At 36.0% G+C, this 60,948-nt stretch overlaps 1 protein-coding gene across 1 annotated transcript; it reads left to right on the forward strand.

Annotated features, from left to right (window-relative positions):
* Positions 1-11,214: 11,214 nt before the first annotated feature.
* On the forward strand, positions 11,215-52,448 carry LOC131069598 (uncharacterized). Its single transcript, XM_058005123.2, has 8 exons — positions 11,215-11,419; positions 11,593-11,937; positions 50,501-50,605; positions 50,864-51,085; positions 51,273-51,331; positions 51,682-51,994; positions 52,129-52,188; positions 52,276-52,448. Exons 2-8 carry the CDS (start codon positions 11,602-11,604, stop codon positions 52,330-52,332), a joined length of 1,152 nt encoding a protein of 383 aa, XP_057861106.1. The 5' UTR covers positions 11,215-11,419; positions 11,593-11,601; the 3' UTR covers positions 52,333-52,448.
* Positions 52,449-60,948: the final 8,500 nt, after the last annotated feature.

Here is a 60,948-nt window from a genome sequence, read left to right on the forward strand (position 1 = left end):
ATTTGACTTCTCTATAGTACTCTTACATGGAATTGAGCCACAATCCAAGGCTCCATATAGAATGACTACCACATAATTGTATGAGCTTAAAGCCCAATTGCAGGAGTTGCTTAGGCAAGGTTTCATAAGACCCAGTGTATCTCTGTGGGGTGCATCAGTAATCTTCCTAAAAAAGAAGGATGGTACCTTAAGGTTATGTATTGAATACATGATGCTAAACAAGGTAACCATTAAGAATAGATATCCTTTGCCAAGGATAGATGAACTTTTTGATCAAATTAAGGGTTCTACAATATTATCTAAGATCGATCTTCGATTAGGTTACCACCAGCTGAGGATTAAGGATGAGGATATTCCCAAGACAACATTTCGAACACGATATGGAAACTATGATTTCACGGTCGTACCTTTTGGTCTAACCAATGCCCCAACAACGTTCATGAACCTTATGAACAACATTTTTAGAGATTACCTGGATTATTTTGTGCTTATATTCATTGATGACATATTAATCTATTCCAAGAATGAAGAGGAACACGAGAAGCACTTAAGAATAGTGTTGCAACGGCTAAGGGATTGAAATATTTTTGGTAAGTTTTCAAAGTGTGCTTTCTTTTAGGAAAAGGTACACTACTTAGGTCATGTTATATCCACTGAAGGAATTTTAGTTGATCCTGCAAAGATAGAGGCAATTGTAGATTGGCCAACACCTCAGAGTGTTACAAAGGTCAGAAGTTTTTATGGGTCTTGCTAGATACTACAAGAAGTATGTGGAAGGTTTTTCTAGGATAATAATACCTATTACTTCTCTTCAGAAGAAGGGAAAGAAAATTGAATGGACTAAGAAGTGCGATGAGGCATTTAACTTTTGAAACAAAAGTTGACAACAATACCAGTCTTGACTATACTAGATCCTAATGGACACTTCACAATGATTACAGATGCTTCAGGTGAAGGTGTAGGAGTAGTGTTGATGCAAGAAGGGGAAGCAATTGCTTACGAGTCTAGAAAATTGAAGCAATATGAATTGAACTATGCACCACATGATTTATAACTTTTAGCTATAGTTCATGCATTACAAATGTAGAGGCATTACCTTCTAGGGAAGCCATTTGAGTTGAAGACAAACCATTTAGGACTGAAATATATTTTTACACAATCTAACCTTAATGCAAGACATATAAGGTGGCTTGAATTCTTTAGTGAGTATGATTTTGGTATTGAATATATCAAAGGAAAGGAAAACAAGGTAGCAGATGCTCTCAATAGAAGAAGACATCTATTTGCTATGGTTACTACTAGGTCAAACTTAAAGCAACAAGTGTTGCAAAATATATTTGAAGATGAGCATTACCTAAGGTTTAAACAAGCCTTGGGAGTAGATCCTTCAGAGCATCAATTTGATGGTTGTGAGTTGGAACTTGATGGTATTTTGAGATATCAAAGAAGGATGTGGTGCAGGAGCACCTGAGCACCTGAATACTCAAATCCTAGCAGGTATAGCATTTGTTGCAAATTAAGCATGTGTGTTTATTTTATGCTTCTAGTAGGTTTAATAGGTTTGTTTTGTGGTGTAATAAGGTTTGGAACTCATTTGTGTTTAAGAGTTTCCAAGATTTTTGTTTTTTTTCTCAGTGGGCCAAAAACTGTCAATTTTGGGTCCAAATGAGCATTTTTGAATTTTTTATGTTGTAAAGCCTTGAAAGGCATTGGAGCATGTTTATTTAGTGTTTCTAATGATTTTGAGCCATTTTTTTGAGTGCCAAGTCACTGGGAGTCAAAATGCAACTTTTTGAGCAACAAAAGTTGTCAAAAGTTGTCAAAAAGCTGTCAAAAAGTGCAAAAAAGTGACTTTTGGTGGTTTTGGTTAGTTCCAACCTGTACCTATCCATATAAAGGCTTCAATAAATTGGCACATGTATAAAAACCATGTTCCCATCATTGTATGTGTGGTTCATGTTGGAAAAATAAAAGAAATACTTGTTTGTTCTTGTATTTTGTGAGTTTTAACTAGTTTTATGCACTTTTGAGAGTACAGCCCGTGCCATGGCTTCATGAGTCCATACTACTCCTGTTTTTAATTGGTGTGATCTCATTTGATGTTTGAGTAGTGGTTTGGAACAATTTTTGTTTGAAGTGCTCTTGAGAAAGGCATTGTTTTGTGGTTCCAATGGAAGAACATTCATGGTCCAACTAATTTCTTCAAAGTCTCTTCATCCATGGCTTTGAGGAAATTTGTTGGATCCTTTGTACATACTGTATCATACATCTATTTTCATTTTATAGCAATGCACAAGTGTTTGTAAGCCCATGGCAAGTATGTGAAGTGTACAACTTGGCTTGGGTATCCTTAAAGTTGATTGAATGGTACTTTGCTGTTCATAGCACTGTACTTTGAAATGTTGAAGAGGAATTAAGTTGGCAAGAGTTATCATTGCCTTTTACCATCCTTGTCTCTCTCAGGACTTGGTTGGATGCAAGAAGCAAAGGTGTAATCAGATTGTAAAACAGTGTGTCACTATTTCATTGTTGAAATCTGAGTGCCAACCTCCCAAATGGACAGTATGGGATGATGGCTTCCTCTTTTATGCATCATGGGAATGTAATTACAAGTGTTTTCAATGTTAGGAAGACAAGATACACAATCTGATTGTAAAGGACCTAAATAAGGATCCTAGAAAGGTGTATTCTCTGTCACAGTCTTATAGTGTTGTCATGTTTTGTGGCATCTTTGAGTGTTCAAACTTATAAGGTCCTTGAAGAGGATATATGTATTATTTTACCTTGCCATTAACACCTTTTTGCAGGCCAGGGACAGAGTGAAGAAGTAAATTAAACAAAGAAAGAAAGTTGTAATCAGTTTTAAGATTGTTAAAGTGCAGTGATGGCGGTGTATGAACAACAGTCATAAGAAATCCTTTCCTATTTGTTTTGCAGGGTGTTACAACTTCTATCAAGGCATTGTTGCATCTGTAATTGATAACCTTTCATTGTATTTGGTTTATCAATGTTGAAAATGTGTATAAAACATTAAAAACATCGCTGTCCCAATCCTCTAGACTGTTATTTCTGTGTAAGGGCAATAGCATGGCATTTGTTTGACATAATGACAATATTCTAAGTTGGCCTTTGGATCCTTTCAAGTGTTTGATCGATGTCATAGCAAGGTTTGAACATTTAAATTGGGTCTAGTATCATGGAGAAGACTCTTAATTTGCAAACCCTCACTAAAACCTTCAAAAACCCTTGAAAAGTGCCTGTTTTGTGGGACAGTCCTCAAACAGTCCGTACAGTACTTGCCATAGCAAAAATCCTTGAGTCTTCATCATCAATAGACCACATCTCCAAGGGTTTGTCATGAAGTTTAGCAGGTTGAGCAGGGTGAACAAATTTCACTAAAAACTAGGGCTAATTCTAGTAGCCTTTTTGGGGTCAATTTGACAATTTCATGAAATCGGTAAGGAAGGAGAAGTAAATGATTGTTTCAAATCATCAAAATAGATCAGTTAAGACCTGAGACACCCTACTACAATCTCCACAACATTGCATTAAGTCATTTGATCAAAATGACCATTTGAACCTAGAAGTTGCTTTGAGTAAACCAACGTTCTTTGCATCCAATTTGGATATTTTCATTCTTGGAAGGTGAAGGACAGTCATCATACTTTGTAGACTTGTCCAGATGCTCAATCAACACATTAATATGATTGAAATCCTTAAAGGTGCAAACAAGGTTAGGTAAACCATGGTTCTCCAACAGTTGCCCATTCCTGGAAGAGAGGAGATTCAGCCAGTTGGACAACCAAACTTGTTCATTTTTGGTGACACCCAAGAGGACCTCATTTCAGATTTGAATGCCTTAGCATGGAAGGTAAGAAGGAGTGATGTACAATACAATAGGGTGCAAGCAGTGTTGAATAAAGAGGAGGAGATAGGAGAAAGGTTTAGAAGAATCCCATTTGTGCCTAGGGATTGATTTGGGAAGCACATTGAGAACAAAAGCCCACCAACCTCAAAGAAGACCAACTTCTACTCTACCTCCTCATCAGGATGTATATTCTTGAAGGTGGAGACTTAAGGAAGTTGATATTGCACGAGGTGCACAATACACCTTATTCAGGACATCCTGGGGTGACAAAGATGGTAGTTGAATTGATGTATTTTTGGCCTAAACCTAGGAAAGAGGTGATTGAGTATGTGGCACAGTGTTTGGAATGCCCGCGAATGAAAGCTAAGCATCTTCATCCAGCAGGACTTTTATATCAACATCACATACCTGAGTATAAGTGGCAAGTAATTAGTATAGATTTTATCCAGGGATTACCTTTAAGTAAGAACAAGCATGATACTATCTTGGTAGTTGTCGATAAGTTGACCAAAGTTGCACATTTTGTACTTGGGAATCTTAGGGATGGATCGCAGACTCTTGCGAAGAAATTTGTGCAAGAGATATTTCGATTACATTGTGTACCGCAAACCATTGTATCAGATAGGGATACCAGGATGACATCCAGGTTTTGGACAACATTAAATGCAACTTTGGGAACGAGACTAAACTTTAGTTCGACGTATCATCCTCAGACTGATGGCCAAATGAAAAGGGTTAATCAGGTAGTGGAAGACCTTCTACGAATGTATTGCATGGATAAATAGTACAAGTGGGAGGAGTATTTACCTTTGGTTGAGTTTGCATATAACAACTCTTTTCATGCATCTTTAGGGATGGCACCTTTCGAGGCACTCAATGGATGAAAGTGTCATACACCTATTAGTTGGGATAGGATGGAAGATAGGATCATCATTGGTCCTAATACGATTAAGGAAATGGATGAGCAGATGAAGTTGATCAAGAGTAGATTGAAAGAGGCAGCCGATAGACAGAAAAACTATACTGATAGAAACATGACTTTTAGACAGTTTGTTGCAGGAGATAAAGTCTTTTTGAGGGTTAAGCTTTATAAGAGCTCTATCTCATTTGGGAAATCATCAAAGTTGGCACCACGATATGTGGGACCCTTTGATGTGCTGGAAGTCATAAATCCAGTTGCATATAGATTAGCTTTACCACCTGCTCTGACTCGAATCCATAATGTTTTCCATGTTTCTTTGTTAAAACCCTATCATCCTGATGCATTTCATATTCTTGATTAGCGATCTTTACAGGTACATGATCTAGGGGTGGTGCTAATGGAGCCCATCTGAATCCTAGACCAACGTAGCGTTAAGCTACACAATAGAGATTTTACTCAGTATAAAGTCCAGTGGGACCAATATTTCGAGGATAGTGCTACATGGGAGGATGTTGAGAGGATAGACTGTCATTTTCCTCATTTGCTTTCATAGAGTAGTATCTGCTTATTGCATGAGATACCTTGATACTCTGATTTTGATTCACATGATGTGAACTTGGATAGCATGGATGCTACTGTTATTGTTTATGTTTGATTTAAGATTATGATATGCGGTTAATACTTTATGATGTTTGAGATACTATATGCTTATTGTTAGAATAATAAGACATCGGGACGATGTCTCTTCCAAGTGGGGAAGGATGTCACGACCCGTTTTATCTATAATTACTTGTAATTATTAATTTATGAATAGATGGATGAAATAGAAATGAAAATGGAATTTAAATTGAGATTTGATATGGATTATGATGAAAATTCAAATATAAATGAATGGTTTAAATTATCTTTAATTTGAATTTGGGATTGTCATTGCTAATAAACAATCTAGTGCAAGTGAATACAAGAACAAGTGAATGTGGATGAAGGCGAGAACTTAGTTCAGGTAGAGTTGTCTTAGCTCATGGGCCTCGGTAAAATAGATGGAATCTCACACACCACTTTAGAATAAATATGTGTATTTGTTGCATAACTTGATCTTGTGATTGAATTGAATTGGAAATTTCATGTCTGATTTGCAAAATGATATGTTTTATTTCAAAGCAAGAATTATTTTCTTTTAAAGTATTAGAGTTAATATAATTATTGATCGTAGATTTATATGTTTTTCTTGTGCAGATAATGAGTGAATGGATGAAATAATGTACTTATTTATTCACTTGTGTATATAAAAAAATAATTATATAGATATATGTATGTATATGAGTTCGAATAATGCATATATATATATATGTATATGTATATATATATGTATATATATGTATATGTTTATATATATATATATATATATATATATGTATATATATATATATGTATATGTATATGTATATGTATATGTATATGTATATGTATATGTATATGTATATGTATATATGTATGTATATATATGTGTGTGTATACATATATATACACATATATATACATATACACACATAATATATATGTGTGTGTATATATATATTTATATGTATACAATATATATGTGTGTGTGTGTGTGCGCGTGCGGTCAATGAAACTTAAAATGCAAAAATGTGGTCTCAAAGAGGCTTGTTCACACACCCACAGGACTTCTTGGTGCAACTTATGGAGTCACGAAGGATGACTCAACTTCCCAAGGTTGGTTCCATGGTTATCTATCTCACAAGGTCCCTCAAGCCAATGCCTTTGCTCTCGGATCACTGAGCAAAGTGGTTTAGGGATGACGAATGCAAGAACAAGGGATGCTTTGGATTGATGTGCATATGAAATGCATACTATCTATGCATGATTCTACAAATGCAATAAACTAGATTATAAGATGATAAGATTAGTAGCAATACTATCCTAACATGATATACTAGTTTATGATTTAAGCCAATGATAAAGGAAATAGTCTAAAATGCTTATTAGATTAATTCCTATTACAAAGAGAAGCTAGATGTATTGATAAATTTGAGCATAAATGAGATACTAAAAGCTTGCATGGATCCTCAAAATGGAGGAAGGAGAGCTCTATTTATAGTGAAAATAGGGCAATGGATGGTCAAGATTGAAGGAGTTGATAAAGGATCAGGATTGAAAGTTATCAATCCATGTTCACAATTTTCACCAATGAAATGGTGACAATTGTCAACATAAGACTGGTTGAGAGGAGATGAAAGAAGCATTAAATGCTTGAGAAGACCTTATGGTTACCTTAGGAGGTAAGGGTTAAGGTTAGGTTAGGGTTATCCAATGGATAAAGCTTTTACCCAAGGGGTAAACTCTTGTGCAAAGATTAAAGAGATAACCATGGTCAAAGCAATGAATGCTTGATGAGACCCTTGGAGACCCCTGGGTTAGATGAAGGTTAAGTTAGTCAAAAAGTCTCTAACCATGCCACTAAGGGTTAGTTAACCATTAATGGTTTGAAGACTTTGGGGACAAATTTGTAAGAGTCCTTCCAAATTTGGGGGTATTCAACAAGTTAGGTTTTAATGCTTTTAGAAGACTTTACTCCAATTTTAAGAAGTAACCTCCTCAAATCTAGGGAAAGGGGATAATGAATGGGTTTGGGTTAATTGATTAGGATTAGATGGATTCTAGAAGAAATTAGGAATAGGGTTAGGATGCAAGTGGGAGATGTAAGAAAATGCAAGTGGGTAAGGGAAAATAGAATTAATTAAAATAAATTCCTTTATTTCAATTTGGTTGCAAGTTAGGAAATTAAATAAATTAGATTTTTTCAATTTGGGGTAAACTATTAATTAAATGTAAATTTAATTAAAAAGTAAGAAGAAGGGATTTTAATTAAATAAAATGATTTATTCAATTAAATGATGTAAAGGGCTTAAGTGAATTTAACTAAGTAGACTGAGTAATTTATTTAATTAAATAGAAGAATGTGGGTGATTTAATTAAATTAGATTTAACTAAATAGAGGAATGGGAATAAAATGAACATTGAATAATCATTTAGGAATATGGTCATTTTTATACGTCTACAATATATATAATAAATGTTAATAGTGATAAACTTATTAATAAGCATGTTATGATAACATAACAACTACATTTATACCAGTGGGAGTCATTGACTACCCACGTAGCATGTAAACCATGCTAGTAGGGTCGATAACCCATGTAACTATGCATGCTTTATTTCAAGTTATAGTCGATGTTTATGATCGATTGAGTATTGCCAGCCGAACTCATAGAGTTTGAAGTTGTTACAATTCCCATGCATACATGGTAAATATTGGTTGCCACTTGTTGAAATAACTACGACTTGTTAAGTATTTAGCACATGACATAGTCAATATGGTTAATATGAGCCCGAAACTAGGAGAAATTGTAGTTGGAAAAACAGTGTAAACAAGACTAATGTTTTGGTGAAACACACAACAACAAAATTGGAAATGTAGAGAAAAGAAGAATATTAGGAAATTGAGAAAGAACACAAAGAAAGTAACACAACCAGTAGATTTTGGAAAGAGAATTAGCATCAAACACCTCATATTTGGCTTTGAAATCCACAGGTAGGCTCTTATTCGAGCAATATGTTAATTTATTAATCTAAAAGAGTAGAAGTCTGATTTTCTCTAAGAATAATTTGATTTAGAATGATAATGTAGAGAAGAATTAGAGATATGGATTATATTTCCGTTTATAAAATCATGTTTGTTTATATCAAATTCCATTTTGGAAAGTCATATAGATGTAGGTGCATTACACAGATATTTTTATTATATTATTCATTATAGAAAACATAGAAACTAGACAATCAAGCACATAAACCCTGGAAAACGAAGTGTTAGTTATTGATATTTATTCTATTTGAAATTTTATGAGAAATAAAAGAATGTGTACTTAGATTTTATCCTTGCATTTATATTCGGTTATATGCTAAATATGCATACATGTGTTACACCTTTTTGTTTAAAAATTATTTTCAAAATTATGCGTGAAACGAAAGATTGTCTTTTATTATATTTCTGGTATCACAAGGGTAAAAAATAGGAAGCTAGAAATGTTAGAATATGTTTGCATGTGTTTTTGGGGAAAGTTACCTTTCGCGATGGGTGCCGAATGTGGAATTATAGAGATAATAGTTTGCTTTTCCAAACTATAATTTATTGCTATGCATGGCATTATACTCAATCGAGTAAATTTTTGACCATAGAAAAAGATGAATTTATTTATTTATGTTCTCTACCATATCCTTGTTATGATCTTGCTTATTTCTTAAAATAGTTAGAATAAAATAAAATGCATGTATCATTCTAGGCATGCACTAGATTCTATCTTGTTTATCGAATTCCCCTTGCTAAGCAATTTGTGCAGGGTCGGGTATTTCTTGATAGATTAAGAATTTTGGGGAAGTGTAAGCTTCAAGGTTGGGTGGAAAAAGCACCTAAATCTTGTTCTCGTCTTCATTTCTAAATATTGCATTGAAGATAGCTTTGGATTGAAGATAAATGGACGCATTTCATCCTTAACTTTGTATTAAATTTGTTATTTGAACTTAAGGTATTTGGAAGACCTAAGTATTGAATTGAAGTAGTCACCAGCGAGGAGGGACCTCAAAGAGATCAATCCGGACCGGTTAACAAGAGTAAACACAACATAAACATGAAGATATGATGGAGGCAATGTATAAAAGATTATTTTATTGCATGAAAATGGATTACATCCAACTGGTAACAATTGGGTTACAACACACTGACTCATAGGCCTGGTAAAACATACAGAATAGGTCATAACTGGGACCTTGAATCGTGAAATCTATCTTCTACGCACAGTTTAGCTACTTGATTCTTTGATTGATTACATTCTAATGCACAATTATAATTATATATCGATCCAAAGGATCCAGTCGGCCCAAAAGGGATCAAAACCCGAAGAACAAGACCTAACGTGTAAAATAAACAAGGTCGACCTCTGCTAAGAGATTACTCCAGAAAGTCCAAAGAATGAAACATAGATCGCGGGAAAAGGTCGGCCACATGCCAAGGAACATCAAAATCAACACCCAAGGCTCCACAAGCTTCAGAATGGGTTCCGGTAGATCACCAAAATAGGTCCAGCCGACCAGTAACAAAGGACTGTCAATCAGTAATAGGAAACTGTCATGGAAACTGGTAGCAATATCTTGTTGAAAAATGATCCAAATGCGATGCGGTCCGGAAGAAAGAAATATGATCAAGTCTTCAAGTAGAATCCAACTCCACTGGATCTGGTGAACCAAAATTAGGACACACAGAAAGGAAAACTGAAACTGCAAACAAAAAGCAAAACAAAAAGGTAAATGTTTTTGGTTGATGCTAGATTACTATGAATCGGGGATACTCCTGCATCATGAAAGTAGATTTGAATGATGCATAAAATAAATGGAATACTATGAATGACCATATGTAGAAATACTATTTATATTTCCTTATCGAATAAAGAATCATTATCTCGGTTTGTAGGAAATTGTGTTTATTGTGATATCAATGGATTGATCATTTAGAGCTAAGGATAGTATTGTTGAAGTAAATATACTTATTAGAGGATTTATGAGTTTATTTAAGAATAAAAAGTATTTCATTTTATTATCAAAATTAGAACGTTATACGTCTTTACATATTACATAAATAATTTCTACCTTAAAAAAACATGATTACATCTTCTCTACCAAATTTCAATTACATCATAACAAAACCAAAACTTGTCATACACACTTCATTTATATCATACACATTTTTTATATATAGTAAAAATATAAATGTTTATGTGGTTGAGGTTATTTCGCAAGGTTATGTGGACAAAGGTATTTGGGAGAAAGAAGAAGTATTACCTTGATGAATTTAACTTCAAATTTGACCGTCAAGGAAAGGCTTATATAGAGGCCAATTAGGTCAAAGATTCTCATTGCCCCACTAACTCACATGGTCTTCGATGTGAAACAAGAAGATAAAATGGTCAAAATAGGTTTGAGAAGAGAGAGTTTGTATCTTGTGTGCAACGAAGACTATAGAGACAGAAACACATTTTATTTCAAATTGCAAAATATACATTGATATCAAAGGTAGTTACATAAATGATTTGACAACTTATTCACTGTTAAACAGATGGTGAAAATGGAAAAACTTATTATCGAACTGAATTGTAAAATATCAATACTAATGCTAAATTAATAGTCCCTAAGCTTTCTTTAACCTAGTTAGATACTAAAAGTTTCTATTCTATATCAGGTACACTCATCATTAATATTTGACACTAGCCGAAATTAATATTGTCATCCAAACATTTTATTTTTCGATTAAAAAGCTTAAATAAATTTGCCTATCAAATATTTGGTGAGACCGAAGAAGTAAATTAAAAAAAATCTCTCTTTTAACAGTACTTTGAAAAGCATATTGGGCTATCGTCTGTCTGAATCTGTTGGGCTCATTCTGAACGTCAAATCAGGTTAAAAAAACAATTGAAACAGAGACACATAACTCTTCTACGGGACGTGAATAAAGAACAAGCTTGCACAGCAGATCACAAATTTGATGATTTGTTTGCTGGGTAGGTGTAAAATATTTTTTTGGGTTTTAAGATTTCCAAGATTTCTTAGAGGGTTAAAAGTTACAGAATTTGGATATTAAACATTTCGAAGATTTCCGTACTGAGAAGGGAAAAAAGATCCGGTTTTCAAGCTTTGCTGGGGTGGGTAATTAGAACTTGGGTGTTTTCTTAAGGGGACCGAAATGAGGGACAATACCAGCAGTGACGATGAGTGCAGTGGGAGTGAGGAAGAAACGTATTCCTCGGATAACAGGGACAGTGATAGGAACGATGATGGGAGAAGGAAGGTCACAAAGGAAAATGCGGTTAATACAAGTAGGAAGAGGCCTTATGACGACGACGATGATGATGCAGGGGAGCAGTTTAGGGCCAAGAGGGTAGCCAGGATAAGAGATGTGGTGTTCAGGGTAGTGGTGCCTTCACATGAGATAGGGAAGGTCATTGGGAAACAAGGTGCGAAGATCAAAGTTCTACGAGAAGAAACAGGTGCCAAGATAAAAATTGCAGACCCAGTAGCTGTGAGTTTATTTCTCTACATTTGTTTCGTTTATATTCTAGTTTATTTACAAAAAGTGCATAACCAGTTACTGTAAGCCTCCGATTCACTTCCCTTATTTTAATTCTATTAATTTTATACAGACTGCAGACCCTTTTACTGTAAGTTAATGATTCATTTCCATATATTTGTTATGTATTTATTCTAGTTTGTTTGATAAAATTGCACACCCAGTAGGTCACTAATTTATTTTGCACGCATTTATTTACTTTCTGCTCATATTTATTTTATAAAAAAATCATAGACTCGGTTACTTTAAGGTACTAATTCATTTTCCCAAATATTTTGTGTTTATTCAAGTTATTATATTTATCTTTGTTAAATTGTAGGCCCAGTTTATAGAAATCATCGACTCATTTCCCTACATTTGTTTCGCAACTATTCTGATTTATTCTAGCATTCCCTAGGCGATCCTGGTATTCAATTCGAAGCATTATGGATAGAAATCCAGAGATTTGGGATTTCTCCCAGGTGCTGGGTTTGCTTGGAATTGATTCGTTTTTACAGTGGCACTTGGTCAGCTTATTGGCTGTGACATTGACCTCCCAATAATAATGTTTTACTTCATGACGGTTCAGTTGCTCTATAATTTCCCATGCCTCTTCTAAAATATCATTAAGCCTCTAATTTGGTGTGCTTTTGTGCTTTATAAGGTTTATAATTAGCATTGAGTCACCCTCGATGGCAATTTTGGTAATTTTCAATTTCAGTGTCATTGACAAACCTAGAACCAGTTTTTAAGGTTCTGCTTTATTGTTTGTTCCCAAGTTTAGCTTGTTTGAAGCTGCATAGATAATTTTCCGACTTGAATGATTCAAGGCCAATGGCAGTGGAGCTTCCCATTTTGTTTTTGTTCTATCTGTTGAGGAGGATTGGATCTCATGATCCCATGAATGGGCGGGATTCTTGAAATTATTATTATCATAGTTTGAAGATGAGGTCCCGGCATCCCAAAAGTTTGAGTTGGTCTCGAGACTCTGCATAGACTTGGCAAAATACAGCAAAAAAGAAAACACTTCATAATTAAAAAATAAATCAATGCGTTTAGAGAACACAAAAGTCGAATTTGATTATTGAATTGTCATATTCAAACATGACATATTTCGTATGACCCTCAAAATTTCAAAATTTGAATTTGAAAGTTTTAAAGTTGAACAATACATTGCAATACAACAAAATTATAAATAATAAATGAATAACAGCACTATAATTGTTTACATATGATGATATGTCATAAAAAGCAAATACAATATACATTTTCCTCTTCCCCTGCATGGTTTAACTTAGTTTTCAGGCCTCGAATGAGAAGGTAAGTCAGTATAAAAATGATGACATTGCTTCTGCAAAAGCTTCTTCATTTTACTCCACTCTATTGCTTCTGTCACTCCTCTCTCCAATTCAGCAAGATCTTTTTTAGTAAGCAAGACATCACTATGTTCTTCGATAGTCCAATCATTAGAAGGATCGATGTCATCCTAGTTGATGGTATCATGAGAAAGACTCTCCACCCTTTTGGTTTGAAGGCAAAGGTTGTATTGAATGAAGACAAGGTCATTGAGGTGCTCCTAGGTCAATTCATTTCTTTGTGTGATTGCTCTCAAGTAAGCTCCAATTGCCAGAAGCACTACAAGGTTGAGACAAACATAGATAACTAGCCTCTGAAGCTTTATTGTAATTCTCTCATCATAAATCTATAGAGAAAATGTCAAGTTTATTGAGAGATGTGTCTTCGGACCCTTGGGATGCATACTGGGTACCAGAATGTATCTCTAGTATTGGAAACGTTCCTAGAGGCGTTGTGAAATGTCTGGACATTCGACGTGAAGTCTGCTCTTGTCTCCCACTGTCTCCGGCTACAACTAGGGCATCTCCCAATGGGAAAGAAGAAAACGTTAAAAAAATGGTAAAACGTGCACTAAAAAGTAAAAACCCTAAACGTAAAAAAAGACCATATGCGGGACAAACATGGGACGTGGGATAATCGCTTGTTCAACAGCATTTGCAATTCCTTTTCTTTTGATTTTCCAAACAGATTGACGTTTTGGGCATCAAATTACCCAAGAAGTTGGATGGTCAAGGCAGTGAGAGTGTGAGCACTACCTTGAATCCACTTATTGCCTCTTTTGCACACCTTTCTAACATCCCACGCGACAAATGCTAAAAATACAAATACAGCAAGTAACACCTTTTTCAATTGAAGACTAGCTTACATTATGCTTTGTAGCTCTCACAATCTCAACACAGGCAGAACTTAGAAGAAGCAGCAGCAATAATTTGATTTCTATACTCTATCTAAACATGTTTTAGTCTGTATTTAAACAACAACACACTTTTAAATGTTCCAATTAGCTTCTTTTTCAAAAAATTCTCTCCGCAATTTCAACTTTTAAGCCAAGTCATTCTATTTTTTGGCATAAATCTTCAGCAGGCAGACGGGGGTATCTAAATTTAATAATTGATTAATGATGGAAGCTTCAGATTCCTTCCTTACGGGTTGTCTATAATATAATATAAAGCATAAACTTTTAACTATGCTTTGGAATACTCGCAAATGATATTCTGCTGTTTTATACTTAACTTGACCACTGTTCTTGTTTTCAAAGTTATATGTCATGATATTTTGTGGAAATTATTAAATTATATTAAAAAATTGGCATCGCCAAGTACCCCTGTCTCCTATTTTTGGAAATTAGCTGTATTGGTACTAGTCTCCGGAGTCTCCAAGTGTCCCCGTCTCTTGGTAACCTGAAAGATCCCTAAATGGGTTCTTTGCTGCCCTGGATAAGTTTAAATTAATAAACTATCTTTCAAAGCCTTTTGGTGTTCTTAGAGACTAGACAGAAGATGCAGAAAGTGTTGTTTATTTTTTGGTGATGGGAATTGCAACCATTAACCAATAATAACATAGAATTCAACTCAAAATAAGATATCAGCTTCTGATTTTATTTATGACAGCAGATTACATTTAACTAGGAGTGAAAATACATTCACCAAAACAATTAGAAACATACCACGGATCCAGCGCTGGGGTTTGTTGCTGATTTGCTATCCAGAAATGGATACAGGCATGATTTGAAGGTACAAGGGCAGTCCAGATGTACCAATACACTTATACTACCTCCAAATGAATTACCAATAAAAAATTGGGCCAAAAACCCAATTACCAGCTGGAAATCCAAATTCTGCCAGGCAAAATTATACAATTTTAGCCTTAAATCCTCACTGTTTTGCTCACCCTGATCTCAATTCAAGCCTGATGACTGTGATTTCTTCTACACAGTCCTTGCTGATCCTAACAATGAAGTTAAGAACAAGAAATGGAGTTAAAACCCTCCATTTTATTTATTATCACTCCACAGTCATCTGTAATGGTACGGCCCCCTTGGGAAACAGTACAACTGCCAAAAGAAATAAGTAATGCACTGAAATTGAATGTATTCTTGCTCAGATCTGATGTAATGACCTTGCTGCTAATGATTACTGAGTTTTCTTGTTGAAATGACCCTCAATATGCTTGAAACAAGCTTCTGATGTGTTCCACGTGCCTCCTGTAGAAGGGATTCCGTCCTTCTGAAGACCAAATTTGAGGTTTCTGTCTCAAACTTGCTTGCTGTTGTAAATTGCAGACCTGCAACTTCCAAGTTCTTCACAAAATAATATATCATGAATCAAGAATACCTCTAAGGCTGAATACATGCATTCCTTACATTCCACGTGGGATGTACCTGCTGCAAATGGCGGCCCTAAGGCTGCAAGGATCACGCCCAAGCTAAAGAATCAATCTGCCATGTTGAAACCCTTACTCTGCAACCTGAATCCACAATGAAGAATGGCGTACTCAATCTCTGTCAACTATGCACTCTGCCTAAAGAATCCAATGCCAATAACTGTTGAGGGCTACGTCCCAGCCAGTCCAGATCTTGGGGTTTGCGTCCCAGATGAAGAATCACTCACTTAGAGCAAATTCACAAAATAAGTTTGATTGTGTAAAAAGATAATGAACAATTAGGTCTTCATCTCCTTATATCTCCTTTCCTTTCCAAGCCAAACCCTAAAAGGGAGTAAAGTTGGCGCATTATGAAAAGAGTGTTATTTTCTAATTATGGCGTCAACTATAGGAAAATAACACTAAATTGCAAATAAATAGCGTCAGGCATCCAAAAAGACTCCGGAAGGTGAGAATCATGTAGCAAAGTTCAAGGCCTTTCCAATGAGCTATAACACATAGGCATATCAACCCAGATGAAGCCAGAAACCCCTTATTACTCTGAAATGACTAAATACATAGCCTTATTTTAATTTATTAAATCGCTAACTTAGGAAATATTTAAATATATTAAAATATCTCTAGATATCCAATAACAACCCAAAATAACCAAACAATCATGAATATAACTTTGTCACCTATCTGTGACCGATGCCGGAAAAGCTGAGCTAACTAGCAGTCCCATCCCTAAAATCTAGGGATGCTCCTAGAAACTAGGAAACACACCCAATCTTCTTGAAACTGAAACCATAGTATGGTCCTGTGGAACCTCAAATATGGAAATTGCCACAACCTCTTAAAAGGTAGGGAATCTCCCTAAAAAGTAGGAACCTCTCTTCAAACACTTGTAACTGCTCAAAAGGATCCTGCTTTGCTCCTTGGTCCCCCAGGTGGTCATTCAGTCAACTGCCAGTTCTCCCTAAAAAATAGGAGACCTCGTCCAAAGGTCCGAAACGGCTCACAGAGCCCCTGCAAAGCTCCATGACCCTCAGAATGAGTCCCCTAACCATGTCGTTGACCTACGGGAACTCAAATGGTAGGTCAACCCCTGCTCATCTCAAAAAGGGACATTACAATCTTCTCTTCCCGAAGATTGCTTGCCCTCAAGCAATCTGCACCTGCACGCTGAGAACCAATTCACTGGATCCCATATCAATCTGATAAACGTTACTTCACCCAACCGCTGCGCTACTCTGATATAAACATTTGTATACCCAAAGTGAAACAACTCATCATGGATCCACTGAAGAAATACACCACACATGTCAATACCAGGATCCCAAATCTTTGCATTGTCATATCCATCCATCATGTCAATACTCATTATACTGCTGCTGCAAATCTGGACATCACCTAACCAGCTGAGAGTTTCACTCCAATTGAAACCATAAATACCACCAATCTTCAATGTTGAAATGGACCCATCAATAAGACAATTTCCAACAAGCAAAGTGTGACGGAAACCTCTCCAAAACCCTTGATCAGCAGCTGCAACTTGCCCAATTTCTCCACAAGTTAGTATGTCTTCATTGGAGGATGCCAAATAAATATATTGTTTAGCCATGCACCAAATATAGTCTCTTACACGCTGATCTTCATAGCCCATTGTCACCTCTAAGAAAACTAAGTCACCAATTAGTAAGTACATCGCTGCCCTACCATATGAAAGAGGTGACAAGTCCACAAATGAATAGTAGATGTTTTTGTTCTACAACATGGATAAACCTTTAGTGGCTGGTCCACTATGAATGCCACCTAACAACTCATCAACTTCACACCTAGTCTTCCCAACTTGAATGTTCTCAATGCAAGGTTTCAAATTTGACTCGTTAGATAAAGGAGAATTGTTGATCAAACTCAGAAAATCAAACTGATTTTTATTTCCATTCAATATATCTTCGCTGTCCTTTTCTTCCCTTGGAAAAAATAAAGATCTAATGGATGATTCTCTTTGTATCCTTTCGTCATCTAACCGATTGTGACGCTCTTTGACTCTTTGGAGGTGGTGTCTTGCTTGGGCAGCTCTATGTAACCAATCCTCGTTCAACTTTTGGCAATGTTTTATACCGGCTGCCCCAAAGTACACAAAATCAGACTTATGGTGAGTTGTATTATTTGCATCAGCATAACCCATGCTTGTACCATAAGCACCCGCAAATATAGAATGCAAATCTTTATTCTCTTCATGACCAAAGGCTGTCATATCTTGAGGAAGAGAAGTTACGTCACTGCTGTTATGGACTTCAGAATTATGATCATGCCGTGGTGACAAATCTTTGGATTCACTACACACCATTAAATTTCAAGTTTCCTCATGGTCTTCCCAATTGAGAAGAGGAAGCAGTGTGACAAATGAATCCAAACTTACGTTGTCCATTTCAACCTCATGTTCTTCATCAATTGCTGATTCAAAATCAGTCTTTGGGCAATCTGAAAACTCATCAAACCTCTCATGAATGTCTTGTGTATTGCTTGAAGTTACAAACTCTTCCTTCACATCTTCCACCAAAAATGATGGGACAGCGTTGTAACCAACCAAAGAGGCACCAATTGGATCTACATGTCTCTCAAAATCTTCAAATAGTTTCCTACCAATCTCACTGGTAAACATCACATCTGCTCCTCTTCCTTTGCTTCCCTTGCTCTCAATTGACTCTTGTTTTGTTCTTGGTTGATGACGTGGACTTGAAAACATCAAGTCATCTTCAACTGGTACACCCATGAATTGTGTGAAGGAAAGGTGGTCACGTATCTTTTTAGGAAGAGAGCAATACTTATCATAGTTGTTCATAACTGTATCATTGAATGTCTTGGCAGGAGACCTTCTCCTTGTACTTGTTGAAGGAGTTGTACCCTTAGACTGTCTGGAAATCCTTGAAGGTGTTTGTTCAAATTCTTTCCTTGCTTGTTTATTTCTAAACAACCCTGTCATGATGTCCAATTTGATTTTCAACCAAACTAAACTCAAATCTGAATTAGAACTCTTGATCTTCACCCAACAGGCTGGCAAGATCAAAGCTCTGATACCACTGAAAGATCACAAAATAAGTTTGATTGTGTAAAAAGATAATGAACAATTAGGTCTTCATCTCCTTATATCTCCTTTCCTTTCCAAGCCAAACCCTAAAAGGGAGTAAAGTTGGTGCATTATGAAAAGAGTGTTATTTTCTAATTATGGCGTCAACTATAGGAAAATAACACTAAATTGCAAATAAATAGCGTTAGGCATCCAAAAAGACTCCGGAAGGTGAGAATCATGTAGCAAAGTTCAAGACCTTTCCAACGAGCTATAACACATAGGTATATCAACCCAGATGAAGCCAGAAACCCCTTATTACTCTGAAATGACTAAATACATAGCCTTATTTTAATTTATTAAATCGCTAACTTAGGAAATTATTAAATATATTAAAATATCTCCACATATCCAATAATAGCCCAAAATAACCAAACAATCATTAATATAACTTTGTCACCTATCTGTGACCGATGTCGGAAAAGCTGAGCTAACTGGCAGTCCCATCCCTAAAATCTAGGGATGCTCCTAGAAACTAGGAAACACACCCAATCTTCCTGAAACTGAAACCATAGTATGGTCCCGTGGAACCTCAAATATGGAAACTGCCACAACCTCTTAAAAGGTAGGGATTCTCCCTAAAAAGTAGGAACCTCTCTTCAAACACTTGTAAGTGCTCAAAAGGATCCTGCTCTGCTCCTTGGTCCCTGTTGTGACGTTTTCACACATCGCCCCATTGCAAATGGGGACCCTTGCTTTTTGCTTTTTAGGGTTTGTTTTTAGGTCTTTTAGGGTTTTGTCAGTTGGCCTTTGCATTTTTGAGTGCTGTCGGGGAGATCATGGATAGCAGGTCCTGCTTGAGTGAAGTCCTGATCCTGAAAATTTGACTAAGTCTGGAATGTCCTGATCCTGAAATTTGACTAAGTTTGGAAACTGAAAAACCTCAAAAAACTAGATTTTGCAATATAACTCCTGGAGGTCTGAAACCACTCTCAAACATCCTGAAAGTATATATGGAATATAACTTAAAGTATAAGTGACATTTCCTTTCTTATACTTAAATGTTATATTCCATAAAAATTATCCTGATAGAGAGTTCAAAAAGTCAAATTTCGCTCTTGTCCTTCACTGAGGATCCAGAGCGCATTTTGCTCCTGTCCCTCTCCAAGGGACCAAGGCGAAGCGCTCCTGTCCCTCACCAAGGGTCCAGGGCGAAAAAGCTTATTGGAGTCATTCCTGACCTTGTTTGGTCAAATTGGAACATCAAAGGCATGGTGGAGGACAAAATGAACGTGATAGAACATCCAGACTTGATTAAAAACGATGAAATGATGAAGTTTTTGCCTAGAAGGTCAAAAGTGCTCCTGTCCCTCATTGAAGGACCAGAGCGCTTTTCTTTATATGCAGAATTTTAGACCTTTTTTGGACATTAACTCTTATTTGTAGCGTGAAGTAAGATGAAATCTTCCCTAGCAAAGGAATTTCGGGGTGAAAAGTAAGACAATTTGGCTTAGAAGGCAAAAAGTGCTCCTGTCCCTCACTGAAGGACTTTAGCTTGAATTTCAAATTTGCACCATTTTTGCAAGATTAAAGTGATTTTACGATTTGAAGAGGTCAAGGGAAGCATGTTTTGTCCATTGAACATAATTTAAGTGGTCTACAAAGGAGTAAATCAACCCAAGTGACAAAAAGTGCTCCTGTCCTTCATTGAAGGACCATAGCACTTTCAAGTTTCTCCTCTTTGTTTGATATTTTATGGCAAAACTTGACTTGGATGGGAAGGACGAAGGATGTTTTATGCCTTGGACGCGATTGAAGGTTTAAAAGAACAAAGAAATACACCAAGATGCAAAAAGTGGTCCCGTCCCTCTCCAAGGGACCAGAGCGATTTTCCAAAAAGTGCTCCCATCCCTCTCCAAGGGTCCAGAGCGATTTTCCAAGAAAGTGTAAATTTCTTGCAAAGACAAGGCAAGTTTGTGATTGAAATGAATGGAAGAGGACATGATTAGCCCATTGAAGATAATTTGGGAAGCTAGCAAAGGACGGATAAGCTTGAAGTTGAAAAAGTGCTCCTGTCCCTCACTGAAGGACCAGAGCGCTTAACATGTTATCTAGCCTTTCTCACCAATTTTGGACAAATTGAGGCCAAGGCGCAAGTTTGAAAAAGTGTTTAAAATGCCTTGAAGTGGAATTGAGATGCGAGAGTTGCAAATTTTGACGACAATTGGCAAAAGTGCTTCTGTCCCTCACCAAGGGACCAGGGCGCAATTTCCAAATATGACTATTTACCTTGCATTTTGAAATGATATTTTTATTACCAAGGCTCAAGATGGAGTGAAATGTGATATTCTACGCCTGGAGGATAATTTGAAGTTGATATAATCAAGAATTCATGCAATGGACTCAAAAGTGCTCCCGTCCCTCACTGAAGGACCAGAGCGCTTTTTATGAAAACAACAAATTCCCTCCGAGATTATGCTAAGGCAAAGTTGTGTGAGATGGGAAGGATCATCTAAAGCATGGTGAACAAAGGTTTGACTTCAAAAAATTGAGAATCCTAACCCAAAAGTAAAAAAGTGCTCCTGTCCCTCACCCAGGTTCTAGGGCGAAAATGTCCTAAAGGTACCGTCCTCCTAAAAATCAAGTGAATTAAACTCAAGACTCCAATCAAAAATGCCATTTTAAAATGCCTAGATGAAGTTTTGAACGTGAAAATGAGGAATGCAAGGCCTAGAATGCAAAAAGTGCTTCTGTCCCTCTCCAAGGGACCAAAGCGAAGTTAATGGCATTCATTATTTTTTACCATATTTGGGCGTTAATATCCTCCAAATCGCATTAGATGCCAGATTGCTAACTTTGGAATATATGAAAAAATTAATTAAATTGGCATTTAATAAATTCATTTTGGGCCTCAAAAAATCGAATTTCTATTATAAAGGCATTTAAAATTAATTTTTGTGAAATTAAAAATTAAAAGTTGAGCGCACAAGGCATTATTTGCCTTTATTTGACAAGTCGGCCTACTCCTTTTTAGTTTTTATTTATTATTTCACTTTTTATTTGCTAGGTCGGCCTCATGGGTAAGTGGAAGGTGAGCGCTCTATATATTGGAGGTGTTGTTTCACAATTCAAATCATTCAATCATCCTTCCAAGTGCGAAATTGGAGAGCAATTTGAGGAGCGAAATCCCAAGGAGTGGAGCGAATTTCTACTAAGTGTGGAGAAGCTAGTGGAGGGCGAAATTCATCTTGAAGGCTATTGGAGAGGCGTATTTCTTGCTAGTTTGGAGGATAATTTCCAGATTTTTTGAAGACATTTGAAGGCGAATTTCCAGATCTTGAAGAAGCTAGTGGAAGGTGGAGTTCTTTTCCAAGCTAAAGGAGGTGCATTTTATCCAAGGGAGGCTATGATCTACACTTTGCCTAGCGAAATTCTTTTTTTTTTTTACATCATTTCTTAGAGTTTAATACTCAAAGGGAAGGTATGAAGAATTACTTTTTTGAAGATCTCATTAAAGACTTATTGTGATCCCATTGCAATTTTGTAAAATCTAAGTCTTGAAAACCCAATTTCCATTCATGATTAATTTGAAAATGTATAGTTCTTGATTTATCATGACTTTTTCAAATTAATATCTTAAGTTTTACCTTTGAAAGGTCTTAAATTTCATGCTTTAAGGTTTGATGCTCAAAAGACTAACTTTAATATTTTGTGTAGGCATCAAATGGAGATCCCGGAGTTGGAAAATCAAGCCAGATCAAGGATGGTCTCCTCCAAGAAGATCAAGCAAGGACAAGGGCGACCTCCTCCAGTCAAGCATTGACAAGGACGACCTTCTTCGATCCAACGTCATCAAGGGCGACCTCTTCCAATCCAGCATTCCAGGGCGAGGTACATCATCATCCTGCAAATCAAGGACATGAGAAGTCAGAGCAAAGGGTTCGTTGAAGAAGCAGATAGTTCCAGATGAATTAATTAAAGCTAGCTTCTCAACAACATCAAGTTGAATATCTACCAAGTTACAAGTGTCAGACAAGGTGGCATCCTAGTCATCACTTCTCCAGTCGGTGTGCTCCACCTGAGCGTGTCCAGATTCAATGTACCTAACTCATGGAAGGTGGCACAAACTTTGATGTACCTACCCCAGCTATCCATTGGTGGAATTTTCCAGAGAGGACATGTGTCCAAGCAATACAATTATTTCATTGGTCGAGCATTAAATGTTATGTAATGGTTGTAACAAACCCTAATTAGGGTTTTCATTATTGAATCTTGGCCATTGATCTCAAATTGATCTTAGCCATCGAGTTGTATTATGGGCACTATATAAGCCCTGGTATTTCATTTGTAAAAGCAATAGAATAGAGTTAGTGAATAGAGAGTAGCTAGCTAGTTGGTAGAATAGCAATTAGAGTATAGTAGAGAGAGAAGGCAAAGATTGTTGCCAAGATGTTGTTGTAAAAGACTTGTAACTTCATTGAAGAAATGGTGAAATTTATGGGTCAATTCGACAATTTGCATGGTCTTTATACTTCTCATATTTGATTTCATGTTATTAGATGAATGGAAGAAATGTGCTTGATTGATGGTGAAATTCGTATATCCATACTACTAGTAGTTTGTTGATTGCAGACTTGCCTTGCGTAGTCAACTGGAATCATTTAGCTTAAGCTTAACTTCAATTGTCGCTTCTTCATTGATATGCATCAACCTGATGGTGTCTATGCCTGCAGTGATGATTTGAACATCATAAAAGCCTTCCTTCGAAGATCGCACTAACCTTGTGGAGATGGTCCAGCGATGTCAAAACAAGACTTAGTTAGAATTTCATCAAAGATCATTCATTGCTCTTACATTCTTAGTGTTAGGATTAGATCCTTTTCTCGCCCTCATCTTTTTTCCTTTTTTTTTCAAATCTAAGGCAGTAAAATCCTGTGTTCCAGCAATGTTCAAAGCAAATCAGAAGTTCAGTCATCAAGTGTAAGTCCCCTTGTGATTCCAGCAAATCACATCATACCACAGAGAGCTTATCCACATGTAGAGACCTTACATACAAGAACCTTGAAGTCATCCCGATTGATCCTTTTCGCGACATCTTCAGCATTCGGATGCTTTATTCAAGAGAGGATAAGGTACCCTTAGGTATTTTATTCCTTGTTTGATTGTGTACAAAATACACGTCAACAGTCCCCCAGGTGGTCATTCAGTCAATTGGCAGTTATCCCTAAAAAATAGGAGACCTTGTTCGAAGGTCCGGAACGGCTCACAGAGCCCTTGCAAAGCTCCATGACCCTCAGAATGAGTCCCCTAACCATGTCGTTGACCTACGGGAACTCGAATGGTAGGTCAACCCCTGCTCATCTCATGTCACCTAAAAAAAAGGACATTACATAACCTTGGAAAACGTTTAAATGAATATAAGAATTAAGTAAAAAATTGGAGGTTGTTTGAACTTTCAAGTTTTTAGTTTTTCCCTCTAGTATTAAGTTAAAAATCAAAGGATCACTTTATATGGCTATTGCTTTTCCCTCCTTTGAATTACTCTATCTAATTAGTGCATGAGACAACCCTTGCCATGATCTCCTCATTGGCCTTAAATGTATTAGAGAAGTATAACTTTGGGTTTATGCAGGAGGCAAGGCATGTATCGGTTGGTGGAGTTGGTTTGTCCATCTATGATCAATGATGCGCCAAGTGATTTCATATTTTCTTTTGTTTCCACCATAGTAATGCAAATGATTTCTTTGGCCTTATCCATGGCCTCATAGACATAACCCTTAGACATACTTCACCCATCCACCCAATGAAGAACCTTGACCAATGACTTCGGTACCTAAAAAATTGAAAACTAAATCAACCATAAGCAAATAGATAATTATATATAAGCTTAATGTTTGTAATTTTTACTTACCTTGATTAACTTCTATGCATGTTTGATGAATAAGTCATTAAAAATTCTTCTTGTTGCTTTCTCCCCTTCATTTTCTTTTTGGAATATAGAGATTCTATCTAAACATTGGACACAAACATTTGCTTGAGAGAGCAAATCATGTCACTCATGGTTACATAACCAAAGAACGTACCCAAGTATGGTTGTAGATAAATTTGGTAACCTATTTCACATCTTCAACCACACTTTTGACCCATCCAATCTTTCCAATGTCCTCTAGCATCAAATCTAGGCAATGTGTAGCACAAGGAATTTAAGTGATAGTAGGATGCCTCTCCATAACATGTCTCCCCATAGATACATATGTTGCTGTGCTGTTTGTGATAAGAACATTGGTAACCCCAACCTCTGGGATGACCCCATCCAATAAATTGCACAAAATGTCAGCATTTTTGACTCCGTTCAAGGCATGTATGTTCTTCAAGAACATCGTTGTGCTATTAAAGCTTCTAAACAATTAATGAGATTCCTATTTAGTCCATTTGTCCATCCATTTTAAGATGCTACAGCCTTTCCATTGACATGCTTTCCTCTGATCATCAACCACAATTTGTGTATTTTTATTTCTTCCTTTAGCAATAGCTTATTCAAATCCCTATTGTTGGAGTTTTGAATTCCTTATTGATAACTATCATTGCATTCACCAACCTTTCCCAATATGGGCTGTTTACCATATTGAAGGGTAAATTATTATAGTACCAGAAGTTTGCCATTGTCATCCTAGCCTCATGGTGTTTTTCCTTATTACAAGTGGTACCTTCAACTGAAGGCTGTGCTTTTGGAGCGCTATGTGGAATAAAGGAATTTCAGTGAAGGAAGATGGCTAGAAGTAGAACCCTCAAGAGTCACCAATAGAGGAAAGTGGATTACGAATGCTTAGGGCAGAAAAGGAATCCATAAATAAACTAGGATTGATATACATCACCACTGCCATTGCTTCTTTTGTCCTCTACTTTTGTAGTCTTTTTCATTTCACAATTGGTAAGTAGGGCATCCAGGGATCTCTTAATTTCTTTGGGCACATTAGGGCATGCCTTCACATCATGTCCAAGTATTTTAGCAATCTGGTATTTTATTTTATTGATTACTCTTGTTGTAAGGAGCTGACATTTAATACAATGGACTTGGCCCTTGATAGTACTTGGCATTCCATACTTCCATGTAGGTTCTTTCTTATCATTCATTGGTGTTGAACTTGAGATTGCTGATTTTAACATAGAAAAAAAATAGCAAGATTTTGAAAAAAAATCAGTAGTGTTTTGAAAAATAATATATGGTAAAATGACAAACATTTGTAGGTGGGGGGATGGGAAATAGATAGCATTTCACCTAGGTTTTCAACTTTTATAATTTCCAAATGAAAAAAATTAAAATTAAATAGAATATTGATTTAAATCCTTGAAGGTGCCTTAAAAACATTTTTCCAATCCCTCCTCTTAGTGTGCTTTTGTCATGTGGATGCTGAAGATGCCCTCTACTAGGTGAAATAAGACCAAAAATATCACAAAATAAATTGAAATGTTAAAAATTGTGTGTTTTGTTATAACTTGTCATTAGGAGAGTCCGCAAAAAATTCACAAGTTCGAGTGGAAAACTCGATTGAATACTCAACCTAACTCGCCCCTTATTTTGTTCATGAGACCAAGTTGTCTTAGTGGGGTAAGTTGGAAATCTTTTGAGTTGGAATGAGTTAGTTGATTACTTACCAAGTTTTCCTATTGTGATTATTATGATACCACAATCACATGGGCAATACTTTTGCATTGACTCTTTGAGATGCATTATAAATGGATTCAAATAATTTTTGTGATTGGTAAATTGAGGAATTAGAGCCCTAATCCATTGTAATAAAAAACTTTTAAAAAACGTTGCATGAGGAAACATAGCTCTCTATAAAGATGAAAAGGTTGAGTAAATTGGAAAGGGAAGTTTTTTGAAAGTGATGCTAGGGTTTTTCCTACACACTCGCATAGTACTTGCTTTGTTTTTGATTTGGAAGGAAATTTTCTTACCTTGGACTAGTGAAAGATGGAACAACATCAATTGGACATGGTTTCTATGATGGGTCAATGTGAGGTCCCCTCCACTAGAGATCTTATGGGAGCTGCATAATATAAATCACATTTTCCTAAGCTTTATTGTGACCTTAAGGGCTCCCATGATTTGCATGAAGGGAACTTTCAAAAAGTGATGGCAGGGTTTTGCCTATGCAGTTGCATAGGATTCGCTTTGTTTTTGATTTGGAAGGGGTTTTCCTGCCTTGGATCAATGAAAGAAGGAATGCCATCAATTGGATGTGGTTTCCATGATGGCATAGGGTGAGGATCCTCCACTGTAAATCTTGATGAAGGGGAATTGGCAGATGAGGAGGTACATAGAGATGACACTAGTTTGCTCCTTTCACAATTTTTGGCCAAGCATTTCAAATTAGACTACTTGATAGCCTCTCTTGTAAGGTGAAATTCTTCTTGGCCCCCATGCAAAAAGTTTTTTCTTTGTGACTTGTAATGCTCTTGAAGACAAAGATTTGTTGATTTAGAAGGAGTCGTAGGCTTTTGACAAATAATATCTCTTTTCGAAACGATGGTTTTCAAACTTAAACTCCACCACATAAGTCTTTTTTTGTTAATTCCAATTTGGGTGAGACTCCCCAACCTATTGATGTACTTTTGGGGCATCACCCATCTTTCTTCAATTGGAAATACCATCGAAAAATTCATTTTCAATTTGAATTTACATTTCCTTGAATTCTTGTGGCAATGGACCTTTCCAAACAACTACTAGATACCATCGAAAAATTCATTTTCAATTTGAATTTACATTTCCTTGAATTCTTGTGGCAATGGACCTTTCCAAACAACTACTAGGCTACTAGCAGAAATAAAGATCAAGGCATGCACTAAAATATGGAACCAATTAGTGGATTATGAACGACTATCGGTTAGGTTTAGATGGTGTTATGCCATAGGCCACAAGGCGAATGATTGTCTTAAACTCTCTCCTTCAACCAAAAAGGAAAAGCCCTTGAAGAAAGCTACTTGGTGGAAAGGGACAAATTTGAGTCGCCAACATATTTTTCTTGCAGATAGTTAAGGCGATAAGCATGAGGCTTCTCTTGATTTGACAATTTTTCGAAAGAAGGGCTCAATTCCTATACAAGCAAAGTCCTCCTTCTCCATGACTCTAAAAAGGTTCGTTCAAAACTCTTTGCTTTCTTTGGAAGAAGTCCATTTACAATGCTTAGGATCTGATAGATATGCCCTTCTAGGAAACCAATGGACAATTGTTAAGTAGAATAAGAGAGCATCATGCAAGATTGAAAATGGTCGAAGTACAATGACTTTGCATTCCCATGTTAAGATGGGAAAGTAGGGACCTTAGAAAACATAGATTTGTTCAGATTTTTGGATATATTCACTAGCTTTTTTAGTGGGACATTCTAGGAGGTAAATTCTCTTTGTCATGTGGGAGTCGTGTTTTGTTGGTGGAGATTCTTATTTGCACTATATATATATCAAGCTAGAAATATTGTTCCAATAGTATTTTATTCTTACAATGCTCTTCATTTACTTTTGCTGTTTTAGGAGTAAGATTTAAAAAGATCTAAAAAAAAATCATTATTGAACTAACCCGTTAGTGGGATGATTGAAACTCAGTTCCCTTCCAATTTAAAATTGGGTTATGTCCATGCTCCCTTCACATGAATAAGCTGCTCTGCACTCATTAAGCTAACTTTGAGCTTATAGATACTTGTATCAATTGAATATTAGGAACTGATCTGGTCTAGTGAACCATGTCTTGTCACTCGTCAGAACTTTTCTAATTCTATATCATCCTCCTCTATTTTTACAAAATATTTAGTATATGTTTAGAAACATTGTTTGTGAGGAAATAATGCTATCCAACTATCGATCACATTCTTTAGTGAGAATGTTTCAAGTTCAAACCCATTATTTTACGATAGAAATCATAAAATGATGGGCAAGCCAACTATCAAACACATTATTTCATAACATATCAAGTTCAATGGCCTGAAGGAGGCAAGCACATCATTCCAAGAGGGGAATGTTATTGTTTCAGAATTATGTTTTTCACATTCACGTTATTTTTTCAATGCATACCCAAAATGAAAATGTTAGCCACTTTATAATTGGGTCTCCATGATTTTTTCAATAATAACTAAAATATTTGTCAATATGAGGGTGCAAGGAATTTATTTGTCAATCATCATTCGAGATATGATATTTAGTGAGGAAAACACAGTTTTGCCCTAAATTTGATGGAAAATGTAATTCATGTGCATGCGCATTCACAATAACCTAAGTTATTGGTTCAGGTTTGGGGTTGGGTATGATTTGAAGTTCGGGTACACAATATGGCAGTTGTTTTGGGTTTGGGTATAGGTTCATATATATAATATATATTAAAAATATATAAAAACAATACTACCCAACATATTTATAATCTATATATATTAAGAATATATAAAAATATAAATACTTATAATTGGCAAAAAACAAAATACTTCATAATACGCAAACAAGAAAAAACTCAAAAACTCATAATCTACTGAGCTGTCAAATGTCAATAAGAAATGAAAATTGCAATCAATAATCTGCTTTTGCTTTTCATTGAGAACATCAAAATCAACATCGGGTTCATTCGAACTACAATCAAACAAAATGTCACTCCCAGCAGCCATTTCATATGTAGAATATGCCTCATCTAAAGAGACTATGGGAAGCTATGCAACAAAAGCAGTTAAGTCAGCTCTCTTAGGAATTAGATTCCAATTTCTTATCACCTTCTCTTTGCAATCAAGTTCCAATGTGACAAGAGATGCAAGTTGGAGTGCACATAGACCAAATCTGCAGCTTTTTTGCAGGCAACATGTTGTGCTTAACTTAGTGCATAAAGGATTATGTACTTCAATTCTGCTTAGTTAAAGAACTTGGAATGTGTTGAAATTGCATACAAACTCAATACAACATTTTTATTAAATATAAAATTATAATATATAATAGTGAAAGAAAATTAAGGAAGTCAAAAAATAAAAAATGCATATGTTAGAATTTTTTATTCCAAGAGCTGCAGGTAAATATAGCCTTGACCATGTATTTACCACACTATTCATGAGTATCGTTCTTGTACTTGTCTCAAAGAGTTCAAACATCATGATTCCATGAAGATATAGAGTGGCCATACTCACCCAACACAACACTTTATATAGCTACATATGGGAATATTCTTCTAAATGCGGTTTTGTGCACAACCACCACCTTTGGTTGCTGGCCTCCTTGACAAGAAAGGTACCTTTGGGCTATAATATTTTGGAGACAAAACAAAGTTATGAGATGCAAGTGTGTGGTCATCTTGTTCCAACAATATGAATGATTTTTTGCATTCTTTTGAAAAATGCCTCAATGGGGCCATTTTCCTTGGGTTCTATTATATAGTCCTTATTTTTTCAACCATGGAGTCCATGACATCATAAATTTCACCCAAATGTGGTCGATCTGTATCAATATACCTAATCATACTCGTGTTGGGCTCGGTGAAACTCAAAACACATTTCATGAGATTCCACCACTCATCATCAAGGATCAATGCTTTGACCTTTTGGGTTCACTTAGAATTTGATGGCCGTTGTACACTCCAAAGAGTGTGGATGACCATGAAACTCAATGGCTCTTGCACCTTCACAAGTCATCTTTAGACAATTGTGTGTAATGTGAATCAAGTCTTGGCAACCTAAAAGGGTGTACAAACATAAATCAAATTAAAAAAATTAAAAAATAGATGACATTAAATTTTTTTAAAAATATAATCAAAATATAATAAAATTAATCTTCAACAACTACATGTTGGAGAAGGCATTGAAGATGACTTGTGACATATGATGATTTGTAGCAAATATTTGAATCTCATAGATTTCTTCGACCCACTTGATTTTTGTCCCAATCTTTTGTGTTGTCATGTTTAGAGTGTAGATTGCAAGTGGTGTCCAAGAAATATGACTGTATGTACCCTCCACTATTAAACTAGTAGCGTTGCAATTTTTAGCATTGTTTGATATGACTTGCACAAGTTTTTTTGGGTCCACCATCTCAATTGATTGTATGAGGATATTGACAATGAAGTTTGCATCCCTCATTTTCCCCTTATAATCAATCGCCTTGAAAAACATCATCCCTTTAGGCCACATTGCAATGACATTAATTGGTGGTCTATTTTTGCAATCCTTCCATCTATAAAAAATGGACACTTATGTTTGGGACCATATATCATTGATTACCCTCAACGATACCTTTACGAAAGTTTTTTATCTGGCCAATAATGTGGTGCACACCTTTTGATACCCGATACTATTGTAATCAATAGGAGCATTAATAATTGGTGTCACCATTTCTGGCTGAAAGGAAGCCCAAATAAATGCAATGAGCAATTTTTTGATTTGCAACCTCCCTTGATTCATTCTAGAATGCCTTATCTAATGGGCCTCTTTTACGGGAAAGAAAGGAGGTGTTGCTTTCTTGGGAAGATAGTGGTGGATTGAGAGGATATCGGCTAATTGATACTATTGAGCCAATAGGAGGTCTGTGTGATCCTTTCTTGGATGGAGGATGTGATCTTACCTTTGCTTTGTTACTTACAATGTTGACAACATATTGTTCTTTGATATGTGCTATTATTTGTTCCTTTGGCAGCCCTTTTTTATTTTTCGTGAGACAAATTCTTATTCCTAAGCTAGTTGTAGTGCACAGATGAGCTTTCATTTGGCTATATGAGCTCTTTTACTTGTTTTTACATTGGCTACAATGCCAACAAAATGGCCACCTCAAGGAAGTTTCACAATCATATATATATGCTACCAAAGAAGTGACAGTGCTTCAATTTTGAATACCATCTCTGGCATTGTGCATTTGAACTAGAACTACCAGCCATTTTGTATGAATAACAAAAGAATATGATAAAATATTACAACCTTACATTGCGTTAATTGTAGAAAACAAAAAAAACTGCATCACAACCATTATATTATGTATAAAAAGTTTAAAAAATATTTAGTATGTTTTTGAAAAACTCATAATATGGATTCACCTTTGATAGATAAATCTTGTAGGTGCAGCTCTTTCTTTTTTGTAGCCTTCACCTTCTAAGAAATATCCAACAACTCATGTAGCCTTCACCTTTGAAGAAACATCTAACAACCTTTCAGAATAAAAAAATGGCAGCTTGGAGTCAAAAAATGTCATGCTCCCACCTAAGAAGCAATATAAACCTTAAACTAGCAATTTCACTTTAGCGTGCAATGGGTACTTCGAACAGGTGTGATAACTTAATCAGTGAAAATTTGGTCTATTTTTTATACACATTTGTGCAGTACATAAGGTCAATTGATAGACAATTTAGAAAATGTTGTTTGTGTAACAAAGGTCTCGATGGAGAAGTGATAGCTTCAAAACAACTACGCATCCGCTGACAGGGATCCAAACATGACTGAAACAAAACTTATGAATAAGGAAGATAATTAGGCTCTATCACTGATGGGCTCATGTTATGTTGTAGAGAGAGAGAGAGAGAGAGAGAGAGAGAGAGAGAGAGATAGATTGTGATGTCCCTTCTTCTGGTTCTGCTCCTTGTTGAATAATCCTTTAGGAAATCAAAAAAAGTCTGCCTTAACTCCTTTCTAGGAGTCACGACACTCACTAAGAGTGTTCTGTATATAGTTCCCACATTCACTTAGAATGCATCTGATTGAGACTCAAAATTCACTAAGAATGCTCTTGATCTAATCTTACCCTTCACTAAGGAGTTCCCACATTCACTTGGAATGCATCTGATCAAGACTCAACATTCACTAAGAATGGCCTTGATCTAATCTTACCCTTCACTAAGAAGGAGTTCCCACATTCACTTAGAATGCATCTGATCAAGACTCAACATTCACTAAGAATGGCCTTGATCTAATCTTACCCTTCACTAAGAAGGTCCCTGAATTAATCCTCTTGCTCTTAGCCCCTTGCAATACTTCTCTACCCCCCTTAGACACTTGAAGGCTTTAGTCTGATTACGTCTCTCCTGAAATCTGTATCTTCCTTTGCCTGGAATGATGGCAATGAATGGGTTCTTGACGGGTGACTGTGATGAACACCCCCTCGATTCCCTTTGCTGGAGATGAAGCGAATGTATAAATCAGTATACTGTCTGGGAGTGAATGTCATCTTTATCTTACTGTTGCTGCAGATTCTTAATTCTGATTCCACCACCCATATAATGAATGCCTTAGATGAATGATGGCTGGTCTTCTTATATCCCTGTCCTTGAATGGGGGGTTGCTTGGGATAAGTCATATCCCATGTCTTTCGGTAATCACATCCTCCCTTAAATGATGGCAATCGCTGTGTAAACAATAATCAGTTTCCTACTTATAATTGCATCCTTCCCATAATGATGCTTATCTAATCGCATCTTTTGATGTGCATTCAAGTTAATAATTGGAGATTGTTAGTTAAGGTCTTAACCGATATGCATTATGGATTCTTACTGGTAAATCGACTCCTCCTTAACCAGCGATGAGGAGACTAGATAACACATATTTGATGATGAACTATTATTTAGATAACTAACCAATGGAATGGCTAGTTATCCTAATGGTACCTGCTGGTTGTATAGATTGATATCATTTTCATTTAATCACAATCAGATTTAGGGTAATTCATATTCCTGATTTCATGCTAGTGACCTTTTCCTTCTTGTAATGACCGAGATCAGGCCTGTGATATTTCCTCTCTTCTGGATCAATGGTGATCTCACTAGATGCTTTTGATTCTTTCCTTTATATCTCTCAATGTGAGGGAGAGGTCACACCTCTTCACCATCTATGCCCTTTGGCAAGAGACACACCCTTTCACCGTTAGCAGCCTTTGAAAGAGTGCAACTCTTCATTATTTCTGCCCTTTGAAAGGGACACAACCTTTCACAATCAGATCTGCATTTCTGATTTTCCAAAATTATCGCCCCTTAAATGAGGTTCTCTTCTCCCTTTTATATCTCATGTTTGAGGGTGTCACAACTTTTCATGTCATGTCTTTTGACCATTCATTAACTTAATAAAATTTTAATTATATTTGTTTTATATTTTAATTTAATTTTTAATATTTTAATTATATTATTATTAAATTCTATTTCAAAGTGGGGACATTATAGAGATATAGGAAAAGAGATATGGGTAGAAAGAGAGAGCAGGAAGGAGAGAGAGAGAGATGGAAATAGGGATAGGAAAGGAGAACAAGGAGTGTATGTATATAAGAGAAAGATAGAAAGAGAGAGAGAGAGAGAGAGAGAGAGAGAGAGAGAGAGAGAGAGAGATGGAAATAGGGATAGGAAAGGAGAAACAAGGAGTGTATGTATATAAGAGAAAGATAGAAAGATAGAGATATGGATAGAGATATATATACATAAATAGATAGAGAGGAAGGGAGGTAGTACAAGACAAATAGAGAGAGGAGAGAGGAGAGAGTTGTAGTAGAGATATATAAAAAGAGGGTGTGATAAGGAGAGAGGGAGAAAGAGAGGGAGAGATAGGGATGGAAAGGAGAGATAGATAGAGATATAAATAGGGAATTAGAGAGGGGTGAGAGATAAATATATAGAAAGGGAGTGATGGATGGAGAAAGGAATAGGGAGAGGCACAAATATCAATAGAAAGACAAGGAGATTGAGAGAGAAAGATGGAGAGGGACAAATCTTAGGAATGTAGGATGAGTTGTAGTGTACCAACTATGGATTACATCTTATCATATGATCCACACTTACCAAATTCTAAGACAATGTAGCATAGTGTATAGTACTAATTTAACTATAGTCCACGTTTTAAAATATAAGAGTCTAACAAAATTTGTACAATATTGATGATGGGTAATATTTGACCATGTTCCATGTTAACAACACTTAAATATGTTAAGTGAGTTGAAATATGCCTCTTATGCGTTCATTTGAATAACTGAAAATTCTAAATTTTAAGCATGTGAAGTGAACTGTCATGCACCAATTATGGGTTAGATTCGACTTTGATAAATGTGAGGTAAATTGTAGGTTATATTTGACCATGTTTGATGTTAATAAACCTTTAATATGTCAAGTGAGTCGCACTATGCCTATTATGCATTACATTTGATTGTGATAAAAAATTACAAATTTTACACATGTGAAGTGAATCGTCATGTGCCAAATATGGGTTACATTTACATGTAATCCATTTTTACAAATATTAAAAAATGTTAGGTTAGTTCTAGTCTATCAACAACATGAGATAAATTTAAAAAAAAATGTTATCTATATTGTAATATGGGTAAAAGAAATAGTAAATATATTAGATATTTAATATCTATATCTATTTATTATTTAATTATAAATAAATTTTATTATAAAATATATTACGTTTATTTATTGTTATATATCATTTTTTAAAATATATTGTTAACATAACATTATATAATTATATCTTTATATTATATATTCAACTATATATTTATTTTATGTATTTAATTTTTATAATAATTATCATTTTATATTTAATAAACATATTATAATATTAATTAATATATATGATAACAACTAAGTACACTACACCCAAGTTATTAATTATACACAATGCTAATTAAAAAATTACTTTAATCTACGTAAAGAAACCATGTGCAATGGCCAATGAATGTAGGAAGGGGAGGCTCACAATTGTTACATTGGTGGTCTTTCCCAAAATATCTTTTCCATTCAATTAAAAGATTACTTATATAAAATTTTCATTCAACAAGACATATAAAGTTATATAATTTTATCATGTTTGAATATTTTTAAATCACATTTTCCTTTATCATATTATTTTTCACTTCCTTTATAATGTACATTATATCTTTTTCAAAACTATTTTCAATCTTCCGTAAATATTGAAACACAAAAAAAGTTAAATACCATCAAAATCTTTACGAAATTGCTATGCTCTTTTCAATATATCTGTTGTGAATTAATATCATGGCCTTGTTAATTCTGCCGTAAAAAGGAGGTCTATAATTTATTATTTTTCATGGGAGACATTGAATTTTGAACTGTGTAGTGGATTTATTACTGTTATCTGAAAATGGGAATGAAAACGACCTACCTACTGTAGTGGTGTTTGACAAGAAATAAATCAGCAACAAATACGAGCAGGCAACGTAAAGCAAGGTAAACAAACGGGCTATTCACAATAAATGCACTACGTTTGACAAGAAAAAATACTGTGAATGAAAAAATTTGGGTGAGAAAAATATAGGGAAAAATAAAAATGAAAACGATGAGAAAAGGTGGAAAATGATTGGACGGTTGTAGATGTTCCAGTTGTCTTGCACGCCTCTCTTTCAATGCGGACCGTCAATCTCAAAAGTCAGCTGATCAAGTTCAAATCGGGAACGCCTTCGGTGTAATAACAACCAAACCTGGGCAGACTACCTACAATTATTGGCTCCCAAATTAGAAGTCAAAATGCATTCAATAAATAAATCTATATTTTCTCATGTTGGCTGACCCCCTCTCCGTCTTGGCGCCCAATTTCATATGTCAGAAATTAAATAAAACATGTTTTATACTATGGGCTGACCTTCCCAAGTGTGGCGCCCACTCTTGTAGCATTTAAAATCAAAATTAAAATATTCAGAAAAGGGCCGGCCCACTAGAGATGAGCACCCATTGTGTGCAAGCAAATAAATTAAATAAAAATAAATTGTTGCTGTTTTGAGCCAACCTCCTTGAAGAGTCACCCCTCTTCGGTGAAAGGGTGTATCTGGCATGATATATAAGAAAAGTTTGAGATGAAAGTGGGAGGAAAATTATGAAATATCATTCCTATTTAGAGCCTATATAAAGGAGTAAATTTTAGAAGCTATATGGCAGATTTATGAGCAAACTATTGAAGATCGTGTTGCAGATTTGTGAGTAGATGATCAGTAAATCATTTAATGATATCAGATTTCCACAATCCATAGCTTGTAATCTCATACTTCCTGGATTAGACTGTGTAATAGTTTTTTGCATCAATGTTTCGTATCAGACTCTGTGATCCATCATCAGGATACTAGAGAGCTAAGAACATGTAAATCAGTAAATCATTGTTTATTGCAGGCTGTAGCATCACTATTCAATTGTGTTACGCATAAATATGTGTGTTATGTATGCTCAATTTATGGGCTATAATATATGTGTAATAATATATTTAATGAATAATCCTTAATAAATTGATATGCTGCAACCAACCATGAGGAGGTTAGGAAAGGTGTACAAGGAGGGAGAAACTGTTATGAGGTCCTCTTCTAGGCACGCTACCTCATGGTGGTGATCGACATTCCCATATGAGGCCAAGGGGGTGCAAGGAGTGCCCCACCCTTGGGCTTAGAAGGGAAGGATGCTCTGAACACCGTATTGTGACTTCCCCACCAACCTCAGCAAGGGCTGATTATTGGAATGAATTCAAAGGGATCTCAATCATAGATGGAAAATAAGGAGGCCTGAGTAGGGATAGCAGATACAAGTGTCCTCACTAGGTACACCACCTCATGAAGGATAGACGGTAGAAGGCCTCATGAATAGACGGTAGAAGGCCTCCAAGAGGCATGGTACATTTGCTCTTGGGCCTAGGGTAGAGAGTTGCTTTGGGCGTCCCATCATGTCCCCTTAGCCAGGCCGTTATGGTTGAACCCCAAATAATAAATTATAGATATTATATGATTAAGATAGTTGTGAATATATGTGCTCTAACCCTAGTAGTAATAATTGATATTAAGTATTGTCTTTTTCCAGTAATTATCTAACATGATTGCAGGATCTCAACCAGATTCTAACTTGTTCAGCAATTTAATTTGGTAAATGATGTCCCTAACTCCATTCCATTCCTTGTTTTGCTTGGAATTGTGATTTTAGGGCAAAAGCTAGGGCATTTACAAAAAGGGAACATTACAAGAAAACAATTATTGTCATTTCTATTTGTGAAATGAAGGCAAATATGGTCAAGTTTAGGAAAAATAAGTGAATAGCATGTATCTTAGGGTAAAATTAGGGTAGTTAGCTTTTTTTATCTGCTTTTAAAAACTTTTTAAAAAGGTTATTTTGGCCAGTTTAAGGGTTGGTAGTCTAGGTTAGTCCAAAGTACTTGGGCTGTGGAGGGTGAACCACAAGCTATCCCGACCCAGAACAGGTACCCAAATAGTATGAGTGCAATTCATCGAGCAAAAATGAGGGATTAGGTAATGTAGACATTAACAATCTTTAAGAAAAGAATATCTATATAGAGTACCTCTTCTCCATTATATTTTAGGTTCTTTCATTTTTTATTTATTTTTGATTGATTACCAGGATAGATTTATATTGCTTAAAAAGGAAAGATTACATGCTCAAAGTTGTTCAACAGCATACCACAACATGGGGTCTCGCCCCTACAAAACCATCAGAACTCGAGATAAATGCCGAACCTACATGGTCTACCACCTCAAAAAACAAACCATACAAAAATGCTACCCCACCCGAGACCCGACAACCCCCATGGGGCCAGCCTATCGAAACCAACCAAGGGCCTCTTCCCTTGAGAAATTAGGAATGCCCTGACTAGGACCAGCCACATGAATCTCCCACCCGCCACCTGGCATGGTACCTGGCCTGCCATCTCGAAGCAAACTGCGCTCCACCACCTTCACTCTCTTCTGAGGAACTTGATGACGGACTAGTGGCCGCCCATCGTCATCCAATAGAGCCTCCGACTTAAATGGGGTCTGCTTGCGACGCATTTTTGCTCTTTCCGCCGGTCCCAGCTCCTACACAAAATTCACAACGTCCCTCCACCCCTTTCTTGCATCCTCCATCTGAGCATCCACAGATCGGGAAGCCGACCAAACCACCAATGGCTGAACATCACCCATTTCCACACCAATCCGCCGCCACGGTCCTTGCACCACTCTCAGACCTTTGCCAATCTCTGCACAAGCCACCACCTCCTCCAGCCCTCCAGACCATTTAGGTCTTAGCACCAAGGATGTCACCCACAACACCTCCTCTGTCAAACCACCCACCAACAGGGCCAACGCCACAAACAAGGACGAGATGTCCAGATTTGTGTGCGGTCGATAGTCGGAAACCAGAAATTCTTCCCCAACCATCAAGTGTGTTGAGACATGGATCAGTTAGGACTCGAACCTAGGACCTTCCATACGCTGCTGGAGTGAGCTACTGGCCCCTCTTGGACTAGTCCATCGTTGGTTCGGGTGTGGCTTATTTCCAACACCAACACCCCCCTTAAGCCACACCTCTCGTGTGCTTGGGGCTCCTAGCTTGGACCTAGCTTTGATACCATGTTGAGACATGGACCAGCTAGGACTCGAACCTAGGACCTTCCATACGCTGCTAGAGTGCTCTACCACTGACTATTGGCCCCTCTTGGACCAGTCCATCGCTGGTCCGGGTGTGGCTTATTTCCAACACCAACAAAGTGCATAGCCCTCCAAAACACTTCCCCATCAACCCTGAAAACATTCAACAATCGATTACACAAAATTGAACCATGGAATGCAGGCATTTGTTTGTCTGTAGACAGTGTAGACAGGGAGAAATTTGCTTCCATCCTTCCCCACTCTCTCGTCCGAAACCTGCACTCACGAACAAAACCAAAACCAAACACTGCGAAGTGCCAGAAAACCAAGAGGCTAGGCCCTAAAATAGCCAGCACCACATCAAGAAGTAATTACTCCACACGTAGCACCTCAAACCATGCATCATCAACTGATCAGCCCGCCAATTACTACCATCATCATTCCTATGCCGCTGTTGCAACTTGCAACCAGATCAAAGATCACAAGCCACGTGAAACATCTCTTCCCTCAAGTCCAGTGTCAAGAACAAATCTTACCAAACTCAAAAACACAACTCGGGTTTGCTTTTCACTTCTAAAGCACAATCAACCAAACTCAAGAGAACACACATTCCGTAGGTCCTCAAATAAATTGAAGTTGCTATCCAAAGAACCATTAGCTCCAACATTCGAGAGCTTGTCTGCCTCAACATTTGCTTCCCTGAGAACATGCGAAACCTTAAAATCATCAAACCTGCACAGAAGGAGATTCATCCTTCTGATGTGTTTGTCAAGTTGCCAGGCCTCCATCCGACCCTTAGCAATCCCATTCAACACAATCTGGGAATCCCCCTCAAGATGGAGTTTCTTCACTTCCAATTTATTTGCCAAAAGAATGGCTTCTATAGCCGCTTGACACTTGGCTTCATTGTTCGTACCATCCACCAACCTCTTAGCTCCAAAAGCTAGTATACTTCCATACTCATCCCGAGCTATGACCCCTACCCCGGAGATCTCGGGATTCCCCCTAGAAGCCCCATCAAAGTTGACCTTGATCCAGCCCTTATCTGGCGGAACCCATTCCTGACTTTATCACCCTTCCTGTGGGGATTAACCCTCAAAAGCCCATTAGCAGGCCAGGTTCTTTCATTTTTTAATTATATCACTTCAAGTTTCAATGCCATTGGTGCTTATGTGAGGTTTCGTAAATTAATAAAATTATAACTATGGATATGGAAGAAGAGATAGGGCCTTCCCTATAGGTTGAATTGTTAATGATGATTTGGAAAAGTTGCCCATTCATTTTTTTTTCTAAAATGTCGGTAAACTATATTGTATATTTTATTAATAGTATCAAAAAATTACATCCTTATAACATTTGAATGAATCAAAAAATAGAACCCAGATTTCAACAAGGAACATATTGGGAATAAAAAAAATCCCATCAGTAACAACCTCAAACATTCTTACCCTTCACTCAGATATACAAAATTTACAAAAATTACATTCATCCATTATAATCAACATGTCCTCTTTAGCAATGAACAAAATTCATAAAGAAATAGTAAAAAAACTGTAGTTTCCACCATATAGAGCACCCACTCACAGGAACAAAATGTGGCCACCCATAACTATCCCTTGTTGGATGTCGCCCTAGGTTCAGTTGCAGCCCCTTGCAACCCTCAGTCAAGTGTCTCCCCGACCGTCACCTTTGTCCTAGGTCTCTTGGAGTTCTTAGACCCCACTAGACGCCCACATTTGTGCTTTGGCTCCTCCTTCTGACTCTTGCTTTGTAACTTAGGCTCCATCTCCCCATGATGAGCTCTAGCTTCCCTTTCTTTGAGGTAGTCTTTGATTCCGCTTGATCCAATTTGGGCTGCAACTTGACACACTTGTCATCCTCGGCACCCCAAAGGAAGAACGGTCAAAGGGGAGGAATGAATTCTCCCACATGAAGCCAATCACCACTTGGGGCCACAAAGCTTTCCCCCAGCCTAGCAATGGTGATGATGGATGCTAGACCCCAACACCATTCTTCCCGTGCACATTGGTTCACCAACCAATGGGAATCTTCTTTGGTACCCAACTCAAGGCACCAAGCCAGAAATATGGAGGCGATATCGGCATTCATTTTGTACCTATACATGGCATTCAAAAACTCATTGCCTTAAACGATCATCACTTGATGAAGGAATTCAAGGTCTGCGAACTTGAACACATGTTTGAGGTGCTCTTCCGAAACCTTTCCCTAAAAACCACCATTGGCTTAAGCATTTATAGGGAAAAGTTAACTTGCATCTTTGACACCCCCCACACCATGCAGCTACCACCGATGAATGAGTGAGGACAGCTAATCCAACCTCTTTAGCCTCTCTTCGCACATCTCCATAATACGGTAGGGGTGACATTCTAAATGCAGACATTAGTTCTTTGTAGACCGTCCCATCGTGCCATCCTTTTTGGCCACTACCTCACTAAGCTCCCTTCCTTGGAGATCCCCCCAGATTTCCTCTTCAATCCCTTGTCTTAACTCCTCTGCCAACTTGGAAAAGTTATGTGCCACTGTGTTTCCCTCCCTACGCACATTTGAAAATTTGAAATTGTTAAATGTTGAGAGCAAGAGTTTTGTAGCCTCACCTACTTGTCCAATTTCTAATTCTCCAAACCACCCCTAATTAGTGCATTCGTGATGATTTGCGAGTCCCCCTTCCAAATGAATTGAGGAGATAGACATTTTCCTATCCAATTTCACAGCCAGGAGCGCAGCTTTTGCATCCACTTCATTATTAGTGCCTGAACCAAGTTTTTGAATACTCCATGCCAAGGTGTTCCCCAACTAGTCATGAGCAACACAACCAGCACCCGATGGCCCCGGGTTCCCCTTAGATGCACCATTGAAGTTGATGTTAATCCAGCTTTGTTCAGGAGTCTTCCAACCTGCGAAATGTTGCTTGAAATTGGCCCATTCATTTTGTTGTGAGAGCGAGGATTGTGTATAGAAGATGGAATGAACTTTTATCGTATGATGGCTCCATTATTAAGATTGCATACAAGCATGTTGCTAACTTGTGTATCTGTATTTTCAATTCAATTTTGTAAGCTGGGTTCTGATGAAATGTGGACATGGCTGTTCATGGAAGCGAAGATTATTTTAAATTCCATTACAGAAATTATCATTAAATGTATTTCTTTCATACTTGAAGCTAATTCGCAACAGCTTGTTTTGTTGCATTTGGATAAAAGTAAAGGGTAGAGTAAGTTTGTATATATGCAAATTAGGTACTGGCATTTTGAGGAGTTTTCATTTTCCTTTTCCTTTAGACGGCATTTACAAAGTGCAATGGAGTTTGATTACTACACAGTGTGTTGTTCTTCTGCGTAGAGGCTATGCTCTATATGGTAATATTTTAACTTTTAATAAATATTGATACTTATGATGGAGAATCAAGTGTATGTCATAAGACTCTTTTTTTTAAATCATGGGAATCTATTGGAGCCCTTGCCCAAAACAAAATATAAATGACTACAAAAGTAATGACCTAAAGGTTGAGAAACAAGAAGCCAACCAAAATCCAAAATATGGCAAAAAGAGGTCAGCCCCCCCCAAAAAACCACCAATCACTCAAAGACTACTGGCAAGGCCCCCAGCCACCGACACCAAACCTAGAAGGAACATCCTAGCTTGCCACTTCCTGCGATGCTACCTCTTCTTGCCCTTTCAAAATATTACAAGCTCTGTGAATCATTCCAGGCACATCAAGTGCAGGGAACTTAATGCCGTGGAAAACCTCTGCCTGCTTTTTGGAACTTGACAATTTCTGAGGGTCGACAGGTGGCATGGTAAATGCAATGGACACCTGCAGATGCCCATGAGAATGAGTCATCATCAGGTTCTTTATAACTCTGCCCACATCAGAGTTGTAAACCTGTCACACTAGCAGCTCTCTATAAACTATGAGAGTTCCAGGAGAAAAAGCCTCAACAACCTCGTCCACATCTCTGCTGATGGCACAACAGAATCTAATTTATGTACAAAATCCTCTTGGATGGAAGCCTTTGACCTCGGAGGACAGAATCACCCACACTGCTTTAACAAATCACACCAGGACGATCTGCCACAATTGCAATTGAGAATTCAAAACACCAAGAAAATGCCACCGAAACAGAACTCCACTACTGCCTGCTAGAAATGTCTTCAACACCTGCTGATGAAAATCAAAAAAGGAATTTGGCAGCTTTCTACAAATAGAGCTCTCATTTGCATGCTTTGGCTGTAAATTCGCAGGCAACGAACCAATTTAAGCACCATCCTCAATCAAATTACCCATTTGCACATCAATCGCACAATCTACCAACAAATTAGTATGAAAACACAAAAAATTACACTAAAGGCTACCATATGGCTTAAGCAAGAATTTTAAAAGATTGGCTATGGCTGCCTAAAGGCCAACCATTTGCTTAGGCATGACCAAAATTTGAGGAGCATACCATATAAAACTGTCAGAGGCCCCTCATTCACATCCAAGGTGGCTTAAAAATCTGCTGCCAAATTCACCTCCCAATAACAATGTGAGAAAACCACAACATCAAAGGAAGAACAAAGTGCTTGCGCCTCATCCAAAAATCTCTGAAGTTTCCAATCTGGAAAATTGCCTTTATGGAGACCATTAATAACATTCAGAGAGTCTCCTTTATCCATGACATTTCAAATCCAAGAGATAAGACCAAGGAAATCCCTGTAACTGCAACTTTCCATTCCACTTTTACTATTATTTGTTTGACAACCAAGAAAAAGAGAACCACTGTGAATGAAGCAATTTCGCTTGTCTTTAAGTGGAGGATCTGGATCACCTCATGAATCTCCATCAAAGTTAAGCAGTAGAAACTCTTTGGAGTTCTCAACCATACAGAATTCTTTCTTTCTATTTGTCTGTCTCTCACCCTATGAAAGGAGAATTCATCAAACTTATACTACAGCACATTATGCTATTTGGCTGTCTGGATGAGGTGCTTGTTATTTGGGTCAGCTATATTAGGAGAAAAATGACAAGAAGCCATGGCATAATTGTTCTGGTTAATACAGGATTATGTCATAGGTGGACTTCATTGAAAAAAGGTGATGTAGAAAATGATCAATACAAAACATATTAATAACTGAATGCATGTGAAAGCAGATAAACAGACCCACTGAAAAATACAAATAATGTAATAAAAAACATGAATTAATCGATGAATGAAAATTATGTTTTTTCACCTGCTGCTGCTTCAAATGACATTTTTGTTATTATTATATAATGTGACCTGCACATCGTCTCCATGATCATCGCAAGGATTGATAGGAAATTCATTAGAATATCGACAGTTATCTCCTTCATGCAAAATATTGTAATGAACAATACTTACCTAAAGTTGCCCTTAAAAGGTGAACAGAATCAGCCAAAGGTGTAGAAACTTTGTTTCTAATAATCCATTAAATTACATAACATCCAGTAAAATTTCTCTTATCTAGTTTATAAATAAATCTCAAAATATCAGAATAATAAGCACCATAATTGGAATATGAATCTATGATTCAATCTACAAAGAATCTTGAAAATAAAAATGCTTGATGCTATAGGTTAAACAGTAAAGTTGGGTATGTTGCTATTTGTCACAAGGAGAGGTTGGTTTTAACGGAGATTCATGATGTCAATTTTGTTTTGGGTTTCTATGTAAAATGAGAGAGGAGGAATCAAAGTTAAAACATAAAAAAATTAAAAATGGATGTGGATCATAAAATTATGATATAAAAAAACATTGTGGCACAACTAGTGGCTACAAAATAGGGAGCAAAATAAGTTTAGGGAGTACAATGCCCAGGCCTAAGAGGCAGGGACAATAAAAAGAGGATGAAAAACAATTCAAAAGTAGCAGCCTTCTGTTGTTATAAGAGAAAATTCACTAGGAGGAAGCTCAGGTTAGGACTTTGAACTAGATGTGATAGTGAAATGACTTGCAGAAAATTTCACATTTGAAAATTGACAACTGAGGTTTTGTAGCAGACAGTTGACAGGAGTAATTGTGCAATCAGAGATTTTGACAGCAAGAAATCTAGGGTGCCAAATACATGAGATTTGTATTAGATGCCAGTGATTGATGTTGATACATAGAACAAGAAAAGGCAGTCAAAAACCCAAAATCTAGTAGAGAAATGCTGATTAAGAAATCTGAATTCGGACAACAGCAATCTGAATGGTTAGGAAACTGGTTTGCCAAATACACAGTAAGTCTATTAATGGCTGGAGGGTGGAGCTAATGCTTATAATAAAATCAGTATGCAGAAATCTGAAATTTGAAAACAAGCAAATAATTCCTGACATGTGAAGAGCCGGGTCCTTAGGATCTGAGACCAAATTATATGACTTTATTTCTAACTTTATGTGATTGTTTCCTATTTTCTATTTGCTAATGAGGAGCCTGTATATATAAGCTGAAATATTACAATGAAATTTATTGTTTCTAGTGGCTGACTCGAGTTTGATCCCCAGCACTGTACATTTACTCTTCAATCTGATAAAACTAGTATTTGAAATTGAACAGAGATAACAATGCATACCAGATAGAGTAATAGAAATATATCTTATTCACATGAAGGTCTTACAGAAGCAGACTAGAGATGATCAGCCGAGGATCAGATTGATTTCTCTGACTCTGCAAAGTTTATATGACACACCTGACAGTTGCCAGACAAACCACAACTGTTGACAACTAACAACTAGCAACCTGAAGCTGTTAAGTGAATAATATATAGTCGAGTGCAAAACATAACAATGTCATTTTATGCTAACTACAACGTGCTTATTAATATGATTCATAAATAACTATAGTTTTATTACTAACTATAGTAGATGTCCTTATTAGTTTAATAACTTGTAGCCTTTGTTTGTATAGTTTTATCACTAACTATAGTGGATGTGTTTTCTTTCCCAGCCATTGGCCAACTTGTGAAAAGAGTTTTTGGGGCTATGTTATGTTTCCCACCCATTGAACAACTTGGAATACCTCAAATTGGTCTCTGCTAGCACTCTCTTTTCTTGCAGTTTACTATCTACAAGGTTTCTTTATTGGAGATTGCAAATGTTTGTAACTCTGTTTATAAAATTCTTTATGAGCTGTAGATACCCTGACGGCTCCTTCAGCTGAGCTAATGGGAATTTTATCCCACCCCATATTCTTTACTTACCAAAACCCAATACTTTGATAATTTATTTCAATAGAGCAGCATCATTTAGCTCATATATTTTGAAGAGTTTTTAGTCCCGGTTTTGAATGCTTGTTCATTTGCCAACATGGGTTAAGTTTTTTTAGATGCAATTCTGGGAATCTATTACAATTAAAAAAGTTACAAAAACATAAAATTCACCTGCTAAAGCAGCTCCAAAAGGAGTGTAGCAGGTAAAGAACCTACAGACAAAAACAATAAACATGAACTACAAAATCAAGCCATTACTTTTTCCCTATGAGAACAAATACCATGTGGCCTAAGGATTGTTTTTGGGGAGCAGCTTTCCTATTATTAATTGGTTTCCAACCTCTGTATCGTCCTCTGCTTCATGATATTATGAAATAGGAGAAGCAGACAAAAATTGATTGATTGAGTCCAACAAATAGTCTAGAATGTTTGCCACAATGCCCCATTCCTCATCTTGAGTAAATGTTGTAGGGAAACCCATGGACTGCATGGCAACCTTAGGCCTGGATGGGGAAGGAAGGAGAGTTTGCATAGTAGTAGACTTCAATCCACTCGAGACACACACTTAAACCATGGTGTGAGACCTATGTGAGGAGCTAAACGGTGGAGCATCGCTATAGAGCAAGATCTAACTATATCTGAGTAATGTGGAGAAGGGGGATTGCCTTCCACAAAAACTAGTTGGGATCAATGGAGCCAGTGAAACCTCAACAGCATGAATTTGATCAAGGGGTGTAGAAGAGGGAGGATGGGTAGGTTGTTCTAAAGATACCGATGATGCCCTTTTGGTAGTTAGATGTGATAAACAAGCATCCTTCCACCTTGTAGCCTTTTTTGTATTCTTAGGCTTGTCCAGTGGGCATTTGGCTGTTACATGACCGACCTTGAAGCAATGCTTGCAGCAAAGTGCTAAATTTCACTTGGAGCCATATTTCATCTGATAGTCCTTTCTAAATATCTAGCTCCACTTGTATCCTAGAAAAAATGGAATGGACCAGTGTATTTGTTTCTGGTTGAGAGCCAAAAATTTTCCTAGACAGTTATCAATGCCTTATAAACACGAATCCACCCAAAATTGGAGCAAGAGGTAGGGCAAATCATATAGGGGGAACCAAAATGGTTTTTGTCAAGGGGTTGAATTCTAGAAACCATGGCTTAATCAAAAAAACATTTTTTCCCTTGAATCAAGGTCCTTTTTCTTGAATAATGAAGCAGTCTTCAATTGCTTTGCAAAGGACAAAAAAACCTTGGGCATTGGGGAGGATTTCCAGCAAACAATGAAGGTTGGAATGCCAAGTTTGGGTAGTCTGGACATGCAGCTTTGTAAGTCTTGGCCTAACATGTATATTAAATATAACTGGGAATACTTAAACCTCTTCATGAAGCATGTCCTTACCCAGCATGAGAATGACATTGTCTCTCGATCATGGAATGATTGTCTTCTGAACACAGAATAAGGTTGAGCCTTCACATTTGAAGCTCAATTACTGTTGGATGCTTCCTAAGGAAATTTTTTAGGATTTCAAGGTTATCCAACAAAATCCTAGAGCTCAAGAGGTGAGCAGTTAATTGAGAATTAATTTCCAAAACATCTCTTGCACCCCCTTCGAACCCTAGGTTTGATTTGCAAGGAGTAATGAGTAGTGGGAGCAGGATCTCTACGTTGTGTGGGATGCAATCATAAGCCCTAATTGCAACGTTAGGGTCAGTAGATTGTCAGCGTTTTAAATTATCTCTCGCTAGAAAACACAAAATGAAACAGTGTGTATGGTAGAACTGTTCTTCAAATTATGAAGGCAATCTCCTTGAGATCTAACTAAACCTAAAATTAATCCTAGACTAAAGCTATAGATGGAATTTGCAGATTGACACACCATAAAGTTTTTCATTGAGAGGGTTTGTATAAAGAAATGATTAGGTGCCTATGTTTTTTCCTTTGATACAAGAGCTAGACTATTAATAGTCAAGCCTTGCATATGAGATTTTCAAATATTGGGATAAGACTAAACACAAATAAAGATGACAACTTCCTATTGACTAAAATTGGTGACCAATATTTTGCATCAAACAAGATTTGGAAGGAATAACATCACATTTTCAAGAATTAAACAATGAAACTACATCCAAAGTTATTGACTTGATGCAATCGCCTTCCAGTTTACTTGATGAAATTACAAACATAAATTCCACAGTAACTTCATCTGGAAATCAATTTGTGCAGAATAAGCCCACATTCATTTAGAATATCTCATGCCCAAGGCCTTATTACGCTAAGTAATTGGTAAAAATTAGATTGTATTTACAATGAGCAAGAACGCTCAATAAATAATATACAAGGAATTTGCAGAATAGAAAGTTTCTAACAAGAAACTTAGGAAACAATATATTACATGATTGAGCATTAATAATTAAATTAGGAAAATTTTATTCTAATAGGCCTTATATAGGTTACAAAAAATAGCTTTTAGGGATCTAAGAATAATTTTTTAAATATCCCACAAAGCAATGTTTAAGAACAAACCTATACACAAGCTGCAGAAAAAGTGGAAAGAAAGGAACTTTTAAGCAAACCTATTCTAAAACAACCTATAGAATACAACTAACTAAAGCAGCTTAAAAAACAGGTTCTTATCAGGGATTTAAGAATAATAATTAAATATCCCACAAAACAATGTTTTCAAAAAAACCAATACACAAGCTGCAGAAAAAGTGGAAAGGAAGGAACTGTTAAGCAAACCTATTCTAAAACAACCTATAGAATACAACTAACTAAAGTAGCTTAAAAAACAGGCTCTTATACATTGTCTAGAATAGAACACTCGCAATAGTCACTGCTAAAAATAGCAATTTGCACACAAGCGACCTCAATTATTCTAGATCAAACCTTCACCTTCACTCTAAAAAATAGCAATTTGCAGCTTAAAGATAAGGGCACTGCTAAAAATAGCAATTTGCACACAAGTGACCTCAATGATTCTAGAACAAACCTTCACTCTAGAAACAATGAATCCTTTGGATCTCCTGATACATGGCAAATCTTACTGAAGAATATTGAAACCTTAAACCTGTGACAACTCCATCAATCTGATTTGATCAAGCAAGTGTATTTTTGAGCATCAATGCCATTGGAGGTGTCTCTTTGCAATGAACAAATGAGAACCTTTGCAAGATGAAATTTCAAACACTTTGATTGAATTTATCCTGGTGACACTTTATTGTCTGATTGATTTTTTCTTTGCTGTTCCATGGTTTTAGGAAGTAGAATTTGATCGATCAGCCTGCTGGAAAGTGAAAATCAACTACTCAGAAGAGAGGATTCAGTTCAAGACTGTGCAGCAGCAGGGAGAATACTAGAAAGGACACAGAAATTCAGAATAACTATTTTGCTGATAGCTCTTGCTCAAAGACTGAATTCCATGCTTGGAAACTCTTCAATAGATGTGGAAAACTGTTCTTGAATCTGCAAAAATTAAATTACAAATAAATAGCCTTGTGTCTGCTGCGAAGAGCAGAGAGGAATTGTTTTGCAAATTCGAATGAAGATCTGTCTTCATATATAGGCATTATATCTCTCTTTGCATGCTTTAACTCTTATTTTGCTTTTAGACTGATTGAGTACAGGAATGGCGCTGCCTTGTGTTAATGATTTTTCTCACACTTAAACTCAGGTGAAAATTACCAAGCTAGCTGACTGACACAACTGGGGTCAAATTCACTTATGTCTTTACCATATTTTAAGTGCATGGGTGTAGAAATTGGATCGCAAGGCGACTGGGAATGTGTGCCAAATTTAATTGTCTGAAATGCTGTCAAAGCTGGGTGCAAATTATTATTGACAACACCATCTTATAAGTGTACCACAGGATATTTAGTGGGTTCTGCTATTTAATACGTGTGTAAGACTTTCACGATTAGTTAATGCATACATCCTTAAAAGTTAGAACGATTTATAAAACTTGTGCATTTTTGATGTGCTTTATCAGACTTTTTAATCTTCTTCAGATGCAAGCAGCAACATCACAGGGTGTAAACTTCTTTGCATTTCTTTCTGCAGATGATTTATTTGATCTGATTGTAACCATTTTTCCCTTGCTTGTTCGGTAATGGAATTCGTTGAAATTGATTGTAAAATGCAGCATAAGTCCTTTTCAATGTTAATGGCGATCTGCTAACAGTTTCAATTCTCTCCAGCCACAGGAAGAACGGGTGATAATTATTTCATCAAAGGATGAAGAAAAAGAAGATAAGTCAGCTGCAGAGAATGCTTTGATCCGGATTATCACAGCTATTCTTGAGGTGATTGCCCATCTCTGCTTTGACTACTCTTGTTCTTAAAATTTTGACTTGCATAAAGTAATTTTGTGCCTATAATTGTGGAACATGTTTATGAACTTGAAGCAGGGCAGAGTTGTTACTACAAGTGCACTTGTGTGATTTAACATGTTTTTGTATATTTTACACTTTATTGTAATCATGAAGTCAATCACCCTGTACTCATACTGAAGTTATTAAAATTCCAGGTTGCTTCACTATGGTAGTTCTTTGGCTTTGCAGGAAAGTGGAGGTAGTGCCACCACAACTAAAGCTGTTTCACGCCATGTGGGCCCAAACATGACACGCCTTCTAATTGGAGGATCTCAAGCTGGCAGTTTGATTGGTATGTCCGGGAATACTATAAAAAAGATAAGGAAGGATTCAGGTGCTTCAGTGCAGGTTATGCCACAGAATCTCTTACCATTCTGTGCATCAGCATCAGAAACTGATCGTTTAGTACAGGTATTCACTCTCTACAGGGATACAATAGATGTTATCACACTACTCATGAACAAAGGATAGAATTTGAACATAAGGAATTTTTTTTAAATAAATTTTTATATGCAGAAACAATACTTTCATTATCTAAATCTCACAATAATACAATGATGCTATTATTAGTGATTAGATGCATTGCACTGTGGTTCAGATATCGGGAGAACTATCACAAGTTCTGAAAGCTTTGGACTATATTGGCAGTACTCTTAGGTCTGTTGGACCGCAAGGATCTCTTATATAGTTTTCTTGTATTTATGCTTTGTAGATTTACATTCAGAAATCTTTATTTAATTTTTCAGGGCTTAAGATGTAATTAATGTAGTCTATGGTCCATTTTCTTTATTTACCTTGAGATTCGGACTCAAAAATCTACTGCACTGTTTACAAAAGCTTTTATACTCATTAGCATGGACTGTGAGAACCTAATGGACATAAGAGAATTATTCTAGTATCTAGGCTTACAGTACCAGAAGATAGACGGGCCTTCTTCTGAATTGGTTATATTTTCATTTTTTACTTGGCTGTTAATTGAGTTTTGTGGTTATGCTTGGGAAAAATAGGGAAAACCCACCAAAAGAAGTAATTTCTATGAGGCCAACTTATTATGTACCGCCTAGTGCTGCAAATAAGCTGATGCTATTTCCTCGGTCAGCATTGCCAAGATATACCATGCAGTCTGGCAATTTCAGTTCCCCACATTCAAGAGCTGCGGGCAAGGCTGTTCATGGAGTTTCAACAATTTCAGGGGCTTCTGCTTCATTCCCTAGAGTCACTGTTGAAATAACTATTCCCAGTGATGTGGTTGGAGGCTTGATTGGGAAAGGAGGTTCAAATATCTCAAAAGTCAGGTCTGTTTCAGGAGCAACTGTTAAGGTATGCCATTCTAAATGTCTTTGTTCAGGCCAGTTGTTCAATTACAACTGCAAAAATATTGCCATGCATGTTTTACGTAATATAACTGTTCTCACTTTTTTCTCCTATTATGGTTACTTAATTTTAATAATCAGATCACTGGAAATAAGGATTTTGAAACACGCACCATCTATTTTGAAGGCACATCAGAACAGGTAGAAATTTATTTAAGTTTGATGCTTGCGTCTATTTTTCTCATATCTCAACAATGGTAACTGTGGATCTTTTGTTTTAATGACCAGGTTGCAATAGCACAAAACCTTGTTAACTCATTCATAAATGTACAGCAGCAGACATGATAACAGTACATTATTTATAGTTTTTGCTATTGGCAAGATATGTAATGTTATAATTTGGAACTGTAAATTCTGAGAGTATAGTGGCTTTCGAAATTCAAGATGTCTTTACACCTTCATTGCACATTGTTCTTTGTTCTTTGCTATTGCTTTTTCCCTCGCTTTTATTCCATTGCTTAATGGCATTTTTGTCTTGTATTTAGTTGTTGAATATTCAGCTCAAAATGACAATTTTGACGTTTCATACATCTAATGGCGATTGAAACTTTTGTGGACTAAAATTATTTGTCTTGTAAGATCTGATTTAACTTTTTTTTGGTTATATGTTGGAAGTATGCCCCAAAAAGTTGTTCTGGCTGTTAAGAGTTGTCACCGAACACTTATGTTCCAGTAAAGTTTGGAGCTCTAAAAATTTGTTTGAGGATTATTTTTACTATTTAATTAATAGAATATAAAAAAGACAAATAAAAGTTTCCCGAAGAAAATGAATTTGTGTATTTGTTACATGATGTAACACCTCATCATGGGCTATGAAAATCAGACCATTTTCCTTTTTGCGTTTAAGTCTTGTATTACGTACTGTGGAAGAATGCAATCCTATAACAACAATAATTTCGTTTAGTAAATAATTTCAAGCTTCTCATGGAGATATTTTGGGTTTCTCAGAGGTGAAGGTAATGTCAAGCCGAATAATTCATGACTGGGTTCATGTTGGTTTAGGTACTCATACTAGATGCTAAGCATCTACAAAGATAGACAATTACTATCAAAACACTCAAGATCATACATTAGGGGCTGTAATATTCCCAAATAGAGATAATATAAAAACAAAAGTATCTCCAAAAATAGGGCACAGAAAATTCTGAAATTTTATCGGCATATAAGAAATTCTTCAACAGACTCAGATTTAGACTCAAATTAGTGATCTGGTTTTTCTGGTAGTATCAATAATTTTCTGAGTATAAAAATATTATAGAAATACACTCTAATTCTGCCCAGAAATTTCAGAAATGGTTTACATTGAATTTCTTTTATTTTTCTGAATTGAAGATGATAAAAGTCTGCAGATTTAGACACAAATATTTCAGAAATCTCTTCAAACCCTAGCTGCCCTTGTCAAAACACCCAGAAAATCAGTGCGAGGTATGTTCTACTTGTTTCCACTTGTCCTTGTTGTTGCTATCTTCAATGATGCTTAATAACATGAAGACACCTTGCCGTAGTCAACCCAAATCTGAATCTGATGCTCGAATTTCACCTTCAGAAAATGGTCTCCAAACCTGATAATGAACTGCAGCTTTGAAAATGATGTGCTAGGGCATCACAGACCAAAGGCCTTAAACTGAAACACACCCTTCTGACTACGGGGAGCCCATACGTCTCTCTGAAACCAGGGATACTAAAGGTTTTCAGACCTTAAGTGAAAGATTGCAGCAGCCATAGATAAAAGACTGATAACGTAATAAGATCACACAAATTTTTCCCTCACAATCTCTCCCATGGGCACAAACTCAAATGACCGTAAGGAGCTTCTCGTTGTACCTCAACAAGGCAACACTATCTAGCTTCAAACTGAGATAATCATCCTGGCTTTTGCAAGGATGACCATAACCCGGTCAACGGTCCCATTGTAGGGGACCATTGTCCAACTTTAAGCATAGACAACCACAGAACTCTGTTCTTTGCACAGTGGCTGCTATATGACTTCATCGAGGCCTTCAGATTGATCAGTACTTTTCACTTCCCCCTGCCACCTATGACTCAGGATACTAGTTCATGGAATCTGCCTTGTCATGGGCTCACATGCATTCTGAGCTTATCAATTTAACTTATAAATAAGAAATTAAGAATCATATCAGACTCGGCATCACAACACACAATATCACATACACGTGACGATTTAACACACTGGACTACAACCGACACACAATCTCAAGTAAAGTGCCTAGTGGTGAGACATAGACATTATGTGTGGCAGATACTTTCTTAGGAGATGTATCTGGAAGACTGGGAAATGGGGATGGTCCAAGTAATCCTGGAGATGGACCTGATTAAAGAGAATTAAAAAATTTAGCTGCAGACTTAAAAAATGTTGGGCTTCAAACTGGATGCGCATGGGCAAATTGTTGGTCTCATACTTATTCACAAATTGAGCACCGCATTTTACTTGAGCAAGATTTTCTACAGTTCCTTTTGCTAACTTGCTTCACTATGTTTGTTTTCCTTAATGCAGTTGTTCCATGTATGAGTATGCTTAGATTCAATAGCTTTAGTCACTTGTTTCCTTCAGCATTTATGGTATCCTGTGTCCTTTAGTTTCAGATGTTATTGGTTCATTGCGTAGTGTCTTCCCTGGTTATGGAATTATTTCATTACTTGAGACTCCTTGCCATGCAAGTACTTGGCTCTGTTTTACAAGCTGATTTCACTCTGGTGTATTTTGGTTGAGATCTCACACTTTTCCAGATACCTGACATTTCTTGGCTCTTTAGGCTTATTTACTCTGGTGCATTATTCTCAATTCTCATCTGCCTGTTACGGTCATGCAATTAGGATTCTCTTGCTGGAAATTTGGATTGACATTTGGCTTTTCCCTGTCCATCTTTTGTGACACCTGCTCTGTTTACTTCAGGCAAGGTTCCCTGTGCACCATCGCTTGACACAATTGAACTCATCAAATAGAATGCAGCCCGCACCCCCCTCCCAAACCCTCGACTTGGTTGGACTCATCCATGTCTTTTGACATTTTGGTTAATTATCTAAGTTCTTCTTGTGCTTCATGCATGCTCAAAACACTTTTTTCAAATGAATCATTATGAAATAATCCACGTGGCCCTAATTTGGAAAACATTTGTCCTATAAATTCAGAAATTTGAGAACTTTAATCGGAGTACCCTGGTCTAAACATGTTACTAAATCTAAAGATGAATAATAATATAATTTTTTTCACTTTTGACCCCCAAAAAACAAAAAAAAATCGGTGGATTAATAATAATTGCTTTCGATATTGATAATAACTTCCTATTAAATGGCTTTTATCCATTTTTTAAAATGAAATTTTAAATTTTTTAATTAATGTTTTAAATGAATTATTAAATAATAGATTTATTATAATATTGAATATATTTATATTTAACTACATATTCTATTCTATAATAAATATACATTATATTTTATTGATAAAAATATACATGTTATATTTTAAATAAACTATTAACTAGCATATCTATATTTTAAATAATCTAAGTAATAAAAAAACTAAATAATAAATTTTTTATTAGTATCGAGTTTGAAGTGAAATGGTTGAATATTAGAGTATTTGAAAGAAATTGTAGAATGTAATGCAAAACATAGATGAACAAAATCAATATATCAATGGTTGTGTGTATATATATATATATATATATATATATATATATATTGGTTTAAAGCATTTATGACATAAGGTGTTATGGAGAAAACAAATATTATACTTTTTATGTGCATGTATAAAACAATTTAGACATTGCAAAAAATAGAAGATTTCCGAACAAAACTTGAATTATGTATTAATAAATAGATACATAAAACTATAAATAGTATTCAATTGCATTTTGTTTGGATAATTTTGAATGAATAGAAAAAAAAAATAGTTGACTTTGATCAAATTATTTGTAACAATATAAGTCATTAAGAAAAGTAAAAATTAGGGAAAATAGAAGACATTGGAACAAAAATTTAATTGTTTTTTATATTAATAAGCAATGAAACAGTAGCAACACAAAGATATATTACATCAATTGTCTTTTAAAAATTTTAATCTATTTTGTTCAACCTTTTTCTTTGCAAGTTGTCTACTGATTATCATTTTTTCGTAATGATCATATGTGAATGTTGGCATTATTTTAAGACCTTCTAGAGATTTTATTTGAGATAGTGCCACAAATGTCAATCACGTTCTTTGTGTTGGTCCTATATCAATTGTGGCTTTTGATAGAGTCAACCCTTGAGATTACTGTATAATCCATACCCATGCTAATCTCAATGGTAACTGAGATGTCTTGCCCCTTTGTATTGGTGTTATTGGAATTATATTTGGATGATGATCTTCAAATGGTATTCCTGTTGTCAAATTCAACCATGACATATAATGGTGGTTTCGGTGGAGAACTTCCTAGTTTATAGATAATCTTTCAAACATATCCTATGTTGTTTGTAATTAGGGCTGGCGGATTCCAATTGCCTTGGGCAACATTGGAATCCGCCTAAGGGGGCCAACCCCTTCTCCAACATATAGGGCCAGGCCCCATACCTCTCGGCTCCACCCAAAAGGTCTCCACGCTACATCCAAGCCCAACACGCCTCCATGATAGGGCCGACCCTATCCATTTTGCTTAAAAGGAATTAAATAAATTAATATGTTTAATTTGCAAAGAAGGCCGACATGATTAAGAAGTATTGCTCTCCTATAAATAAAGCATATACTTCACACAACATCATCTATTCAGTTTTGCAAGAAGATGCGAAATATATTCTAAGGAAGCGAAATATATATTCAAGGCAGTTGATAACAACGAACTACATTAAAGGGCAACAAATCATTAATAGAAGATAGTGAACTTCATCAAAGGCAACAAATCACCACTAAGAGATAGAGAACTCCTTTGAAGGCCCAAACAAACCCTATAGAAGGACTACAAACTAGTTGAAAGGTGTTGCTACCCTTGTTACACACAGCAAGTCAGATTAGAAGGACTGCAAATCATGATCTCCATTAGCAAACTAATTGTGTAGACTTCTATGTCATCTTCCTTGTGACTGCAACATCTATACTCCAGATAAGTGTGTAATTATTAGTTGAATTCAAAACCATAATCAGATCTGAGGATCTTTTCTGGCTGGGTTTTTCCTCCTAGGAGGTTTTCCCAAGGTAACTGTGCTTTGTCTTTATGCATTCATTTCCTTTACCATGCTTAAATCTGGAAAACAATAAACCTAATTAACCTAGTTAAAACTAATTTTGATTTTCTGAGTTTTATTCAATCTAAAAGTACTAAAATTATCATCCTATAGCTTCATTTACAAGTCTTGTTTGTATCCAAAGATTTGAAGTCAACATCACCCTTGAATTCTTATTGATCAATATCTCTAGATCAAGTTCATCATTTGAATTTTTTTTTGTTTGATGTACAGTTCCAACTTTTGTTGCAAGATTACGTGCAATAGGATGTTTCAATGGATATAACATTTTTTTGTTATGATTATGAACATTTTCATTTGTAGAGAACAAATGGACAGCATTGTCAAACTCAACATTACTTGTAGCATCTATATGTTAATAGGGTCTTGTCATAAGTAATCAACAATCATCAATTTGTGGGTTTGAATCTCTTAGATTTGTCAAAAGTTGATGAAACCTTTGTTGTTGGTTGTTTTGCCCATCTTGTTTAAATATTTTATCTAATGTAACCACAATTTTGAATTCTTGCCACACTAATTTTGTCTGTCTATTGCTATCATATGTTGATCTATAATTGATTGAAGACAATTGACCCAAATCTCGAACCAAAATAATAGATATAACTAAAAGATAACCAACAAAAAATAATATAAATTATAAAAAATTCAGACATGAATTATAATAAATATAATATAAAATAGTTTGCGTGATTAGTCATAACGAAAGATTTACTTGCAAAGCTTATGTGTGCATTTTGTGGAAATGCTTGTTGGAGCTAAGAATCTATGTTTTCCAACATGTTTTGATCAATGAAGCTCATTTGATCAATCAAAATGTATTTGATATATGTTATATCTTCTTGAAAACTTGTAAGTCTTGTTCCTTTTAGCTGGGAAAAGTCTCATTTTGAGATTCTCAATTTTGAATGAATCGTAGACGCTCCTATATTGAATGTAGTAACTCCTGTTGGTGCAAGTATATCTCTATATACTTGGATCATTCTATGTCTCTATGTCTTCATATTATTTGGATCATTCTAGATTCAACGACCAAGGAGCTTTACACCTACAATAAATATGAACTCGTATATTTCATTAATTGGCATAATTTTTATATATTTAAACATGTGATTTTTTTGACTAGTTAATTAGTTACTTGCAAACCATCTCGCCTCCTTTTTTCCTTAGGCATGCACCCTCGCTACACACTGTGTGTCATTATACAAAGTTTAGTATCTCTTCATATTCATGCTCAATATCTGTCTCTGCAAGTTGTGTTGTATTTGTTAAACATGGATGTTGATGTTAATTTTGGAATGCCTAGAATTGAAAATACAAAGAATGTATTAGCCATATCATCAAGTATAAGTAGTTTATGTGATATACTAGATGTATATGAAAATATTTACGTACATGCTTTCATATTTGTTGATGTAGATCTTGTATAGGATTCCATGTGTGAACAATGGAATAAAAATAACTCTCAACACTTTTCTTCTACTCCTCATTTGACCAATCAATGTTCTCCATATTTGGTGCTCCATGCATCTAAAGGAACCCATGCACATGCGGTGACCCTCTATGTTTCCATTCATATCTAATCTATTAATCTTTAACATTCATTCATTTTTCTAAAATTTATTTTCTAAATATTTAATGTCTTAAGTGCATGTTGTGTGCAACAATATGAGGACAGTCTATAACATTTTGTCTTCACCAAATTTGAGCTTCTCATGGAGTACTTGTGATGTTCCTAACATTAATGGATGCAAATCAAGCCAATACATGTCTGCAACACTCAATGTAAATAATATTCTAGGAGAGCCGATTTGATGAAGCATGACTACTAATTTTGCATGACATTGAGCCCAATATGACCTTGTACTCCTGGGTTTGTTTCCAAATCACATTAGCCTATCAACTAGATGAGAGTGTGGCATGTTTTCCATATGCTAATGCAACTCATTAATGGTGATTGACATGTCTTGAAAACTTCTTTTCACAAATACTGTAGATGAATTCTGCACATGATCTCTCATTATCATAGTCATCATAAAATATGAATCTTGAATATTGACCAAAACGATGATCCTTATACCTCAATAGATGCTTCACAAATTCATGTAAATGCACTCACCTTATTTGGGGTCATAACCAGTCACATTGTCCATTAGGAAACAATGTTAGGAATGCCATATCGTGTAATCTTGATGTGACATACTCATTGATAGGAGATGTGCTGATTCTTGGCCAATCAATTAATCCCGTTGGATTTGCCTCAGAATTATAATATTGAATATATTTATATTTAACTACATATTATATTCTATATTAAATATACATTATATTTTAAATAAATTATTAATAATATGTTCCAATTAAATAGGTTTTAGTTAAAAAATGTAACATATAATATATTGTTATTTAACTACATATTCTATTCTACATAAAAATATATATTGTATTTTAAATTTAAACTACTAACAATAGCTTTTTATCAAATAGATTTTATTTTTTAAAATTAATTATTAATATTTTAATTATATTTTTAATGCTGAGAAGCATTCTACAATAATAGCAAGGGGTGAAGTGAAATGGCGTGTGTTAATGTTAACTTTTACCTTTTGTAGCTTAAATTTGACAACCATTCACATATCAAAATATTAATATTAGTTATAAAATTAATATTTCTAAAATAAACACCAAATAAAAGAAAATATACCTTCATCAAAATTATATGTTTTAGATAGATATATAAATATAAAATAAAAACAAAGATATTTAAAAATAATAAACCATTTCTTTTATTTTTGATCGATAATAAAGATAATATTTTATTAATATAAAAAAACAAGGTTCATACATTCTTTGTCAGATAAAAACAAAGCTAGGGATCAACCCCTATCAATCTTGTCATATATACCACTCGAGCCATGAAATTCTACCTACAACTTGAAGCTACCTTGCCTACAATCCGCTACCCCACTACCCAAAATTTGGCTTTATGCCGTTGTTTTAGACTACAAATTTAAGAACACCAAGTCCTACCAAACACTTTAACAAGATATAACAAAAAATTCAAACAAAACAAAACATTTTTATTTTTATCAGGGCCATTGACCCGATAGTCTTTTGGTGCGAAATTAGTCTTCTTTGCATCATCCTTCTGCTTTGCATCTTGCGCCATTTGCAGCTCCAGCTCCTTACAAATGAAAACTTTTAGAGCCTCCCAACCCACCCATGTCTCCTTTGTTTTGGCCTCTTGGTTTTCTCCATCATCCTAGAGAAAAAACGGTCTAAACTCGACATCATTTCTATCTTACATGATTCCTTCTCCCAACGGTCGCCTCGGGCCTCTTCCCACCACAACTCTCACCATCAATGAGGTCAATCCACACAACAAATGATCTGGGATGCATGCTTTTGCCACCCAAATCACATCCTCCTTTGAACCAAACACCAACCCCCATGCAACCACCATGGAAACAATGTTGGCATCCCTTCTATAACGAAATTCCAACCTCAAATACTCCTCACCCAATAACACCTCCGTGATCTGCAAAAAAATGGGGTCGTCAAATTTGAAAATTCCCTCGAGCCTATTTTTGAGACCTTGCCAAAAAATGCGAGTTGATGTTTAATAGAGTGAAGCGAAAAGTTCGCTTCCATGATTGCTAGTTG

This window comes from Cryptomeria japonica, chromosome 6 (assembly GCF_030272615.1).
Source record: "Cryptomeria japonica chromosome 6, Sugi_1.0, whole genome shotgun sequence".
NCBI lineage: Eukaryota > Viridiplantae > Streptophyta > Pinopsida > Cupressales > Cupressaceae > Cryptomeria > Cryptomeria japonica.

Excerpts from the sequence above, each read along its gene's own strand:
- LOC131069598 (XM_058005123.2), top strand. The coding sequence starts at position 11,602 with ATGAGGGACAATACCAGCAGTGACGATGAGTGCAGTGGGAGTGAGGAA. Across the intron at positions 50,606-50,863 it reads TTATCACAGCTATTCTTGAG|GAAAGTGGAGGTAGTGCCAC; the intron begins GTGATTGCCCAT and ends TTGGCTTTGCAG. Across the intron at positions 51,086-51,272 it reads AAACTGATCGTTTAGTACAG|ATATCGGGAGAACTATCACA; the intron begins GTATTCACTCTC and ends ACTGTGGTTCAG.